Source organism: Petromyzon marinus, unplaced genomic scaffold (assembly GCF_048934315.1).
Source record: "Petromyzon marinus isolate PM22_M1 ecotype Great Lakes invasive population unplaced genomic scaffold, UKy_Petmar_22M1.pri1.0 PM_G_Scaffold_19, whole genome shotgun sequence".
NCBI lineage: Eukaryota > Metazoa > Chordata > Hyperoartia > Petromyzontiformes > Petromyzontidae > Petromyzon > Petromyzon marinus.
Window position 1 is genome coordinate 2,425,611 of NW_027422750.1, and position 72,089 is coordinate 2,497,699.

Consider the following 72,089-nt stretch of genomic DNA (forward strand, 5'->3'; position numbering starts at 1 on the left):
ACACCAGAGAACACACACGGGAGAGAAACCTTTCAAGTGCACTGTGTGTGGGAAGACATTTGCAGATTCATTTGCTCTTAAAACACACCAGAGAACACACACGGGAGAGAACCCCTTCAAGTGCAGTGTGTGGGAAGGCATTTTCACATTTATCTACTCTTAAAAAAACACCAGAGAACACACACAGGAGAGAAACCCTTCAAGTGCAGTGTGTGTGGGAAGACATTTTCAGATTTATCTACTCTTAAAAAACACCAGAGAACACACACAGGAGAGAAACCCTTCAAGTGCAGTGTGTGCGTGAAGGCATTTGCACAGTCATCTGATCTTGTAACACACCAGAGAACACACACAGGAGAGAAACCCTTCAGGTGCACGATGTGCGGGATGGCGTTTGCACAGTCATCTACTCTTGTAACACACCAGAGAACACACAGAGGAGAGAAACCCTTCAATTGCACTGTGTGTGGGAAGACATTTTCAGATTCATCTACTCTTAAACACACCAGAGAACACACACTGGAGAGAAACCCTTCAGGTGCAGTGTGTGGGAAGACATTTTCACATTCATCTACTCTTAAAAAGCACCAGAGAACACACACGGGAGAGAAACCCTTCAGGTGCAGTGTGTGGGAAGACATTTTCACATTCATCTCTTAAAAAGCACCAGAGAACACACACGGGAGTGAAGCCCTTCAGGTGCAGTGTGTGTCGGAAGACATTTTCAGGTTCATTTGCTCTTAAAACACACCAAAGAACACACACAGGAGAGAAACCCTTCAAGTGCAGTGTGTGTGGAAAGGCATTTTCAGATTCATCTCATCTTCAAAGACACCAGAGAACATGCACGGGAGAGAAACCCTTCAAGTGCAGTGTGTGTGGGAAGACATTTTCAGATTCATTTGCTCTTAAAACACACCAGAGAACACACACAGGAGAGAAACCCTTCAAGTGCAGTGTGTGTGGAAAGGCATTTTCAGATTCATCTGCTCTTAAAACACACCAGAGAACACACACGGGAGAGAAACCCTTCAAGTGCACTGTGTGTGGGAAGGCATTTGCACAGTCATCTGCTCTTTAAAAACACCAGAGAACACACGGGAGAGAAACCCTTCAAGTGCACTGTGTGTGGGAAGACATTTTCAGATTCATCTGCTCTTTAAACACAACAGAGAACACACACGGGAGAGAAACCCTTCAAGTGCACTGTATGTGGGAAGGCATTTGTACAGTCATTTGCTCTTAAAACACACCAGAGAACACACACGGGAGAGAAACCCTTCAGGTGCAGTGTGTGTGGGAAGACATTTTCACAGTCATCTGCTCTTAATACACACCAGAGTACACACACGGGAGAGCAACCCTTCAAGTGCAGTGTGTGTGGGAAGGCATTTTCACAGTCATCTGCTCTTAAAACACACCAGAGTACACAGAAGCATCAGAAGATCCACAAGGAGTGCAGTCTGAAATCAGCTTGTGAAAGTCAAAGTGCCGCAATGAGCCCATCCCTCATGAAACACGAACCGGAAAAAAATCCCAGCTTGGACACTTTTAAAGGTATCGAGGTGAAATGTGAAGAAGTGATGGTGAAGAGGGAAGAAGTGAAGGTAAAATGTGAAGATGAAGATTCAACTCCAAAATGGGACCTTCACATCGATGGAGGCAACGTAAAGCAGGAGGAGAATTCTGACTGTGAGGCAGAGCGAGGCAACTCCCAGCAGTTTGTGGAAGTGGAGGTGTGGGTGGACTTCCTCCGAGACAATACAAAGTCAAGTGGAGACCCAATAGATGTGTAAGCTTGAGATGATGTCGCTCCAATAGATGCACCTTTGTCAAAGGCCTTTAATGACAAGAACGTGAAGTTGGACACTCAATGGCTAGGTTCAACCTGCAGAGTAAGAGCGGCCCGTCTTTGTAGACCTGTGGGTTGGGTAGATCTTTTACCAGGAGCGAGAGACAATAAGCCCCCAAGCATTCACTATGTTATCATAATTGCATTTACACGGTGCTTGCCTTATCGCCTCGGCAACTCGGAGTTTTATGTCGTACCTCGTCTGTAACACTTGAAGAGCATCCCCAAGTAGCAGCTGCCCCTGTGTGGCACAAGGTGGTGGCCCTGCACCGGCCTGCATGTGGACAAGAGCCTGTCAGTAGGGGGCGATGATTGATGCGTCATCTCAGTTGTGTAGTTTGTAGGCAATCTTGATTCGAAGCTTTCGTGACTGCAGGAATCCACACTGTTGAGTTATTTCGGTAAAGTCACCACGTGGGTAGAAACATAACAGATCACGGCGTTTAGATCACAACACAAGCAATCGTCATCAGGTGGGACAACCACAGCAAGAGAAACTGCTGAAGTAGTAGGCGCCTACTCCAGCAGTTTCTTCTTCTTGCTGCTGTGCTTGTCCCACCTGATGACGATTGCTTGTGTTGCCATCGAAGTGCCGTGATCTATTATTTGTAGCGTGATGTTTAGAATTTGCTACATTTTGACCCAGACGCCAGCATGGAACGGCCTACTCGTTTTGAATGATGCAACAATAGTACGTTGTACATACACTGTTAAGCCGACGGTGCGTATTTGTAAAATAACTTCTTGTTAATACGATGTAACGTGATGCAGTCAATTTCGCTGCAGTAATTCAATTTTGTTAATATGCCCGTCAATAATTTAGAATTAATACTTGTCTGATTGTGCGCGTACATGTAATATTTTGTCTGAGGGTCAAACATTGAATAAGTGATGTTAGGACAAAGTGTGTGTGTGTGTTTGGAAGTAACCTGTACAGAGAACTCAGGTGAGACCCGTTGTTCTTGTGATACAGGTCAAAGGGTACTTTTGTGTTTCACGAAGCGTCTGCCTCTGGAGCAACTCATCGTCTTTGAAATAGGGAGCACGCTCGGATCATTCATCAGTTACAAGGCATACCACTTAAAGGTTACACGTATAGGAGGAGGTACATTCTCTACAACACGAATTGTAGTTTTGTCTTACGTGTTGACCTAGATTTTGTCTAACTGGGACTAGAAATGCACCTTGCTGATTCACGTCTGGATGTTCGTGACCATCGGTTGAAGCAAACCCCACTACTGTTGTTGAGACGCTGTGCACCAATAAGGGTCCAACACATTGACGGCCTTCAGGCCAGGAAAGTCACAACATTTGAACACGAAAGACACATTCACGCAAGTACCCCATGCTCCGTTTTGAAGTTTTAAAATGAAACATCTTGGAATTGTGTTGTGTTTTGAATTAGATGATTTTATTTCCTCATTAAAAGCTTGTATCAATTTACATCTGGAAGACTTCATTGAAAAGGACATTTTGTGTGAATTTTCTCTCGTCATTAAGTAAATGGCCTTGCCGGGGGTTCGGTTCAATGCGGACACAAACAGTGTACACACACACACACAGTGTACAAACACACAGTGTACACACAGAGTCTATACACACAGTGTACACACAGAGTCTATACACACAGTGTACACTGTGTGTGTGTACACACACACAGTGTACACATACACACTGTACACACAGTTTATACAGTGTACACACAGTGTACACACAGTGTACACTGTGTGTACACAAACAGTGTACACACAGTGTACACATAGACAATGTACACACACAGTGTACACACAGTGTACACACACACAGTGTACACACAGTGTACACACACAATGTACACACACACTGTACAAACACAGTGTACACACACAGTGTATACACACAGTGTACACACAGAGTGTACACAGTGTACACATAGTGTACACACACACAGTGTACACACACTGTATACACAGTGTACACAAACACAGTGTACACACACAGTGTACACACAGTGTACATACAGTGCACACACAGTGTACACACACACAGTGACACACAGTGACACAGTGATACAGTGTACACACACAGTGTACACACACAGTGTACACGCACAGTGACACAGTGACACAACAACAATCGCCATTCGCCACTAAGTGGTGGTGACGTCACCACGAAGCTTGTGCCAACAACAACAACCGCCATTCGCCACTAAGTGGCGGTGACGTCACCACGACGCTTGTGCCAGGCTATGTGCACCGTGAGGCCACGTGAAGTGTCGAACGCCCGCTGGCAGGAGGTCACTGGGCAGACCCAGGTGCCACGGGTCGACTGACTGAGATGACTGGCTGATGCACCACCTGTGCCCCCTACTGTGCCAACCTGCTGTGCTTTAGCCACCCGGCGCTCCGCTCGTTGTTGTGAGCGTCGCTCCTCCGCCCTCCATTGTTGTTGGAGGGCGACTGCCTCCAACTGCCCAGTAGCATCCTTCACGAGCCTCCTCCACAGAGGCCGATCTTGACACCGCTGGTACCAGTCATCGGCAAGTCCACTCAGCTCCACGTCCTCCTGTACCACATCACTCCATCTCTTCTCTAGCCCATGCCGCGCCCGCTTAGCCCCCTCAATCCGGCCAACAAAAGCTGTTTCGGCATGCGGTGGCTGGGCATGCGGGCTACATGACCCAGCCATCGCAGCCTTGCCTGCCGGAGGAGCTCACCGATGGGACCCTGCCCAGATCTTTCAAGGATTTGTGAGCTCCTCACACAATCCAGTCTGGTTAAACCCAGGATGGATCGTAAGCAGGCCAGCCTAAATGTTTCTAACCGGCGAAGATGTTCCATTAGGGGGGTCCACGTTTCGCAAGCGTAGAGAAGGGAGGGAATGACCGTGGCCGAGAAGACCTGAAGCTTAGTGCGGAGCGACAGACCAGGTAGCTTCCACACAGCGTTACCCAACCGATGAAAACATATTGCCGCTCGACTGATTCGGAGTGAGACCTCTGCTGTTAAACTGGAGCCAGTCATAAGCACACTGCCCAGGTATGGGAAACTCTCCACTCTCTCCACAACTGCCCCACCGATTGGGAGTTTTGGGGGTGGAGTGTCCGATGGTACAAAATTCCCAGGCAGGTGCTTAGTTTTGGTGGGGCTGATGGTAAGGCCCCACCTCTTAGTGGCACGCTCCAGTCTCAGCAGCAGCGTCTCCAACTCCTCCTCTGACTGAGCAGCTATTACCAACTCATCAGCATACATAACGTGGTTGAGCAATAGGGAGCCATCCCTTGACCGCACCCGGGCATCGATTAGCCTCCCATTATATCTGTACCATATGGAGATTCCCCCGGTACAGCTATTGAAGGCTTCACGAACTACGTGGTCAAAATAGATGTTAAATAATGTGGGAGCCAGAGGACATCCCTGTCGCACCCCAAGGTGTACAGGGAATGGCTCTGACTTCCGGCCACGTAGTTTTACCCGGGCCCGCTCACCATCATGAAGGTCCTTAATGATCGTGAGCAGAGGGTCAGGTACTCCAAAAGCACGAAGAACGACCCAGAGGCCAGGCCTACTGATGGTATCATAGGCCTTGACCAGGTCAATAAAGCAAAGATGTAGGTCTTGTTGGAATTCCCTACACCTCTGCTGTAGCAGACGGACAGAAAATATGGCATCTGTGCAGGACCGCCCTTTCCTGAAATCGCATTGGGGCTCCGCAAGCCTCTCCTCAGCGTGCCTGGCAAGGCGATGCTGAATAATCCTTGCCAGGACCTTTCTCGGCACACTGAGGAGTGAGATGCCCCTGTAGTTGTTACAGTCTGTGCGGTCCCCCTTCTTAAAAAGGGGGACCACCAGGGCATCCTTCCAATCCTGCGGAACCCGTCCAGTGGTCCAGACTGTTGTTATGATGTCATATAGGGCAGTCTGTGCACAAACGCCACCCTCCCTCAGCATTTCGCTTGGGAGATCATCTCTGCCCGCTGCCTTTCCTGGTCTAAGACTCCGGATCGCCTTCAATACTTCCTCAGCAGATGGCACCTCAGCCAGCCACTCACAGGGGGTGACTTCTTCCAATATTTGAGGCACCGCAGCCTCAGCAGGGCCATCCTCACTTTGTGCCACGATGTTTTCCTGGCTGAGGGATTTTCCCTCCCCCAGGACCTCACAGAAATGCTCAGCAAATCTGCGAACCTGTTCCTGGGGGTCGGAAATTGGATCACCGTTTTTTCCCCTAATGATGGTAATAGGTGTGGCGCTGCAGGTTACTTTTTTGATGGAGTTAAATAGAGATTTGTGATCACGGGCCACTGAGGCAGACTCCATCTCCTCAGCAACCTGCGACCACCACCCATCCTTGCAGCGCCTCACGGCTCTCCGAACCTCCGAGCGAAGGCTGCGGTAAGCCTCCTCATTCTCTGACGTGGGATTCTGTAGCCGATGACAGTGGGCCTGTCGCTTTTTCTCAACCATCCTGAACACCTCCTCTGTCAGCCAGGGTCTCTGGGGAGGTCTGGACCGCGTACCCAAAGCAGCCATTGCAGCTGCATGAGTCACAGTCCTAAACCTCGCCCATTTACCCTCGACATCAGGAGGAGTCGGGGACGATGCCAATCCCAGCCGCAAGCGATGATGAAATTCTCGCTTGCAACTTTCATCAGATAACTGAGACCAGGCCACTTTATGTTGGAATGGGGTCCTGGGTGTACACCCACCACCAAGCTTGTGCCAGGCACAGTGACACACACACAGTGACACACAGTGACACACACAGTGTATACACATAGTGTACATACACAGTGTACACACACAGTTTATACACATAGTGTACACACACACAGTGTACACACACACAGTGACACACAGTGTATACACATAGTGTACACACACACAGTGTACACACACACTGTACACACACAGTGTACACACACACAGTGTACACACACACAGTGACACACACACAGTGTATACACACAGTGTACACACACATTGTACACACACACACAGTGTATACACAATGTCTACGTTGTTGCTGAGCTCACACACCCAAGGGAGGGAGCAATGGAAAATGAATCTAAATCAACTTAAACTTCAACTCTGTGACGTCACCACTATGCATTACCTCATTGGCGTGAAACGCTAGGGTGACGTATACCTCGCTAGTGACGTCATGTCAGCAAAGTATTCATCCCTCCCCCGTCCACCGCGCTCTTGAGCGTGACGTCACCTCCGCTCGGGTCACTGCCTATATCGTTCCAGTGGCAATCCTTATTTGGGCAAAGCTACGCCCAATGACTGGCGGCTCATTAACATAATGTGTTCGTTAAAGCCGTCGCGAGTTTATTGCGACGGGTTCAGCGCCCACGCCCCAATCCCTCCACATATGGGCCGGCAACATTAACATAATTTATTCATATTCTTAGTTTTTTCGGTAAAGTCACGTTGAAGAGAAACAACAAAATAACAAAATATATATAAAACAATAAAAAATTCTCACGACGTTTCGACCATAACTCAAACGGTCATCATGATGACCGTTTGAGTTATGGTCGAAACGTCGTGAGAATTTTTTTATTGTTTTATATATATTTTGTTATTTTGTTGTTTCTCTTCAACGTGACTTTACCGAAAAAACTAAGAATATGAATTACTGCAGTCACGAAAGCTTTAAATCAAAATATAATTTATTCAGTTACAGAGCCGCTCGTGGGAGGGAAGTGACGTCATACTACTTCCTGCTGTCGCGAGGTAACAGGAAGCTGCCGTGTGCGCGCTTGCACTGAAATCCGAGGTGAGAAATTCTCATCGTTGTGGTGGTGGTCGTTGTGGTGGTGGTGGTTGTTGTTGTTGTTTACCAAGGTAGAGCCTCTCTCTCGTAGGGATGTCAGTTGAGTAGCAGCGAGCACGGGAATCGATGTCCAGGTTGGAACTTTACAGCGCGGGGCCTAGCCACGCGGGGCCTTGCCTCCTGCCCTCGCCTGATTGCGTTCACTTTAATTATCTCGCTTAAGTTTAATTTGTCTTCACCCGGCTCGCCACTTTGTAACTTTGTTTTATTGTAAATATTCACGCAGTTTTTATTTTCGTTCTTTTGTTAGAAGGCCAAGCCCGCTTGAGCTGCTATACCGCTCTTGTTATCAGAAGCGACCTGCCCACAACAACACAAGGTGAGGCTTTGTCAACGTGTGTGAATGTTTTGACTTAAAACTTTGGTGACTGCAGGAATTAATATTCTTGGTTCTTTTGGTAAAGTCACGTAGATAGAAAATTAAATAAAAATAACAATAAAATAAATGAATAATTCGAAATAAAGCAAAACAACTCACGTCATGTTGATCGCAACACAAGTAGTCTTTATTTAATGTAATTGTATTATCTGTTATTGTTATTTTCTGTCTACGTAACTTTACCGAAATCAACAAGAATACGTGTGTCAATGTCTATCGGTCAAAGACGCTAAACGGAGAAACGCTCAAACTCAAAATATACAGCAGGCGTCAGGGTCGGGATCGAACCCACGATTTCCTGTATACCAGGTGAGGTAGTTAACATCTCACTAGTTAGTCTCGGCTATGTTCATTGATCCGCGATTAATTACTTGGTGTAGTGAGGAAGCACTAATGCTGAGCAGATGAAGGTGACCAGGCATGATTCTAGACATGCCACCGCCAGTGTGTGACAGTGTTAAGTTTGTATTTGCAATGAAGTCTATCAACTCTATTGAACACGGAGGTTATATCAAAACAATAGTTTATTTTTGTTTTCCCTCTGGAAATCTTACTAAGAATGGAAACAGGATGTGAACACAGCACACACATGCAGCTGAAGTCGGAACTGTTCATCCCAGCATTCAAGGACATCTGAGTTGCGATTGAACATTAATTCATGCATTTCTGCATAACACAAATAGTATTGTTTTCAACACCCTTTGCTATGTCAGCTGAATTTAGCTCTCATAAATATTCCTTTTGTGACCAGACAGCCGACATTGTGTGCTTGGAGTTTTGAGTTAACATTCATTTTGAAGATACGAGGGCTTCCAGGCATGTTTATAACCATTTGCCCTCTCATTGTGTGCCATGACAGCCCGTGTGATGAATTTGGGACACTTTTTCACTACATCATGAATATATGAATGAGTATAGACGTGTAAGTCACGTGTTACTGTGTATATATGCATTCCTCTGTGCATCGATACTGACGTGTAGATGGTGTGGATATTATTTTTTTCTGTCTGCAGCTGGCGCTGGTCTGATGGAGGAAAGGCAGTCAGCGCAGCTCGGTACGACAAGTCAACAATGCGACCAGCGTGCATACAGCACGGATCGGACTGGAAATTTGACACAGCACCAGAGAACACACACAGGAGAGAAACCCTTCAAGTGCACTGTGTGTGACAAGGCATTTGCATGGCCATCAATTCTTCAGACCCACCAGAGAACACACACAGGAGCGAAACCCTTCAGATGCACAATGTGCAGGAAGGCATTTTCACAGTCATCAAATCTGCAAAGACACCAGAGAACGCACACGGGAGAGAAACCCTTCAAGTGCACTGTGTGTGGGAAGGCATTTTCACAGTCATCAGCTCTTAAAACACACCAGAGAACACACACAGGAGAGAAACCCTTCATGTGCAGTGTGTGCGGGATGGCGTTTGCAGTTTCATCAAATCTTAAAGTACACCAGAGAACACACACAGGAGAGAAACCCTTCAAGTGCATTCTGTGCAGGATGGCGTTTTCAGAGTTGCCACATCTTCAAAGACACCAGAGAACACACACAGGAGAGAAACCCTTCAAGTGCAGTCTGTGTGGGAAGTTGTTTCCAGATTCATCAAATCTTCAAGTACACCAGAGAACACAGAAGCATCAGAAGATCTGCAAGGAGTGGAGTCTGAAATCAGCTTGTGAAAGTCAAAGTGCCGCAATGAGCCCATCCCTCATGATACAAGAACTGAAGGAAAATCCCAGCTTGGACACTTAAAGGTATCGAGGTGAAATATGAACAGGTGATGGTGAAATGTGAAGAGGTGATGGTGAAGAGGGAAGAAGTGATGGTGAAGAGGGAAGAAGTGATGGTGAAGACCAAAGAAGTGATGGTAAAATGTGAAGATGAAGATTCAACTCCAAATGGGACCTTCACATCGATGGAAGCAACGCGACGTAGGAGGATAATTCTGACTGTGAGGCAGAGCGAGGCAACACCCAGCAGTTTGTGGAAGTGGAGGTGTGGGTGGACTTCCTCCGAGACAATACAAAGTCAAGTGGAGACCCGGTAGATGTGTAAGCCAGAGACGATGTCGCTCCAATAGATGCACCTTTGTCACAGGCCTTTAATGACAAGAATGTGAAGTTGGACACTCAATTCCTAGGTTCAACCTGCAGAGTAAGGGCGGCCAGTCTTTGTGGACCTGTGGGTTGGGTAGATCTCTAACCAGGAGCGAGAGATAAGCCCCCAAGCATTCACTATGTTATAATAATTGCATTTACACGGTGCTTGCTTAACCGCCTCAGCAACTCGGGAGTTTTGTGTCGTACCTCGTCTGAAACACTCGAAGAGCATCCCCAAGTAGCAGCTGCTCCTGTGTGGCACAAGGTGGTGGCCCTGCACCGGCCTGCATGTGGACAAGAGCCTGTCAGTAGGGGGCGATGATTGATGCGTCATCTCAGTTGTGTAGTTTGTAGGTAATCTTGATTCGAAGCTTTCGTGACTGCAGGAATCCACACTCTTGAGTTCTTTCGGTAAAGTCACCACGTGGGTAGAAACATAACAGATCACGGCGTTTAGATCACAACACAAGCAATCGTCATCAGGTGGGACAACCACAGCAAGAGAAACTGCTGAAGTAGTAGGCGCCTACTCCAGCAGTTTCTTATTGCTGCTGTGCTTGTCCCACCTGATGACGATTGCTTGTGTTGCCATTGAAACGCCGTGATCTATTATTTGTAGCGTAATGTTTAGAATTTGCTACATTTTGATCCAGACGCCAACATGCAATGGCCTACTCGTTTTGAATGACGCAACAATAGTACGTTGTACATACACTGTTAAGCAGACGGTGCGTATTTGTAAAATAGCTTCTTGTTAATACGATGTAACCTGATGCAGTATATTTCACTGCAGTAATTCAATGTTAATTAGAATTAATACTTGTCTGATTGTGCGCGTACATGTAACATTTTGTCTGAGGGTCACACATTGAATAAGTGATGTTAGGACAAAGTGTGTGTGTGTTTGGAAGTAACCTGTACAGAGAACTCAGGTGAGACCCGTTGTTCTTGTGATACAGGTCAAAGGGTACTTTTGTGTTTCACGAAGCGTCTGCCTCTGGAGCAACTCATCGTCTTTGAAATAGAGAGCACGCTCGGATCATTCATCAGTTACAAGGCATACCACTTGAAAGTTACACGTATAGGAGGAGGTACATTCTCTACAACACGAATTGTAGTTTTGTCTTACGTGTTGACGTAGAGTTTGTCTAACTGGGACTAGAAATGCTCCTTGCTGATTGACGGCTGGATGTTTGTACCTATCGGTTGAAGCAAACCCCACTGCTGTTGGGGTCCAACACATTGACGGCCTTCAGGCCAGGAAAGTCACAACATTTGCACACGAAGGACGCATTCACGCAAGTACCCCATGCTCCATTTTGAAGTTTTAAAATGAAGCATCTTTGAATTGTGTTGTGTTTTGAATTAGATGAGTTTATTTCTTCATTAAAAGCTTGTATCAATTTACATCTGGAAGACTTCATTGAAAAGGACATTTCGTGTGAATTTTCTCTCGTCATTAAGTAGATTGCCTTGCCGGGGGTTCGGACACAAACAGTGTACACACACAGTGTACACACACACAGTTTACACACAATGTATACACACTGTACACACACACAGTGTACACACACACAGTGTACACACAGTGTGCACACAGTGTACACACAGTTTATACACAGTGTATACACAATGTACACACACAGTGTACACAGTGTACACACACACAGTGTACACACACAGTGTACACACACACAGTGTATACACATAGTGTACACACACAGTGACACACAAAGACAACGATCCCCCGTGTAGCCTTAACAGACTGTAGGGGCAAGTGCTGTTAGCGAGCACCTATGAAGGCCGGAACGGTACACGAGGGGATGGGTGGCCAGCACCACGCCCGACCGCCTTTGTCTCCCTAGTGGCGATATTTACACACCGCACCAGGTACTCAGTGACACAGTGACACACACAGTGTATACACATAGTGTACACACACACAGTGTACACACACACGGTGTATACACAATAATGTCCACGTTGTTGTTGAGCTCACACACCCAAGGGAGGGAGCAATGGAAAATGAATCTAAATCAACTTAAACTCCAACTCTGTGACGTCACCACTCTGCATTACCTCATCGGCGTGAAACGCCAGGGTGAGGTGTACCTCCCTAGTGACGTCAGGTCACCAAGGTATTCACCCCTCGCCCGTCCACCGCGCACTTGAGCGTGACGTCACCTCCGCTTGGGTCACTGCCGATATCGTTCCAGTGGCAATCCTTATTTGGGCAAAGCTACGCCCAGTGACTGGTGGCTCATTAACATAATGTGTCCGTTAAAGCCGTCGCGAGTTTATTGCGACGGGTTCGGCGCTCACGCTCCCATCCCTCACAGTTTGGGCCGGCTCATTAACATAATTTATTCAATTTTGATTTAAAGCTTTCGTGACTGCAGTAATTCATATTCTTAGTTTTTTCAAAATAATAAATAATATATTTTATTATTTTGTTGCTTCTCTTCAACGTGACTTTACCGAAAAAACTAAGCATATAATTTATTCAGTTAGAGAGCCGCTCGTGGGAGGGAAGTGACGTCATACTACTTCCTGCTGTCGCGAGGTAACAGGAAGCTGCCGTGTGCGCGCTTGCACTGAAATCCGAGGTGAGAAATTCTCATCGTTGTTGTGGTGGTGGTCGTTGTGGTGGTTGTTGTTGTTGTTTACCAAGGTAGAGCCTCTCTCTCGTAGGGATGTCAGTTGAGTAGCAGCGAGCATGGGAATCGATGTCCAGGTTGGAACTTTACAACGCGGGGCCTAGCCACCCGGGGCCTTGCCTCCTGCCCTCGCCTGATTTGCATTCACTTTAATTATCTCTCTTAAGTTTAACTCGTCTTCACTCGGCTCGCCACTTTGTAACTTTGTTTTATTGTAAATATTCACGCAGTTTTTACTTTCGTTCTTTTGTTAGCAGGCCAAGCCCGCTTGAGCTGCTATACCGCTCTTGTTATCAGAAGCGACCTGCCCACAACAACACAAGGTGAGGCTTTGTCAACGTGTGTGAATGTTTTGACTCAAAACTTTGGTGACTGCAGGAATGAATATTCTTGGTTCTTTCGGTAAAGTCACGTAGATAGAAAATTAAATGAAAATAACAAGAAAAATAAATGTAAATAAAGCAAAAAAACTCATGTCGTTTTGATCGCAACACAAGTGGTCTTTATTTAATCTAATTGTATTATCAATTATTGTTATTTTCTATCTACGTAACTTTACTGAAAGAAACAAGAATACGTGTGTCAATGTCTATCGGCCTGGTATACTTCCTGTATACCAGGTGAGGTAGTTAACATCTCACCACGGAGAGAGACACGCAAACTCCAGTTAGCCTCGGCTATGTTCGTTGATCCTCAATTATTTGGTGGAGTGAGGAAGCATTCATGCCAAGCAGATGAAGGTGGCCAGGCATGATTCTAGACACGCCACTGCCTGTTTACCCAGTGACAGTGTACAGTTTGTGTTTGCAGTAACGTCTATTAACTCTGTTGAACACGGAGGTTATATCATAATAGTTATTTTTTGTTTTCCTCTGGAACTCTTTATAAGAATGGAACAGGAAGTTAACACAGCACACACGTGCAGCTGAAGTCGGAACTGTTCATCCCAGCATTTAAGGACATCTGAGCCTGGATTCACACCTCTAAGTTGCGATTGAACATTAATTTATGCATTTCTGCCTAACACAAATAGTATTGTTTTCAACACCCTTTGCTATGTCAGCTGAATTTAGCGCTCATAAATATTCCTTTTGTGCTCGGAGTTTTTGGTGAGTATTCATTTTGAAGTATAGACGTGTAAGTCACATGTGACTATATATGCATTCCTCTGTGCCTCGATACTGACGTGTAGATGGTGTGGATATTATTTTTTTCTGTCTGCAGCTGACGCTTCCTCTGACGCTTCCTCCACAGAATTGGTCTGATGGAGCAAATGCGCTCAGCGCAGCTCGGTAGGACAAGTCAACAATGCGACCGGTGTGCATACAGCACGGATCGTACTGGAGATTTCACACGGCACGAGAGAACTCACACAGGAGAGAAACCCTTCAAGTGCAGTGTGTGTGGGAAGGCGTTTGCACATTCATATAATCTTGTAACACACCAAAGAACACACACAGGAGAGAAACCCTTCAGGTTTCAGTGTGTGTGGGAAGGCGTTTGCACATTCATCTACTCTTGTAGACCACCAGAGAACACACACGGGAGAGAAACCCTTCAAGTGCAGTGTGTGTGGGAAGGCGTTTCCACGTTCATCTGCTCTTGTAATACACCAGAGAACACACACAGGAGATAAACCCTTCAAGTGCAGTGTGTGTGGGAAGGCGTTTGCACAGTCATCTACTCTTGTAACACACCAGAGAACACACACGGGAGAGAACCCCTTCAAGTGCAGTGTGTGTGGGAAGGCGTTTGCACAGTCATCTACTCTTGTAACACACCAGAGAACACACACAGGAGAGAAACCCTTCAGGTGCACTCTGTGCGGGATAACGTTTTCACAGCAACAACATCTTCAAGTACACCAGAGAACACAGAAGCATCAGAAGATCCACAAGGAGTGGAGTCTGAAATCAGCTTGTGAAAGTCAAAGTGCCGCAATGAGCCCATCCCTCATTAAACAAGAACCGGAAGAAAATCCCAGCTTGGACACTTTTAAAGGTATCGAGGTGAAATATGTAGAGGTGATGGTGAAGAGGGAAGAAGTGATGGTGAAGAGGGAAGAAGTGATGGTGAAATGTGAAGAAGTGAAGAGCGAAGAAGTGAAGGTGAAATGTGAAGATGAAGATTCAACTCCAAAATGGGACCTTCACATCGATGGAGGCAACGTGAAGCAGGAGGAGAATTCTGACTGTGAGGCAGAGCGAGGCAACTCCCAGCAGTTTGTGGAAGTGGAGGTGTGGGTGGACTTCCGAGACAATACAAAGTCAAGTGGAGACCCGGTAGATGTGTAAACTTTACGTTTTAATAATTGTGTTTTTTTTATTTTATTTTGGGCACCTTTATAATACATGCCACAGGACCCGCACGAGCTTAATCCGGCACTGTCTGGGATACCGTTCCAGTGCCCAACCAGGCAGTGTTGAAAACACCGCGGGTGGAGTTGAGGGTGACGGTGGAGGGCGCGACGGGGGCGAGTGATGCCGATGGGCGGCGAGGTGGTCATCCGAGAGGATGCCCAGTGGGGAGATGAAACAATTAAATCGCTCCACGTGTCAGGTGATGTTGATATCGAAAACTGACACGTAACTGGCATGCCATAAATAGGAAATTAACTCTGCTTATTAGAATAAATGTATTTATATATGTTGATAAACTGTTTTCAAGCATATTTTGTGTCTCTAACGGCGACTACAGGGACCACGTGATTGTTTAAAAATGTCTTTGATTATAACTATAATTGCCTACAATTCGTCATGTGTAGCTTATTTAGACTATAATTTATTCACTACCCAAACTGTATTGACTTGAAAACATAGAGCTGATAGTTTTAAGCAGTTTTTTTTTATTTATACGTTTGAAAAAATATATTTGCACAAATTGAACTTGTTCAGATACAAGGTGAATTCACAAGGCTTTGTAAAAAATCCAATATTTCAGAATTTTGACTTAAGGGAGAATATTTTTTTTAATGTTGGTAAAAATAAAGATTCAGAAATATATATTGTGCCGTGTCTACAATTTTACTGTAAAGTGGAATTGGTAAAAAAAATAGATGGTTCAATGAGCCACTCTGTCTAGGGGAAAGCTACCCATATGGATGCTTACCTGAAACAGGATTCCCACCACCATCCATCCCAGAAGAATTCCCTCATCAAGACTCTGCACCATAGAGCCCAATGCATATCCGACCAGGAACACATAGCCAGTGAACTAAAGCACGTACACCAAGCTCTTAAGGCTAATGGTTACTCTGACTACACAATCCGCAAAGCTATCACTGCAACCATGAAGAAGGACCCTTTTGAGGAGCCTTTCAAAACCATCACTTTGCCCTACATTGCGGGGATCACAAAAAAGATCTCCAAAATCTTGAATGAACACAAGATCCAGGTCCGTTTCAACACATAACATAAAATCCGTGATCTGGTTCCGTCTGTAAAAGATGTGATTCCGGACATACAGTATCCTGGTGTCTATAAACTAAGTTGCCTCTGTGGTAGTAGTTACATTGGAGAAACCATACGACATGTCTCGGACCTCATTCGTGAACAGAATGCAGACCTAAAACACGGTAGGACCAACACCTCAGCCGTGGCAGATGACTTATAATTCAGTAGGCTCACATGACATTGACTTCTCCAAGACGGAGGTTATTTGCAATCCATCTGGCTACCATGAGAGATTCGTTCATGAGGCTATCCACATATACAGAGACAATTTCAACCGAGAGGAAGGAATTCTGGCTTAGGAATCATTGGAAGGATTTGATAAACCATTTCGGGTCTTAAATGATTGTTCACACTTATGGTGGCTTCCAGACTGCATCCATTATTTTCGTCTCCCCCCTCCTCTATCCCCAACATATATGGACTCGTCCATCTGAATGACTGTCAAATCGCTCTCTGTGGTGCTAACGTTAAAAAAACGCCACTTTTTTTATTTTCTTGCTGTGGTTTTCACACCTGATGATGATTGCGTGTGTTGCAGTCGAAACGTCGTGAGAATTTTATTGTTTTATATTTTTATTATTTGATTGTTTCCCTTCTACGTGGTGACTTTACCAAAAGAACCAAGAATAGTTCATAGTTCCATTTATTTGGTATAGCCCTGTGAGCCATTCGGCTCTTGAATCGGGTGCAACCGCAACATACAAAAAAACATGAACAAGAAAACATCTTAAAGTGATTATGTGACTGTGCAAACAGAAAATCCAGGAAAAAAACATCAAAATATTCCTGAAATAGCACCGTACACCAACGCTGTGTGCAAAAATCCCAGTGGGATGCAAGTCAAACAACAACAACAACAACCACAAGACAACTAAGATTAAGGCCATCAGTCTAACTCCGTGCTACAATAAACAAAAACATGGCCAAACCAAAAAAACGTTTTCGAAATCACCAAAATAGAGCCATAAATGCAATGTAACCGTGATCATATGGACTGTGACCGAACTTTTAACAATAAACTACATAAATAACATGTAACACCAAACCCTAGAGCCATAGCTGGCTGCAAATATGAATCCCTGCAGTCACGAAAGCTTTAAATCAACATTTATTATTACTCCGCTAACACCTTTCACTTTCACACGCCGCTAATTTTTTGCGACAAGAGGTTTCATTACCACAGGTTACACGTGCAGTGGGCCCAAGACGAGGCGAGACGGTTCGCTAGAGGCAACACGTTTATTCAACAAGGGAACCACAGCACAGAGGGGTGACGACCCCTCACAGCCGATAACCTCAGGAGGCAGTCCCTCCACACTACGGTGCCCTTACTCTGGTTCTAGCGCTAACCCTACACTGGTTATGTCTGAACCCGACCCTAGCCAGGGTCACTGGGCTCTTCGCTTCAGGGTCTTCAGAGTCTTCAGGGTAGTGCTCAGAGTCTTCTTCAGAGCTTCAGGTGGACAAGGACCGCCAAACCCGTTCAGGGGTCCGGCTTTTATCCCCGTTCCAGGGTCTCTCTGCCCCTGGCCAAGCCTTCTGGAACTCTCTAGGGGGCCCTGGAACATCCCTCAGCCCCCCCCCCCCCTCCCCTCTTGGGGTCTGGGGGCCCTGTTCGTCCCACCTGGTCTGTGCACCACCCCCTGTTGACGCATGTCCGCTATTACAGGTCAGCTCCCGTGGTAATACGCATACAGCCCAACATGGCGCTACATCATCCCCCCCCCCCCCCGTAGCATCCAGGCGTCTGCTACGTTCACAGGAAGCCCTAGACGCATGCACGAATATGCTCAAGGTGCCATGTCATACGTTCGAGCGTATGGATGTCCCCGACTTATTTATTACCTTTACATGTAATCCAACTTGGCCTCAGATAAAACAAAAAAAGTAATAACTTTCATTCGGCCAGACACCCAGCCGTCGATACGACTTCACAGCCAGGGTGTTCAGACAAAAGCAAGTCAAATTCATCGAGAGCATTCACTGAGAGTCGTGTTTTTTGGAGAAACAAGATGCTGGATGTACTCAACTGAGTGGCAGAAACGAGGACTTCCACATCATAGGGGTTTCCCCTTTTTTTCTGGCAACAAAACTGAAACCTTTTGGCGTCCTCTGGTCGAGCACCAATTGGGTCGAGGCTCTAAAGAAAGCCGTCCCTTGGTGTGGACCAATCGGTTTCAAGGACAATGCCACATATATTATCATAGTGCGTGTGTTTTGTTTGCATTTTGACTGCAGGTATTGTGGTTAATGCAGTAGACATGAATCCTTGTAAAAAGGTTTCAGTTTTGTTGCCAGAAAAAAGGGGAAAAACCCCTATTATTATATTTTGGTACTGGCAAAGGAGGTCTAATGATGTAGATGACTTCCCCACGCTCATATTTTAATCCGGCTGAAAGAAAAAAATCATCCAATCCAAATCGATGTTATATCTGCCGAGTTTCCAAATCCAGAGGAAGACCCAAAATCTGTTTGCAGTAGTGACCGCAAATATGATTCATGGGCCATGCGGAAACCTTAATGTCAATGTAGCAGCATGTATGAAGGATATAGAGAGCAGCAAGAAATATCCGAGACAATTTATTAAAGACACACAAACTGGAGATGATGGATATCCTCGCTATAGAAGGTGAGCTCCAGCAGACGGTGGATACACAGCAAGACTGAAGATTAGAGGCAACGCGGAAATCGAAATGGACAACAGGTGGGTTGTTCCGTATTCTCCGCTTCTTTCTAAAATGTTTCAGGCGTAGATGTGTTGACCACGCTCCACCTCCTCCAGTCAGTGTGTGTATCATGGTGTGTGTGTCAGTGTGTGTGTCAGTGTGTGTGTGTGTCTGAGTGGCTGGGTCATGTAGCCCGCATGCCCAGCCACCGCATGCCGAAACAGCTTTTGTTTGGCCGGATTGAGGGGGCTAAGCGGGCGCGGCACGGGCTAGAGAAGAGATGGAGTGATGTGGTACAGGAGGACGTGGAGCTGAGTGGACTTGCCGATGACTGGTACCAGCGGTGTCAAGATCGGCATCTGTGGAGGAGGCTCGTGAAGGATGCTACTGGGCAGTTGGAGGCAGTCGCCCTCCAACAACAACGGAGGGTGGAGGAGCGACGCTCACAACAGCGAGCGGAGCGCCGGGTGGCTAAAGCACAGCAGGTTGGCACAGTAGGGGGCACAGGTGGTGCATCAGCCAGTCATCTCAGTCAGTCGACCCGTGGCACCTGGGTCTGCCCCGTGACCTCCTGCCAGCGGGCGTTCGACACTTCACGTGGCCTCAGGGTGCACATAGCCTGGCACAAGCGTCGTGGTGACGTCACCGCCACTTAGTGGCGAATGGCGGTTGTTGTTGTTGTCTGAGTGTGTGTGTGTCAGTGTGTGATTAACTCTCTGCTTTATTGACCTGGTCAAGGCCTATGATACCATCAGTAGGCCTGGGCTCTGGGTTGTTCTTCGTGCTTTTGGAGTACCTGACCCTCTGCTCACGATCATTAAGGACCTTCATGATGGTGAGCGGGCCCGGGTAAAACTACGTGGCCGGGAGTCAGAGCCATTCCCTGTACACCTTGGGGTGCGACAGAGATGTCCTCTGGCTCCCATATTATTTAACATCTATTTTGACCACGTAGTTCGTGAAGCCTTCAATAGCTGTACCGGGGGAATCTCCATATGGTACAGATATAATGGGAGGCTGATCAATGCCCGGGTGCGGTCAAGGGATGGCTCCCTATTGCTCAACCACGTTATGTATGCTGATGATTTGGTAATAGCTGCTCAGTCAGAGGAGGAGTTGGAGACGCTGCTGCTGAGACTGGAGCGTGCCACTAAGAAGTGGGGCCTTACCATCAGCCCCACCAAAACTAAGCACCTGCCTGGGTATTTTGTACCATCGGACACTCCACCCCCACAACTCCCAATCGTTGATGGGGCAGTTGTGGAGAGAGTGGAGAGTTTCCCATACCTGGGCAGTGTGCTTATGACTGGCTCCAGTTTAACTGCAGAGGTCTCACTCCGAATCAGTCGAGCGGCAATATCTTTTCATCGGTTGCGTAACGCTGTGTGGAAGCTACCTGGTCTGTCGCTCCGCACTAAGGTTCAGGTCTTCTTGGCCACGGTCATTCCCTCCCTTCTCTACGCTTGCGAAACGTGGGCCCCCCTAATGGAACATCTTCGCCGGTTAGAAACATTTAGTCTGGCCTGCCTACGATCCATCCTGGGTTTAAGCAGACTGGATTGTGTGAAAGATCTGGGCAAGGTCCCATCAGTGAGCTCCTCCGGCGGGCAAGGCTGCGATGGCTGGGTCATGTAGCGCGCATGCCCAGCCACCGCATGCCGAAACAGCTTTTGTTCGGCCGGATTGAGGGGGCTAGGCGGGCGCGGCACGGGCTAGAGAAGAGATGGAGTGATGTGGTACAGGAGGACGTGGAGCTGAGTGGACTTGCCGATGACTGGTACCAGCGGTGTCAAGATCGGCCTCTGTGGAGGAGGCTCGTGAAGGATGCTACTGGGCAGTTGGAGGCAGTCGCCCTCCAACAACAACGGAGGGCGGAGGAGCGACGCTCAGAAAAACGAGCGGAGCACCGGGTGGCTAAAGCACAGCAGGTTGGCACAGTAGGGGGCACAGGTGGTGCATCAGCCAGTCATCTCAGTCAGTCGACCCGTGGCACCTGGGTCTGCCCCATGACCTCCTGCCAGCGGGCATTCGACACTTCACGTGGCCTCAGGGTGCACATAGCCTGGCACAAGCGTCGTGGTGACGTCACCGCCACTTAGTGGCGAATGGCGGTTGTTGTTGTTGTCAGTGTGTGTGTCAGTGTGTGTGTGTCAGTGTGTGTCTGAGTGACTGAGTGTATGAGTGAGTGACTGAGTGACTGTCTGAGTGAGTGACTGAGTGTCTGAGTACGTGTCTGAGTGACTGAGTGTCTGAGTGTCTGAGTGAGTGTCTGAATGAGTGACTGAGTGTCTGAGTGAGTGACTGAGCGAGTGACTGAATTAGTGTCTGAGTGAGTAACTGAGTGACTGAGTGAGTGTCTGAGTGAGTAACTGACTGACTGTGTCCGAGCGAGCGAGTGAACCACTCCCAACGCCCTCACCCGCTGCCCTGGAGTCTCCTCACCCTCCTCCTCACCACCCTACACCTCACCACCCAGCCCCTCCTCACCACCCTACACCTCACCACCCAGCCCCTCCTCACCACCCTACACCTCACCACCCAGCCCCTCCTCACCACCCTACACCTCATCTGCTCCTCCTCACCCTGCATCTCCCCTCCAGCTGGTGTATCTCAGCCATGATGTCGTCTATCTGCTTGAGAATCCAGCACTCCTCCACCCTCTTGAGACTCGCCACCCTCTCCTCCTCCTCCACCTCCTCCTCGTCGCCCGACTTGCAGTCGCCATCATCGGCTGCACTGCGTGATCTCCGTAGTCCCCTCCTCCTCCTCCTCGTCCTCTTCTTCTTCTTCCTCCTCCTCCTCCTTCTCCTTCTCCTCGTCCGCCACCTCCTCATCGTCTCGTGCTATGTCGACACTCGGCTGCAGGCGGCTGGCGTAAAATTTCAGCAGCAGCCTGCGGACGCCCCCTGTAGACTCCACCACCTCCTCCTCCTCCTCGTTCCTCCGCTCCTTCACCTCGTCACCCTCCACCACTACCTCCCCCTCCTCCTCCTCGTCGTCCCTCCGCTCCTTCACCTCGTCATCCTCCACCACCACCTCCTCGTCCCTCCGCTCCTTCACCTCGTCACCCTCCACCACCACCTCCCCCTCCTCCTCCTCGTCGTCCCTCCGCTCCTTCACCTCGTCACCCTCCACCACCACCTCCCCCTCCTCGTCGTCCCTCCGCTCCTTCACCTCGTCACCCTCCACCACCTCCTCCGGCGTTGAAGACGACGACGACGACGATGCGTCCGAGAACGACCAACAGTTGGACGACGATGACGACGCTCTCTGCTGCCGGTATTGTTGCTGAATTTGTTTCCGTCGCTGCCGCTGCTTCTCCAGGGCGCGACCCCGGCGCCTCTCGGTGGGTGGCGGCGGCTCAGCCAGCGGCCGCGGCATCAGCGAGGAGAAGTGGAACGTCGCCCCACGCGGGGCCGAGCGCCGCTTGCCCGCGACCGCCGGCGCCAGCAGCGTCGGAGGAGGAGCCGGCGGCGTCGGAGGAGACGGAGGAGGCGGAGGAGGCGGAGGAGGCGGAGGAGCGCGGCAGGTAGAGGAGCCCGGGCAGGGATTGGGATTCGGTCCCGCCGGGCAATCCGCCGCCGCCGCTGCCTCCCGCCGCTTGCTTAGCGGTGACCGCCCGGCCAAAACCTCCTCCTCCTCTTCCTCCGCCGCCGCCTCGGCCTCCTCTTCCCCTCCTCCTCTCGCTCCTCCTCCTCCGCCCCTCCTGCTGCTCCCCCTCCTGCCCACGCCCTGCCACCAAAAGTCGAAGTGTCTCTTCCACGCCGCACGCGGTCCAACCGCGTCCTCCCTGCGTCTCTCCGCCTCCTCCTCCGCCGCCTCCTCGCCCGCTGCCTCGTCGGCGCCGAGCGCCGGCCCCGACTCTCCGCCGCCGTCTCCGCGCTCCGGGGCGACCCTCGGGCCGATTCCCGGCGTCGGCGTCGTCCGGGCGCCGCCGCTGCCGCCGCCGCCGCCGCCGTGGGAGCTCTCCCGGGGGGGTGCCGCCGCCGCCGGAGTCTCCCGGCGGCGGCGCCCCCCCCCCTCGAGAGCCCGGAACGTCACGGGGCGACGAAGACGACGGCCGCGGCGGGGAGGCCCCGGCGCGGGCCCCGGCCCCCCGGCGTCGTCGCCGAGCGGGCGAGCGACCTTGGAGGGCGCCGCGTGGGACTCGGCTCCTCCTCCTCCGGCGTCGTCCGCGGAGCGCTTGGGCACCCGGATGGGCCAGGAGGAGCGAGCCCTCGCGGAGGGGGCGGCTGTGGCCCTGGCCGGGGCCGGGGCCGGGGGAGGCTGTCTGGGAGGCCGCTGGTGAGGGGGGAGGGCCGGAGGAGAGGGAGGAGACGCGGGATCAGATTCCAGCATTCAGCACGCAAAAGTCCTGGTAGTGGTGGTGGTATTGGTGGTAGCGGTGGTGGTCAGTGATTGTAGTGATGTTGGTAATGGTGGTGGTGATAGTAGTGATGGTAGTGTACGGTAGTAGTGGTGGTGGTGGTAATGGTGGTGGTAATGGTGGAAGTGGTGGTAGAAGTGGTGGTGGTGATGGTGCTAGTGGTGGTGGTAGTAGTGGTGGTGTAATGGTGGTGGTAGCGTTGCTGGTAGTAGTGGTGGTAATGGTGGTAGTGATGGTAGTGTATGGTAGTAGTGGTGGTAATGGTGGAAGTGGTGGAAGTGGTGGTGGTAATGGTGCTAGTGGTGGTAGTAGTGGTGGTGTAATGGTGGTGGTAGTGTTGGTGGTAGTAGTGGTGGTAATGGTGGTGGTGTCCGGCAAAACAACCCCCTACCTCCTTGTGATGCCGGACGGGCAACGCTGCCGTGGGCAGTGCCGGGGGGGAGGGCCAATTCGGATTGGCCTTTCCCCTCATGGCGTTTGTAACCACCACAGTGGCTAAGTGGGGGCTCTGGACAGGTGTGAGGGGCTGGTAACCCCTCCACCTCCAATTAATTACCGCTAAACCACGACCACAACATTTTATAAATAAGCTTGTGCCGGACGCCCCGGGGGGACAGGCGTCTATGACGTCTCCTGACCAAACCCCATTTGGCGGAGCCAGGAGACTGAATCCTTCCCCTCGGGGCTCCTCCAAAAACAACAAAAAACCACTACGTGTGGCCACGTGGAATGTTCGAACGCTCACTGCGGAGGAGAGGCTGCCACTCCTCTGTCAAAAGCTGGACCGGTACCGCCTGGATCTCTGTGGTAATAAGGAGGTCCTGTGGACCGGCTCTGGCTCCTGCCACCATGAGGGGTGGACAGTCCTCTACACGGGGCAGGAGACTGCCAAACAACAGGGTGTGGCTCTTTTTCTGAATAAAAGAATGAAGGGGTGTGGGAGCATGGTGATGAGGTGTGGGAAGCTGTAAGCCCCAGGCTACTTTGGGCTCGCCTTCCCATCAACCACAGGTGAGGAGTGGTGGTCATGGTAACTTATGCCCCCACCAAAGACGAACATCCGTGGAGGGATGGAAGCAAGGCCAATGAGTCAAATGCCTTCTATGACCTCCTGTCACAGGTGCTGGCTAAAGTGGCCCCTCGGGATAGAGTCATCTTGTTGGGTGACTTCAATGCCTGAGTTGGTCATGATGCTGGCACCTGGTCTGGAGTAATTGGAAGGCATCGGGCAGACCAGCTCAATAACAACGGCAGGAGGCTGCTTAATTTTTGTGCAGCCCATGGGCTTGTAATTACCAACACGCTGTTCCGGCATCGGCGCATCCACACCACATCATGGATGCATGCCGGGTCCAAGCAAGATCATCTGCTGGACTACATAGTGATGGAACAGCGAATGCGGGCCCATGTCCTTGACACCAGGACCTACCGTGGAGCTGATCTGCCCACTGACCATCGACTTGTCATCTGTAAGATGCACCTGCAATTCTTCCACTCCGGTGGTGGGTGTACACCCAGGACCCCATTCAAACCCTTAGTGGCATGGTCTCAGCTAGCTGATGAAAGTTACAAACGAGAATTTCATCATCGCTTGCGGCTGGGATTGGCATTGTCCCCCACTCCTCTTGATGTCGAGGGGAAATGGGCGAGGTTTAGGACTGTAGCTCATGTAGCTGCAATGGCTGCTTTGGGTACACGGTCCAGACCTCCCCAGAGACCCTGGCTGACAGGAGGTGTTCAAGCCGGCTGAGAAAAATCGACAGGCCCACTCTCATCGGCTACAGCATCCCACGTCGGAGAATGAGGAGGCTTACCGCAGCCTTCGCTCGGAGGTTCGGAGAGCCGTGAGGCACTGCAAGAATGGGTGGTGGTCGCGGGTTGCTGAGGAGATGGAGTCTCCCTCAGTGGCCCACGATCACAAACCGCTCTTTAATTCCATCAAAAAAGTAACCTGCAGCGCCACACCTATTACCATCATTAGGGGAAAGAACGGTGATCCAATATCCGACCCCCAGGAACAGGTTTGCAGATTTTCTGAGCATTCCTGAAGTCCTGGGGAAGGGGAAATCCCTCAGCCAGGAAAACAACGTGGGACAAAGTGGGGATGACCCTACTGAGGCTGCGGTGCCTCAAATATTGGAGGAAGTCACCCCCTGTGAGTGGCTGGCTGAGGTGCCATCCGTTGAGGACAGCAAGTTGCACAGTAGGGGGCACAGGTGGTGCATCAGCCAGTCGTCTCAGTCAGTCGACCTGTCGCATCTGGGTCTGCCCCGTGACCTCCTGCCAGCGGGCGTTCGACAATTCACGTGGCCTCAAGGTGCACATCGCCTGGCACAAGCGTCGTGGTGATGTCACCGCCACTTAGTGGCGAACTGCGGTTGTTGTTGTTGATAGTGGAGCTGCTGGTAGTATATTTGGAGTGTGCGTGTCTCTGCCTCGTGGTTGCATGGATGTTTCTGGTTCCTCCGGTTTCCCCCCCTCCAGATTTAGAATTAACATCACGCATGTAAAATATTTAACTGCGATACATTTCCACACGATGAAGTCACTTTGTGTTGAGCTTTTATTCGTGATGGCCAGGTCGCTTGTGAAAAAAAGCTACATAGCTCAGTGGGTCTTACCTTGTACAATAAAATAGAAAAACTAGTTTATAGTTTAAGAGAGATGAGTTGGATCTGTCACGTGGGTTATTTAAAAAAAGAGGTCATTCATTTCATCAGGTTATGCGCACAGATTACAAAAACATTTGGAGGGGAAAAAAACATGCTGGCCGTTATGTGACTTCACCGAAAAAGCCAAAGAGTACGTTATGGTCAAGTTTTATTAAAACATTTTTTGTTTAGGATATTTGCTCTTAATGTGCTTACTTTCCCCCAGCACATTCACTGCATTGTCTTGGTGAATGCGAGGCATCGCGTGGTCATAACCCACCGGGATATTTTCCCCTTACGCGTCAAGAGATTGACATTCTCAATGAAAATCATTTCAGGTATTCACTGAAAGTGTCAGAGATGAATTTTCAGGATAAAACTGAACATTCGTGCTAAAGATTGGTGCCATATTGTACTATTATAATTGTGCAAAATGCAACCAGAACACAATTAGCACGGTTAGCTACGTACCGCTACAGTCTACATTATAGACTGTCAGTACACTCACTCAGCTTAATAACCAGGCTACATTCTACATTATAGACTGTCAGTACACTCACCATACTTAATAACCATTACTACAGTCTACATTATAGACTGTAGTACACTCACCATACTTAATAACCAGGCTACAGTCTACATTATAGACTGTCAGTACACTCACCATACTTAATAACCATTACTAGTCTACATTATAGACTGTCAGTACACTCACCATACTTAATAACCATTACTACAGTCTACATTATAGACTGTCAGTAAACTCACCATACTTAATAACCAGGCTACAGTCTACATTATAGACTGTCAGTACACTCACTCAGGTTAATAACCATTACTAGTCTACATTATAGACTGTCAGTACACTCACTCAGCTTAATAACCATTGCTACAGTCTACATTATAGACTGTCAGTACACTCACTCAGGTCAATAACCATTACTAGTCTACATTATAGACTGTCAGTACACTCACTCAGCTTAATAACCATTGCTACAGTCTACATTATAGACTGTTAGTACACTCACTCAGGTTAATAACCATTACTACAGTCTACATTATAGACTGTCAGTACACTCACCATACTTAATAACCATTACTACAGTCAACATTATAGACTGTCAGTACACTCACCATACTTAATAACCAGGCTACAGTCTACATTATAGACTGTCAGTACACTCACCATACTTAATAACCAGGCTACAGTCTACATTATAGACTGTCAGTACACTCACCATACTTAATAACCAGGCTACAGTCTACATTATAGGCTGTCAGTACACTCACCATACTTAATAACCAGGCTACAGTCTACATTATAGACTGTCAGTACACTCACCATACTTAATAACCAGGCTACAGTCTACATTATAGACTGTCAGTACACTCACCATACTTAATAACCATTACTACAGTCAACATTATAGACTGTCAGTACACTCACCATACTTAATAACCAGGCTACAGTCTACATTATAGACTGTCAGTACACTCACCATACTTAATAACCAGGCTACAGTCTACATTATAGACTGTCAGTACACTCACCATACTTAATAACCAGGCTACAGTCTACATTATAGGCTGTCAGTACACTCACCATACTTAATAACCAGGCTACAGTCTACATTATAGACTGTCAGTACACTCACCATACTTAATAACCAGGCTACAGTCTACATTATAGACTGTCAGTACACTCACCATACTTAATAACCAGGCTACAGTCTACATTATAGACTGTCAGTACACTCACCAAACTTAATAACCATTACTACAGTCTGCATTATAGACTGTCAGTACACTCACCATACTTAATAACCATTACTACAGTCTACATTATAGACTGTCAGTACACTCACTCAGCTTAATAACCAGGCTACAGTCTACATTATAGACTGTCAGTACACTTACCATACTTAATAACCAGGCTACATTATTATTCACAAATTAAATCGTTTGTATTTTGTCAATGTCCATAGACTCAGCACCGCGCCCATTGACCCAACACTGCCCATAAATTCAACAGTGCATTTGTAAACTATCTGCGAATCACGGGCTGGACATTTGAGGCCACTTTTTACCTCACGTTTTCCCTCACGAGAGGCGATCTCGCACCCCTGGGGGGTCGTCATCGTCGTCAATTTCTGCTCCAAAATAAAAAAAATTCAAAACCGCACCTCACGACTTTCAAAACGGCGCCTGGCCGAGGGAAAGGAGTCACAAAACATTTGGCGGGAAAAAAAATCTCGCGTCACGTGGCTAGGGAGGAACCAAATCTGATTGGCTCCAAGGCGTAGCGAGGAGGGCGAGACGCCAAAATAATTTAGCGGGAAAAAAAAAAATCTCATGTCACGTGGGTAGGAGGGAACCAAACCTGATTGGCTCCAAGGCGGGGGTGGGGAGGAGCCAAAAAAAATTTGGCGGGAAAAAACTCCCGCGTCACGTGGGTAGGTTTAGTTACTTGTAGGAACAACCACAAAGCACACAGATGTAGTTTTATATCACTCCCATTGTTTCCCTCCACGATGTCTCCTTTAAGCAATAAATTACTCGCGGGGTGAAAAGAAAACAGTCATCTCGACGAATACTGGCACATCTTATGCCCCTCACGAGGCAAACTATTCACAAATTACATCGTTTGTATTTTGTCAATGACCATAGCCTCAGCCCTGCCCCATAAACTCAGCAGTGTCCCATAGACTCAGCACTGTCCCATAGACTCAGCACTGTCCCATAGACTCAGCACTGCCCCATAGACTCAGCACTGCCCATAAATTCAACAGTGCATATTTAAACTATCTGCGAATCACGGGCTGGACATTTGAGGCCACTTTTTACCTCACGTTTTCCCTCACGAGAGGCGATCTCGCACCCCTGGGGGGTCGTCATCGTCGTTAATTTCTGCTCCGAAATAAAAAAAAAATTCAAATCCGCACCTCACGACTCTCAAAATGGCGCCTGGCCGAGGAGGAGTCTCAAAAATTTGGCGGGAAAAAAAAATCCCGCGTCACGTGGCTAGGGAGGAACCAAATCTGATTGGCTCCAAGTCGCCGCTTGGACCAATCAGAGAGCTCCAAGCGCCTCGCCTCACAGCAGCTCCGCTCCTGCACTGATAGATCACTGCAGAAGGTCTCTCGTCTATAGTTGAATAGTGTAATAGTGTGTGTGTCTGTGTGGATGTGTGTGTATGTATCTGTGTGTATGTGTGTGTATGTATCTGTGTGTGTGTATCTGTGTGTGGTGTGTGTCTCTGTGTGTGTCTGTGTGTGTCTCCGTGTGTGTGTCTCTGTGTGTGTGTCTCTGTGTGTGTGTTTGTGTGTGTGTCTGTGTGTGTCTCTGTGTCTCTGTGTGTGTGTGTCTGTGTCTCTGTGTGTGTCTCTGTGTGTGTACATGTGTGTGTGTCTCTGTATGGGTGTCTCCGTGTGTGATGTGTGTGTCTCTGTGTGTGTGTCTCTGTGTGTCTCCATGTGTGATGTGTCTCTGTGTGTGTCTGTGTGTGTGTCTCTCTGTGTGTCTCCGTGTGTCTCCGTGTGTCTCTGTGTGTGTCTGTGTGTGTGTATGTGGGGAGCGGTAGTGTAGTGGTTAGCGCTACGCCGCGCTACGATTCTCTGAACCGGTCCTGGGCCTCCCCTAGGTCGACTCAGCCTCAAATGAGTACCTGGTGTGGTGGTGTGTGTAGTAAACATCACCACTGGGGGAGACAAAGGCGGTCGGGCGTGGTGCTGGCCACCCACCCCCTCGTGTGCCACAGTGCCGGCCCTTATAGGTGCTGCTACTCGCTTACAGCACTCGCCCCTACAGATTGTTAAGGCTGTACGGGGGGTCTTTGTGTGTGATATCTGTGTGTGTCTTGTGTGTGTGATGTGTGTGTGATGTCTGTGTGTGTCTTGTGTGTGTGTGATGTCTGTGTGTGTGTGATGTCTGTGTGTGTGTGATGTCTCTGTGTGTGTCGTGTGTGTGTGATGTCTGTGTGTGTGTGTGATGTCTGTGTGTGATGTCTGTGTGTGTGTCGTGTGTGTGTGATGTCTTTGTGTGTGTGTGATGTCTGTGTGTGTCTTGTGTGTGTGTTGTGTGTGTGATGTCTGTGTGTGTCTTGTGTGTGTGTGTGATGGCTGTGTGTGTCTTGTGTGTGTGTGTGTGATGGCTGTGTGTGTGTGATGTCTGTGTGTGTCTTGTGTGCGTCTGTGTGTGTGTGATGTGTGTGTGATGTCTGTGTGTGTCTTGTGTGTGATGGCTGTGTGTATGTGATGTCTGTGTGTGTCTTGTGTGTGTCTGTGTGTGTGATGTCTGTGTGTGATGTCTGTGTGTATGATGTGTGTGATGTCTGTGTGTGTCTTGTGTGATGTGTGTGTGTCTGTGTGTGTCTTGTGTGTGTGATGTCTGTGTGTGTGTCTTGTGTGTTTGTGATGTCTGTGTGTGTGTGTGTGATGGCTGTGTGCGTGTGATGGCTGTGTGTGTCTTGTGTGTGTGATGTGTGTGTGATGTCTGTGTGATATCTGTGTGTGTGTGATGTCTGTGTGTGTCTTGTGTGTGTGTGTGATGTCTGTGTGTGTCTTGTGTGTGTGTGTGATGTCTGTGTGTGTGTCTGACAGGTGATCCGCTCTTTTGAAATCGGATGAGGTAATCTCGCAGATCCTCATCGTTTGAGCAGCGTTAAGCCCCTCGCACAGATTTGAATATTCCCCAAGCTTCCTAATCACTGCCAGGCTCAGGCGTTAACATCTCCTAGCCACCGTGATGATGATGGTGGAACCCACGACCTCCTGCTGTATACCAGGCGAGGTAGTCAACATCTAGCCACCGTGATGATGATGATGATGGTGGAACCCACGACCTCCTGCTGTATACCAGGTGAGGTAGTCAACATCTCCTAGCCACCGTGATGATGATGGTGGAACCCACAACCTCCTGCTGTATACCAGGCGAGGTAGTCAACATCTCCTAGCCACCGTGATGATGATGATGGTGGTGGAACACACGACCTCTTGCTGTATACCAGGTGAGGTAGTCAACATCTCGCTCACCCCCAGGCTTGGTTGCAGGATGTCCACGAAGGGTCCCAAGTACTCGTTTGGCCTACTGCTGGATTCTCCTCCCCGGCGCACAAAGACCAGAGCCAAGCTACACAGCACCACCGCCTCCACCTCCTCCGCCTCCTCGTCTTTGCTCAGCTCCACGCCCGCGGCACGCCACTCCAGGATGCAAGGTCGGAGAGAGTGCAGGAGGGCAATCAGCGGCGGAGCCAGGGGGCGGGGGGGGGGTGACAGGGTTAGACAATTGTCACCCCCGAAAAAAAATAAAAAATCGAAAAATCTGAAACATTGTGCGTGTAAATGCACGACACTCGGTCCGGCGGACTTCGTGTAACTGCACCGTCAGAGCGTGTCGCCAAACCGATGGCGTCTGGTTCAACAAGCCTGACTCTCTAATCATCTTCTTTGGTTCTTTCGGTAAAGTCACCACCACGTAGAATGAGAATAAAATAATAAAATAAAACAATAAAATTCTCACGACGTTTCGGCCGCAACGCAGGTGGCCTTCTTCAGGCCACCTGTCGTCCCAACAGGTCTGTCCCTTTAAACCTGAAGAAGGCCACTTGTGCTGTGGCCGAAACGTCGTGAGACTTTTATTGTTTTATTATTTTATTCTCATTCTACGTGGTGACTTTACCGCAAGAACCAAAGAAGATGAATCCTTGCAGTCACGAAAGCTTTAAATCGAAATCTCTAATCATTCTTGAAGTTAACATTTGTTGAATGTCACCCCAGGCTGAAAATTCTGGCTCCGCCCCTGAGGGGGATGACGCCTCTCCGCGGATTATTTTGATGTTGACGGATTACCGTACTTTGGCTCCTCTTGCTCCATATCCTTTGGTTCTTTTGGTGAGGTCACGTGGACTGCTCCTACGTCAGCTCCTACATCGGCGGTCCACCTGCTGTGTTCGTTTCACACCTGGTGACGGTTGCTTGTGTCGCGATCCAAACGTCGTGATCCATTAAAATGTTTTCGTACCTATGTGAGTTTTTGCCGAAATAACTCAACAACATGAATTCCTGTGGTCACGACAGGTTTAAGGAACAGATTGCATCTGGCTGCTCTCCGCTCCCTGCGGAGCGTTAAGGCCCCGACAAGCCCACGGCTTTCCATTCCGGGCACCGTTCTGTGATATTGCGTCGAGCGAATGTGTGGCCCTACGCAGCCTCTCCACCCCCCCCCCCTTTCGAAAATCAGCTCGCACCCTCCGCTAGGGTCTTGTCAAAGGGGAGCACCGTTAATCCTGCCGAACAGGATTTTTGCAGAAGACCTCGCTGGGGTTGGTGGGCAGGAGACGAGAGGGAGGCGTCGTTCCTCGCCAGCTGTCGAAGTATGCAAGCTCTCTCGCTTCTGTTTTTGGTGAAGCCTCTCTCTTGAACGATGTCGGTCTTCTGGTGCCCGCGTCCACTGGGGACGCCATCGCGCTCCCCACGTGCCACGTTAGAACAGGGCCGAGAGCGTGAGGAGCCTCAAAGAAAACGGATCGCTTTAATTAAGTCTCCGTCCGCCGCCCCCCCGTTTCTCTTGTTCCCAGAGTCGGGTTGGGCCGACCGGAGCGGCAACGCCGACACCGCCACAACCACCAGCGGCGGCGGCAGGGCCCGCGGCGGCGGCCGTGGCGGCGGTGGTGGCGGTGGCGGCTGCGGTGATGCTCCCACCGTGGTGATGCCAGGCTTCTCCTCCTGGGCCCCGCGGGTGCCCCTCCCCGCTTCCCGGTTCCGTGCAGCGCCGGGCAGCTCGCGGCGGCAACGCCAGAGGCATGCGCCCGGCAGCAGCAGCAGGGCCACCACGTCCACCGGTAGACTCACACAGAGTCCCGTAGACTCACACAGAGACCCGTAGACTCACACAGAAACCCATAGACTCACACAGAGACCCGTAGACTCACACAGAAACCCATAGACTCACACAGAAACCCATAGACTCACACAGAGACCCGTAGACTCACACAGAGACCCACAGACTCACACAGAAACCCATAGACTCACCACCCTTCATAGACTCACACAGAGACCCGTAGACTCGCACAGAGACCCATAGACTCACACAGAGACACATAGACTCACACAGAGACCCGTAAACTCACACAGAAACCCATAGACTCACACAGAGACCCATAGACTCACCACCCTTCATAGACTCACACAGAGACCCATTGACTCACACAGAGACCCGTAGACTCACACAGAGACCCATTGACTCACACAGAGACCCGTAGACTCACACAGAGACCCATAGACTCACACAGAGACCCGTAGACTCACACAGAGACCCATAGACTCACACAGAGACCCGTAGACTCGCACAGAGACCCATAGACTCACACAGAGACACATAGACTCACACAGAGACCCGTAAACTCGCACAGAAACCCATAGACTCACACAGAGACCCATAGACTCACCACCCTTCATAGACTCACACAGAGACCCATTGACTCACACAGAGACCCGTAGACTCACACAGAGACCCATTGACTCACACAGAGACCCGTAGACTCACACAGAGACCCATAGACTCACACAGAGACCCGTAGACTCACACAGAGACCCATAGACTCACACAGAGACCCGTAGACTCACACAGAGACCCATAGACTCACACAGAGACCCATAGACTGACACAAAAACCCATAGACTCAGACAGAGACCCGTAGACTCACACACAGAGACCCATAGACTCACACAGAGACCCATAGACTCATCACAGAGACCCATAGACTCACACAGAGACCCATAGACTCACCACCCTTCATAGACTCACACAGAGACCCGTAGACTCGCACAGAGACCCATAGACTCACACAGAGACCCATTGACTCACACAGAGACCCGTAGACTCACACAGAGACCCATAGACTCACACAGAGACCCGTAGACTCGCACAGAGACCCGTAGACTCACACAGAGACCCGTAGACTCACACAGAGACCCATAGACTCACACAGAGACCCATAGACTCACACAGAGACCCGTAGACTCACACAGAGACCCGTAGACTCACACAGAGACCCGTAGACTCACACAGAGACCCGTAGACTCACACAGAGACCCATAAACTCACACAGAGACCCGTAGACTCACACAGAGACCCATAGACTCACACAGAGACCCGTAGCATCACACAGAGACCCATAGACTCACACAGAGACCCATAGACTGACACAAAAACCCATAGACTCACACAGAGACCCGTAGACTCACACACAGAGACTCGTAGACTCACACAGAGACCCGTAGACTCACACAGAGACCCGTAGACTCACCACCGTTCATCGACTCACGACAGGAGGCAGCACCCCGTCTCTCTTGTGGCCCCGCAGCGACCTCGTTCTCCACGACTGACGACGCCGGCGACGACGACGAGGAGGAGGAGGTGGAGGCGAGGTCGGTGGTGGTGGCGTTGGCAGAGGGCCGAGGTATCGCTCGGGGCGAGGTTGGCCTGGCCAGCACCGACCTGCGCTGCCCCGAGCTGGTCCTGTGTCAGTTCCCCGACAGCCAGCCCTACGTCAAGGTCAGCCTCCTTCTCTCTCCGTGCACGAACATAAAGGGCCCCCCCCCCGTGCAGTGCATGTTATGAAGCGGGCCCTGAATTAAAAACTAAAACACGCACATTCTTCACCTGCGCGGTATAGCGATTGTCATTTTTGTCACTTGCCGTACGGCCGGATAATGCGACGCATCTCTAACCTAAGTTTGCTTGTGGCGGTGGTTGTTTTGATTTAAAGCTTTCGTGACTGCAGTAATTAATATTCTTAGCTCTTTCGGTAAAGTCGTGTTGAAGGGAAACATTAAAATAATAAAATATATATAAAACAATAAAAATTCTCACGACGTTTCGACCATAACACAAACAGTCGTCATCAGGTGTGTGGGTTTGCATTTATGTATTTATTTTTAAACGGTGCATTTATTTATTTATAAAACGTTAGCACCATGGGCAGCGATTTGACAGTTTATTTAGAAGGACTAGTCCATCTATGTTCTGAAAAGAGGAGGGGGGAGACGAAAAATTAATGTATGCTGTCTGAATGCCACCGTAAGCGTGAACAATCAATTAAGACCTGAAATGGTTTATCAAATCCTTCCAATGATTGCTAAGTCAGAATCCATCTTCTCGGTTTAAATTGTCTCTGTGCTTATTATTTTATTATTTCCCTTTAACGTGACTTTACCGAAAGAGCTAAGAATATGAACCACTGCAGTCACGGAAGCTTTAAGTCAAAATTTGATGCTTTTCTTGTTCGTGTTTTTGTTGGTTTGTTGGTTTGTTGCGGTTGCACTCCGATTCAAGAGCCGGATGGCTCACAGGGCTATACCCAAAATAAACTGAAAACTGAAACTGAACCTTCAACACACTCGGCCGTTCGTAAAAGCTGAAGGGCGGTTTCGTACTCTGGTAAGAGAGCGGAATCACCGAACCGGAATTGATCGCTTGAAAGCGTTTAGCGCGGGGCCCTTGAAAGTGCGGGGCCCCGTAGCCACGTAAGTAGCTACGTGCCAATGTGTGCGTGTCGTTATTCTGACGGTATGCAGTATATATACATTGACAGGTTAGGTTAGTCTTAAACTATTAAACACTAGTTTTTTTTTATTTTACCTTACCTCATGCACCTAGCTTGGCACAGCAGTCAACCCACTGCACCTGTGTCTGTCCCGTGACCTCCTCCTGGTGCACCTAGCCTGGCACAGCAGTCAACCCACTGCACCTGGGTCTGTCCCGTGACCTCCTCCTGGTGCACCTAGCCTGGCACAGCAGTCAACCCACTGCACCTGGGTCTGTCCCGTGACCTCCTCCTGGTGCACCTAGCCTGGCACAGGAGTCAATGCACTGCACCTGGGTCTGTCCCGTGACCTCCTCCTGGTGCACCTAGCCTGGCACAGGAGTCAACGCACTGCACCTGGGTCTGTCCCGTGACCTCCTCCTGGTGCACCTAGCCTGGCACAGCAGTCAACCCACTGCACCTGGGTCTGTCCCGTGACCTCCTCCTGGTGCACCTAGCCTGGCACAGGAGTCAACGCACTGCACCTGGTTCTGTCCCGTGAGCTCCTCCTGGTGCACCTAGCCTGGCACAGCAGTCAACCCACTGCACCTGGGTCTGTCCCGTGACCTCCTCCTGGTGCACCTAGCCTGGCACAGCAGTCAACCCACTGCACCTGGGTCTGTCCCGTGACCTCCTGCTGGTGCACCTAGCCTGGCACAGGAGTCAACGCACTGCACCTGGATCTGTCCCGTGACCTCCTCCTGGTGCACCTAGCCTGGCACAGGAGTCAATGCACTGCACCTGGGTCTGTCCCGTGACCTCCTCCTGGTGCACCTAGCCTGGCACAGCAGTCAACCCACTGCACCTGGGTCTGTCCCGTGACCTCCACCTGGTGCACCTAGCCTGGCACAGGAGTCAACGCACTGCACCTGGGTCTGTCCCGTGACCTCCTCCTGGTGCACCTAGCCTGGCACAGCAGTCAACCCACTGCACCTGGGTCTGTCCCGTGACCTCCTCCTGGTGCACCTAGCCTGGCACAGCAGTCAACCCACTGCACCTGGGCCTGTCCCGTGACCTCCTCCTGGTGCACCTAGCCTGGCACAGCAGTCAACCCACTGCACCTGGGTCTGTCCCGTGACCTCCTCCTGCTGCACCTCAGCCTGTTGTTCTCGTTGCTGGCGCTGCTGCTGCTGCTGCTGCTTGTTCAGGCGATCACCAAGCTGCAGGTGCTACGCCCACTGGAGGTGGTGATGCCCCACACGGCCTGCAACCCAAACGCCAGCAAAATGTTCACCCTGCTGAGGGACTACTTCCCTGTGAGCACGCACGGACGGCATCGCCACTACTCACCACGCGGAGACTCCTAGACTCATCACACAGAGACTCCTAGACTCATCACACAGAGAGCCATAGACTCATCACACAGAGACCCATAGACTCATCACACAGAGAGCCATAGACTCATCACACAGAGAGCCATAGACTCATCACACAGAGACCCATAGACTCATCACACAGAGACCCATAGACTCATCACACAGAGACCCATAGACTCATCACACAGAGACCTATAGACTCAGCACACGGAGACTCCTAGACTCATCACGCAGAGACCCATAGACTCATCACATACAGACCCATAGACTCATCACACAGAGACCCATAGACTCATCACACAGAGAGCCATAGACTCACCACACAGAGACCCATAGACTCACCACACAGAGACCCATAGACTCATCACGCAGAGACCCATAGACTCATCACACAGAGAGCCATAGACTCACCACACAGAGACCCATAGACTCACCACACAGAGACCCATAGACTCATCACGCAGAGACCCATAGACTCATCACACAGAGACCTATAGACTCATCACACAGAGACCCATAGACTCATCACACAGAGAGCCATAGACTCATCACACAGAGACTCCTAGACTCACCACACAGAGACCCATAGACTCACCACACAGAGATCCATAGACTCACCACATAGAGTCCCATAGACTCACCAAACAGAGTCCCATAGACTTACCACACAGAGACCCATAGACTCACCACGCAGAGACCCATAGACTCATCACATACAGACCCATAGACTCACCACACAGAGACCCACAGACACATCACACAGAGACCCATAGACTCACCACGCAGAGACCCATAAACTCATCACATACAGACCCATAGACTCACCACACAGAGACCCACAGACTCACCACACAGAGACCTATAGACTCATCACGCAGAGACCCATAGACTCATCACGCAGAGACCCATAGACTCATCACACAGAGACCCATAGACTCATCACACAGAGACCCAGAGACTCATCACATAGAGACCCATAGACTCATCACACAGAGACCCACAGACTCACCACACAGAGACCCATAGACTCACCACACAGAGACCCACAGACTCACCAGAGACCCACAGACGCACCACAGTGGGTGCTGCCACCTCGTGGTGAGTGCGTGTGCAGGAGGCCCACGTGACCACGGTGCTGAGGAAATACTTCAACGATGAGCGGGGCACGGACGCCGTGCGGAGGCTCTGCGTGCCCCACATGGCCACCGTGCTCATGGACGTGCAGGGGAAGTGAGTGGGTGAGTGTGTGGGTGTGTGTGGGTGAGTGGGTGAGTGGGTGGGTGAGTGGGTGAGTGAGTGTGTGGGTCTATGGGTGAGTGGGTGAGTGAGTGGGTGTGTGGGTGTGTGTGGGTGTGTGTGTGAGTGGGTGTGTGGGTGTGTAGGTGAGTGAGTGGGTGAGTGTGTGGGTCTGTGAGTGGCTGAGTCGGTGTGTGGGTGAGTGTGTGGATGAGTGTGTGGGTATGTGGGTGAGTTTGTGGGTGAGTGTGTGGGTGAGTGTGTGGGTGAGTGTGTGGGTCTATGGGTGAGTGTGTGGGTGAGTGGGTGAGGAGCTCACCGGTGAGCTCCTCCGGCAGGCAAGGCTGCGTTGGCTGGGCCATGTAGCTCGCATGCCCAGCCACCGCATGCCCAAACAGCTTTTGTTCGGCCGCATCGAGGGGGCTAAACGGGCACGGTACGGGCTAGAGAAGAGATGGAGTGGTTAGGATTAGGGTTACCCACTCACTCACCCACCCACCCATCCACTCACCCATCCACTCATCCACCCACTCACCCATCCACTCACCCACCCCCCTCTCACCCTCCCACTCACCCTCCCCCCTGCCCACCACCCCCAGATACTACTGCCTGGCTTCGCTGGCGGCACTGCTGCAGTATGTGGAGTTCATCCAGGGCGTGGTGCTCACCCCGGCCTCCGTCCGCGTCTCCTTCTGCGGCAGTGAGCGCACTGCCATGATCGACGGCACCACGGCCGCCAACCTGGAGCTGCTGCGCTACTCCCACGACCCCCGGTAGACGATGCCTCCTCCTCCTCCCTCGCTAGCGGGGATAGCCGCTCCCCCTTCTGTGTGTTGGTGTGTGTGTGTTGGTGTGTGTGTTGGTGTGTGTGGTGTGTGTGTGTGGGTGTTGGTGTGGTGTGTGTGGGTGTGTGGGTGTGTGTGGTGTGTGTGGTTGTGTGTGGAGCCAGGAGATTGAATATCTACCCTCGGGGCTCCTCCAGAAACAACGAAAAACCACTACGGGTGGCCACGTGGAATGTTCGAACGCTCACTGCGGAGGAGAGGCTGCCACTCCTCTGTCGGGAGCTGGACCGGTACCGCCTGGATCTATGTGGCATTCAGGAGGTCCGGTGGACTGGCTCTGGCTCCTGCCACCATGACGGGTGGACAGTCCTCTACTCGGGGCAGCAGACTGCCAAACAACAGGGAGTGGTTCTTCTTTTGAACAAAAGAATGAAGGGGGCGTGGGAGCGTGGCGGTGAGGTGTGGGAAGCTGTAAGCCCCAGGCTACTTTGGGCTCGCCTTCCCATCAACCCGAGGAGAGGAATGGTGGTCGTGGTTACTTATGCACCCACCGAAGATGAACATCCGTGGAGGGATGCAGGCAAAGCCGATGAGTGAGATGCCTTCTATTACCTCCTGTCACAGGTACTGGCTAAAGTGGCCCCTCGGGATAGAGTGGCCCCTCGGATAGGTCATGTAACCCGCATGCCCCGCCACCGCATGCCGAAACAGCTTTTGTTCGGCCGGATTGAGGGGGCTAAGCGGGTGCGGCACGGGCTAGAGAAGAGATGGAGTGATGTGGTACAGGAGGACGTGGAGCTGAGTGGACTTGCCGATGACTGGTACCAGCGGTGTCAAGATCGGCCTCTGTGGAGGAGGCTCGTGAAGGACGCTACTGGGCAGTTGGAGGCAGTCGCCCTCCAACAACAATGGAGGGCAGAGGAGCGACGCTCACAACAACGAGCGGAGCGCCGGGTGGCTAAAGCACAGCAGGTTGCCACAGTAGGGGGCACAGGTGGTGCATCAGCCAGTCATCTCAGTCAGTCGACCCGTGGCACCTGGGTCTGCCCCGTGACCTCCTGCCAGCGGGCGTTCGACACTTCACGTGGCCTCAGGGTGCACATAGCCTGGCACAAACGTCGTGGTGATGTCACCGCCACTTAGTGGCGAATGGTGGTTGTTGTTGTTGGTTTGTGGTTTGTGTTGGTGTGTGTGTGTTGGTGTGTGTGTTGGTGTGTGTTGGTGTGTGTGGGGGTGTGTGTGGGTGCGAGTGTGGTAGTGTGTGTGTGTGTGTTGGTGTGTGTGCGTGTATGTGTGGGTGCGAGTGTGGTATGAGTGTGTGTGGGTGTGTGTTGGTGTGTGTTTGTGTGACCCTCCTCCACCCGTGTGTGTGCGTGTGTGCGTGCGAGCGTGCACCCAGGAGCTCCCACTCGCTATTCGGGGTGCTCAACTACACGAGGACGCGTGGAGGAGCGCGCCGGCTCAGAGCCAACATCCACGAGCCGCTGGTGGATGAAGAGATGCTCAGAAGCCGTCTCGACTGTGTGGATGAGCTGATGCAGGAAGACAACTTCTATAGAGTGCAGGCCGGTGGGTGGGTGGGTTGGTGGCTGAGTGGGTGGGTGGGTGAGTGGGTGAGTGAGTGGGTGGGTGGGTGGGTGAGTGGGTGAGTGAGTGGTTGGGTGGGTGGGTGAGTGGGTATGTGGGTGATGGGGCAGTTGTGGAGAGAGTGGAGAGTTTCCCATACCTGGGCAATGTGCTCATGACCGGCTCCGGTTTAACAGCAGAGGTCTCACTCCGAATCAGTCGAGCGGCATTATCTTTTAATCGGTTGCGTAACGCTGTGTGGAAGTTACTTGGTCTGTCGCTCCGCACTAAGCTTCAGGTCTTCTCGGCCACGGTCATTCACTCCCTTCTCTACGCTTCCGAAACGTGGACCCCCCTAATGGAACATCTTCACCGGTTAGAAATATTTAGGCTGGCCTGCCTACGATCAATCCTGGGTTTAACCAGGCTGGATTGTGTAAGGAGCTCACAAATCCTCGAAAAATTTGGACAAAGTCCCATCGGTGAGCTCCTCCGGCAGGCAAGACTGCATTGGCTGGGCCATGTAGCCCGCATACCCAATCACCACATGCCCAAATAGATTTTGTTCGGCCGGATTGAGGGGGCTAAACGGGCGCGGCATGGGCTAGAGAAGAGATGGAGTGATGTGGTACAGGAGGACGTGGAGCTGAGTGGACTTGCCGATGACTGGTACCAGCGGTGTCAAGATCGGCCTCTGTGGAGGAGGCTCGTGAAGGACGCTACTGGGCAGTTGGAGGCAGTCGCCCTCCAACAACAACGGAGGGCGGAGGAGCGACGCTCACAACAACGAGCGGAGCGCCGGGTGGCTAAAGCACAGCAAGTTGGCACAGTAGGGGGCACAGGTGGTGCATCAGCCAGTCATCTCAGTCATCTTAGTCAGTTGACCCGTGGCACCTGGGTCTGCCCCGTGACCACCTGCCGGTGGGCGTTCGACACTTCATGTGGCCTCAAGGTGCACATGGCCTGGCACAAGCGTCGTGGTGATGTCACCGCCACTTAGTGGCGAATGGCGGTTGTTGTTGTTGTGTATGTCTGTGTGTGTGTGTCTGTGTGTATATGTGTGATGTCTGTGTGTATGTGTGTGCAGCTATCAGTCAGTTTCTGAATGTAGACCACCTGCTCTCAATGCTGTTTCTAATCCCTAAGACAGAGACGGTGAGATGATCACTTTAATCATCATCAGCATCACCTCGCTCAGCATCACACAGTACCCCTTCATCACGTTAAACAGGGGTGGGGAACGTCCGGTCTCTGGCCCTGCCAAGGCAACCGCAGGCAGGACTCGAAATTCAATAAATCTAGGTAGAGAAAACCTGGAAGAGCAGTTGCGAGTAGCAACAACATCGTCAATACCGGCTAACATCACCAAACGCCTCGCCAAAGAGAAGCAGTTCCAGCCCATCGCATTAGGGGCGAGTTAATTAAACGTTTGACCAGATATAACGGGCTAATTTTTAAGTTGATCAATTTTGTATGGCCCGCGAATGATGTTTTAAATATCCAAATGGCCCTTGATAGAAAAAAGGTTCCCCACCCGTGATGTAGAGAGAGAGGCTATTTAGTGATCTATTTATTTGTCTATATTTATCTCTACATGTATCTATCTATATTCGGTAAAGTCACGTAGAAGGGAAATAATATAAATATAAAAGAATACAATTATCTTGCTGTGGTTTTCACACCTTGATGATGATTGCTCGTGTTGCAGTCGAAACTTCGTGATAATTTTATTGTTTTATATTTTTATTATTTTATAGTTTCCATTTCTACGTGGTGACTTTACCGAAAGAACCAAGAATATTAATCCCTGCAGTCACGAAAGCTTTAAATCAAAATGTATCTATCTATGTATCTGTCTATCCATCCACCCTGTTCCAGTTGAGAACTGCTGAGTCTAAGATCAACTACGCCATCCACCTCAAGCATGTCCTGGAGTTGGTGTCTCCACTGCAGGTTACATCGCCTGCCCAAGATCACTGTCATCACTAATTATTGTTCATCGCTATGATCACTAGTTATCATTAATCACTGTCATCACTAATTATTGTTAATCACTATCATCACTAATTATTGTTAATCACTATCATCACTAATTATTGTTAATCACTATCATCACTAATTATTGTTGATCACTGTCATCACTAATTATTGTTAATCACTATCATCACTAATTATTGTTAATCACTATCATCACTAATTATTATTGATCACTGTCATCACTAATTATTGTTAATCACTATCATCACTAATTATTGTTAATCACTATCATCACTAATTATTGTTAATCACTATCATCACTAATTATTGTTGATCACTATCGTCACTAATTATTATTAATCACTATCATCCCTAATTATTATTGATCACTGTCATCACTAATTATTGTTAATCACTATCATCACTAATTATTATTAATCACTATCATCACTAATTATTATTAATCACTATCATCACTAATTATTGTTAATCACTATCATCACTAATTATTATTAATCACTATCATCACTAAATATTGTTAATCACTGTCATCACTAATTATTGTTAATCACTATCATCACTAATTATTGTTGATCACTATCATCACTAATTATTATTAATCACTATCATCACTAATTATTGTTAATCACTGTCATCACTAATTATTGTTGATCACTATCATCACTAATTATTATTAATCACTATCATCACTAATTATTGTTAATCACTGTCATCACTAATTATTGTTAATCACTATCATCACTAATTATTATTAATCACTATCATCACTAATTATTGTTAATCACTATCATCACTAATTATTGTTAATCACTATCATCACTAATTATTGTTGATCACTATCATCACTAATTATTATTAATCACTATCATCACTAATTATTGTTAATCACTGTCATCACTAATTATTGTTAATCACTATCATCACTAATTATTATTAATCACTATCATCACTAATTATTGTTAATCACTATCATCACTAAATATTGTTAATCACTATCATCACTAATTATTGTTAATCACTGTCATCACTAATTATTGTTGATCAGTATCATCACTAATTATTGTTACTCACTATCATCACTAATTATCGTTAATCACTATCATCACTAATTATTATTAATCACTATCATCACTGATTATTGTTGATCAGTATCGTCACTAATTATTGTTAATAACTGTCATCACTAATTATCGTTAATCACTATCATCACTAATTATTATTAATCACTATCATCACTAATAATTGTTAATCACTATCATCACTAATTATTGTTAATCACTGTCATCACTAATTATTATTGATCACCATCATTATCATTAAGCTGCCACTGGGGGTGCCCCTAGACCACAGCAGACTCACACACAGAGACAGCTGCCACTGGGGGTACCCCTAGACCACAGCAGACTCACACACAGAGACAGCTGCCACTGGGGGTGCCCCTAGACCACAGCAGACTCACACACAGAGACAGCTGCCACTGGGGGTGCCCCTAGGCTACAGCAGACTCACACACAGAGACAGCTGCCACTGGGGGTGCCTCCACAACACCCACAGATAGGGTGAGTGGCAGGTGAGGTGAGTGGTGAGGTGAGGGGTTGGTGAGGGGTGGGTGAGTGTTGAGTGAAGGGTGAGGTGAGTTGAGTGGTGAGGTGGTGAGGTGGTGAGTGGTGAGTGACAGGTGCAGGTGTCACCCTCACCTATCTCTCCCCTGCTGTGTTCCCAGCGAGCGCTCAGCCCCTGCAAGACTCCACTGCTGACAGCCTACCAGAGCTCCCTGTTGGACTGCAGGTGACGAGGAGACCAGGCTGGTGGTGGTGGTGGTGGGGGTGGTGGTGGGGGTGGTGGTGGTGATGGTGGTGACGGTGGTGGGGGTGATGGTGGTGGAGGTGGTGGGGGTGATGGTGGTGGTGATGGTGGTGACGGTGGTGGGGGTGATGGTGGTGACGGTGGTGGGGGTGATGGTGGGGGTGTGGGTGGTGGTGGGGGTGGTGGTGGTGATGTTGGTGGAGGAGGAGGTGGTGGTGTGGGTGGGGGTGGTGGAGGAGGTGGTGGTGATGGTGGGGGTGGTGACGGTGGTGGTGGTGGTGGGGGTGGAGGTGTGGGTGGTGGTGGGGGTGATGGTGGTGACGGTGGTGGGGGTGATTGTGGTGGTGGTAGTGGGGGTGGTGGTGGTGGTGTGGGTGTGGGTGGTGGAGGAGGTGGTGGTGATGGTGGGGGTGGTGACGGTGGTGGTGGTGGTGTGGGTGGTGGTGGGGGTGGTGGTGACGGTGGTGACGGTGGTGACGGTGGTGGGGGTGATTATGGTGGTGGTAGTGGGGGTGGTGGTGTGGGTGTGTGGTGGGGGTGGTGGTGATGGTGGTGACGGTGGTGACGGTGGTGAGGGTGATGGTGGTGATGGTGGGGGTTGTGACAGTGGCAAAAACAACCCCCTACCTCCTCGTTGGTGCCGGATGGCAACGCTGTGGTGGGCAGTGCCATGGGGGGAGGGCCTATTTAGATTTTTGGCTTTTCCCTTCATGACGTTTGTAGCCACCACAGCGGCCAATTGGGGGCTCTGGGTGGGTGCGAGGGGCTGGTAACCCATCCACGTTCAATTAATTATCACCAAACCATGAATGAAAAATGTAATTAATAAGCTTGTGCCGGAGGCCCCGGGGGGATAGGCATCTATGACGTCTCCTGGCCAAACACTATTTGGCGGAGCCAGGAGACTGAATCCTTCCCATCGGGGCTCCTCCTTTAACAACAAAAACCCACTACGGATGACCTCGTAGAATGTTCGAATGCTCACTGCGGAGGAGAGGTTGCCACTTCTCTGTCGGGAGCTGGACCGGTACCGCCTGGATCTCTGTGGTAATCAGGAGGTCCGGTGGACCGGCTCTGGCTCCTGCCACCGTGAGGGGTGGACAGTCCTCTACTCGGGGCAGCAGACTGCCAAACAACAGGGAGTGGCTCTTCTAAACAAAAGAATGAAGGGGGTGTGGGAACGTGGCGGTTGAGGTGTGGGAAGCTGTAGGCCCCAGGCTACTTTGGGCTCGCCTTCCCATCAACCGCAGGTGAGGAGTGGTGGTCGTGGTTACTCATGCCCCCACCGAATATGAACATCCGTGGAGGGATGCAGGCAAGGCTGATGAGTCAGATGCCTCCTATAACCTCCTGTCACAGGTGCTAGCTAAAGTGGACCCTCGGGATAGAGTCATCTTGTTGGGTGACTTCAATGCCCTAGTTGGTCATGATGCTGGCACCTGGTCTGGAGTGATTGAAAGGCATGAGCCAGATCAGCTCAATAACAACGGCAGGAGGCTGCTAGATTTTTGTGCAGCCCATGGGCTTATAATTACCAACACGCTGTTCCGGCATCGGCGCATCCACACAACATCATGGATGCATGCCAGGTCTAAGCAAGGCCATCTACTGGATGTCATAGTGACGGAACAGCGGATGCGGGCCCATGTCCTTGACACCAGGACCTACCGTTGTACTGATCTGCCCACTGACCATCGACTAGTCATCTGTAAGATGCGCCTGCCATTCTTCCACTCCGGTAGTGGGTGTACACCCAGGACCCGATTCAAACCCATAGTGGCCTGGTCTCAGTGCGGCTGGGGTTGGCATCGTCCCCCACTCCTCCTGATGTCGAGGGACAATGGGCGAGATTTAGGACTGTGGCTCATGCAGCTGCAATGGCTGCTTTGGGTAAACGGTCCAGACCTCCCCAGAGACCTTGGCTGACAGAGGAGGTGTTCAGGCTGACTGAGAAAAAGCGACAGGCCCACTCTCATAGCCTACAGCATCCCACGTCGGAGAATGAGGAGGCTTACCGCAACCTTCGCTCGGAGGTTTGGAGAGCCGTGAGGCGCTGCAAGGATGGGTGGTGGTCGCGGGTTGCTGAGGAGATGGAGTCTGCCTCAATGGCCCGCGATCACAAATCGCTCTTTAACTCCATAAAAAAAATATAACCTGCAGCGCCACACCTATTACCATCATTAGTGGAAAGAAAGGTGATCCAATCTCCGACCCCGAGGAACAGGTTTGCATATTTGCTGAGCATTTCTGTGAGGTCCTGGGGGAGGGAAAATCCCTCAACCTGGAAAACATAGTGGGCCAAAGTGGGGATGACACTACTGAGGCTGCGGTGCCTCACATATTGGAAGAAGTCACCCCCTGTGAGTGGCTGGCTCAGGTGCCATCTGTTGAGGAAGTACTGTCCTCTGGCTCCCACATTATTAAACATCTATTTTGACCACGTAGTTCGTGAAGCCTTCAGTAGCTGTACCGGAGGAATTCCCATCTGGTACAGATAGAATTGGAGGCTGATCGATGCCCGGGTGCAGTCAAGGGATGGCTCCCGATTGTTCAACCATGTAATGTATGCCGATGATCTGGGAATTGCTGCTCACTCAGAGGAGGAGTTGGAGGCGCTGCTGCTGAACCTGGAGCTTGCCACTAAGAGGTGGAGCCTTACCCACTGAAACTAAGCACTTTCCTGGGTATTGTGTGCCATCGGACACTCCACCCCCACAACTTCCAATTGGTGATGGGATAGTTGTGGGGAGAGTGGAGAGTTTCCCATACCTGGGCAGTGTGCTCATGACCGGCTCCGGTTTAACAGCACTCGGAATCGGTCAAGCGGCATTATCTTTTCATCGGTTGCGTAACGCTGTGTGGGAGCTACCTGGTCTGTCGCTCCACACTAAGCTTCAGGTCTTCTTGGCCACAGTCATTCCCTCCCTTCTCTATGCTTGTGCAACGTGGACCCCCCTAATGGAACATCTTTGCTGGTTAGAAACATTTAGGCTGGCCTGTCTACGATCCATCCTGGGTTTAACCAGGCTGGATTGTGTGAGGAGCTCACAAATCCTTGAAAGATCTGGACAAAGTCCCATCAGTGAGCTCCTCCGGCAGGAAACACTGCGTTGGCTGGGTCATGCAGCCCGCATGCCTAGCCATCACATGCCGAAACAGCTTTTGTTCAGCCGGATCGAGGGGGCTAGAGAAGATGGAGTGACGTGGTACAGGAGGACGTGGAGCTGAGTGGACTTGCCGATGACTGGTACCAGCGGTGTCAAGATCGGCCTCTGTGGAGGAGGCTCGTGAAGGACGCTACTGGGCAGTTGGAGGCAGTCGCCCTGCAACAACAACAGAGGGCGGAGGAGCGACACTCACAACAACGCGCGTAGCGCCGGGTGGCTAAAGCACAGCAGGTTGGCACAGTAGGGGGCACAGGTGGTGCATCAGCCAGTCATCTCAGTCATCTCAGTCAGTCCCCCCCTGGCACCCGGGTCTGCCCCGTGACCTTCGTGCCAGCGGGCGTTCGACACTTCACGTGGCCTCGAAGTGCACATGGCCTGGCACAAGCGTCGTGGTGACGTCACCGCCACTTAGTGGCGAACGGCGGTTGTCGTCGTCGTTGTTGTTGTCGGCGACGGTGGCGGCGTCGATGGCGGCGGCGACACCACAACCCCCACCGCGTCTCCTACCCCGCTGTCCCCGTGCCAGGTTCCCTGCGATCCTGGGCAAGCTGCGCACGGTGCTGACCGACGATTTGCCCTTCCGCAAGGGCAACCTCCTCTCGGCCAGGACACGGCGCTGCCACGTCGTGCGCCCCGGCCTCAACGGCTTCCTGGACCTCGCTCGGCGCATCCTCTCCGAGGCCGTCGGAGACATCGAAGGCACGGCACCGCTCACCCACCCGTAGCCCTCCCCGGCCGTCTTTGTATCTCTCTTCCTCTCTCTCTCTCTACCGCCTGCTGCTGTACGTTTGGAGTTTGCGTGTCTCTCTCATCATCGTCATCATCACGGTGGCTGCGAGATGTCAAGTACCTCGCCTGGTACGCAGGAGGTCGTGGGTTCCACCATCATCTCCCCCCCCCTCTCCTCCTTTCTCCCCCACTCTTCCCCCTCTCTCCCCTGCCCATTCTCTCTCTCCCAGAGATCATCAAACAGCTCTCTGTGATTCACAACCTGCCCATTCTCTCTCTCCCAGAGACCATCAAACAGCTCTCCGTGATTCACAACCTGCCCATTCTCTCTCTCCCAGGGATCAACAAACAGCTCTCCGTGATTCACAACCTGCCCATTCTCTCTCTCAGAGATCATCAAACAGCTATCCGTGATTCACAACCTGCCCATTCTCTCTCTCCCAGAGATCATGAAACAGCTCTCCGTGATTCACAACCTGCCCATTCTCTCTCTCCCAGAGATCATCAAATAGCTCTCCGTGATTCACAACCTGCCCATTCTCTCTCTCCCAGAGATCATCAAACAGCTCTCCGAGATTCACAACCTGCCCATTCTCTCTCTCCCAGAGATCATCAAACAGCTCTCCGAGATTCACAACCTGCCCATGTCCATGAGCTACAGCGCCGTGCGTGGCTTTTACATCCAGACGTCCGCTCACTCCCTGCAGCCCGAACAGCGTCTGCCAGAGGTCTTCATCAAGGTCAACGCACAGAGACTCACAGATTCACCACACAGAGACCCATAGACTCACCACACAGACTCATAGACTCATCACATAGAGACCCATAGACTCATCACATAGAGACCCATAGACTCATCACACAGAAACCCATAGACTCATCACACAGAGACCCATAGACTCACCACACAGACTCATAGACTCATCGCACAGAGACCCATAGACTCATCGCACAGAGACCCATAGACTCACCACACAGAGACCCATAGACTCACCACACAGAGACCCATAGACTCATCGCACAGAGACCCATAGACTCATCACACAGAGACCCATAGACTCATCACACAGAGACCCATAGACTCACCACACAGAGACCCATAGACTCATTATATAGAGACCCACAGACTCACCACACAGAGACCCATAGACTCATCACACAGAGACTCAGACTCACCACTCACAGACTCACCACTCATAGACTCACCACTCACAGACTCACCACTCATAGACCCAGAGTCTATGTGTGAGTCTATGTGTCTAGGTGTGAGTCTATGTGTATAGGTGTGAGTCTGTGTCTAGGTGTGAGTCTATGTGTAAAGGTGTGAGTCTGTGTTTATGTGTGAGTCTATGTGTGAGTCTATGTGTCTAGGTGTGAGACTATGTGTGAGTCTGTGTCTATGTGTGAGTCTGTGTCTATGTGTGAGTCTATGTGTCTAGGTGTGGGACTATGTGTGAGTCTGTGTCTATGTGTGAGTCTATGTGTCTTTGTGTGAGTATATGTGTCTATGTGTGAGTCTATGTGTCTATGTGTGAGTCTATGTGTCTATGTGTGAGTCTATGTGTCTATGTGTGAGTCTATGTGTCTACGTGTGAGTCTATGTGTCTATGTGTGAGTCTCACCCCTCAGCCCACCACTCACCACACCCCTCACTCACCCAACCCTCACCCCACCACTCACCACCACTCAGCGCACCACTCACCACACCCCTCACTCACCACTCACCACCCCTCACTCACCACTCACCACCCTCACTCATCACTCACCACCCTCACTCACCACTCACCACACCGCACTCACCACTCACCACCCCTCACTCACCACCCCTCACTCACCACTCACCACTCACCACCCCTCACTCACCACTCACCACCCTCACTCATCACTCACCACCCTCACACACCACTCACCACACCGCACTCACCACTCACCACCCCTCACTCACCACCCCTCACTCACCACTCACCACTCACCACCCCTCACTCACCACTCACCACACCTCACTCACCACACCCCTCACTCACCACTCACCACCACTCACCACCCCTCACTCACCAGGTGAGCAAACGTGGGAACCTTCTCAGCTACACCACCATGGACCTCATGAGGCTGAACTGCCGCAGCCAGGAGGCCGTGAAGGAGATCTACCTCATGTCCAACGTGTGAGGGAACACCCCTACCCCAGGCAGAGTGTGGTGGACTAATCTCCATCTGTTCCTCGACTCACTGCCCCTTCTACCTGTGGGGGTTGCAGAGGAACCCTCTGGCTATGCACTGCACTACTATACACTACACTATACACTACACTATACACTACACTATACACTACACTACACACTACTATACACTACACTACACTATACACTACACTATACACTACACTATACTATTATACACTACAAACACTACACTATACACTAATGTACACTACACTGTATACTACACTATACACTACTATACACTACCCTATACACTACTATACACTACACTATACACTACTATACACTACACTATAGACTACACTATGCTACTATACACTACACTATACACTACTATACACTACTGTACACTACTACACTACACTATGCACTACACTATACACTACACAACACTATACACTACTGTACACTACACTATACACTACTATACACTACACTATACACTACTGTACACTACTACACTACACTATGCACTACACTATACACTACACAACACTATACACTATACACAACACTAGTCTAACTCAAACTGAATGTTAAAGGCAATTATTCAATAAAAGTGATCAAATGCAATTTTTTTCACGCAGAGATGGTTACAGTAAAACAAAGAGTACAGTTACTTAATCAATTTTCCAGTAGGAAACAGCCAGTTTCACCTTAGACTCCACCCTGATTAGCCAAATGTGTCTGAGCACATGTTTAATGTGCAGTTGTATTTTTTATTTTACTATTTTTCTGGATGCATAACTATTTATGTTCCAAATTGTAATATCGAAGCCAATACACAAGGCAGGGAAATTCCTACTGGCAGCAGATCGATGTCTCAATTTGGAAAGATGCCACAAGAAACACGAGAATATCTTCTGGCATCTCTTCAAGAGGTCACACTTAACCAGCACATTCCTGTGCTCCATTAGAGCAGTTCAATGCGTGTCAGTCATCTGACATGTGCTACTTATATCTCACTCTCAGAGTTGGTCGAATCCAAATTAAGTTAAACGAAAAATGCAAGGTGGCTCTCTGATGTAGGTGTAACAATGATGTCACTAGTTACACCTCATGATTAGATGAATTGCCGCAATTTAAATAAAATCATCTATCCGTTTTTTAATAACATTGTGGTGATTTTGGGCCCATTGCATAAACATTCAGATCAAAATAATCCATTGTTTTCATATTCGATTCAAAGCATGCTTAATTAAATGCGAAATCGATATTGATATCAATTAATCAATCCATCATTCCATTTTACTGTCTGTCATTAAAAACGGTGCTGGCTCATTCTAATGTGGGTATTAGCTGCCCCAAGTGATACAGCCAACTTGGAGGGATGGATGAGTAAAGAATCCGCTTATTTGGCCAATCTTAGCAAAGGTCAAGGCAATGGTCGAGAAGACTTAAACCTATCACCTGGCTCACCTGTGGAGTCACGCCGTGAAATAGGTGACGTTGGGTCATTACGACGTCTTCCTTCTATTTAAACAGTAACATGAAAGTGTGGGGGCTACCGTCCCCCGCCATCACTGAATTGTCGGGGCCGCTGCCCACCGACTCCCCCGTTCCACTCACACCGCTACCCCCCGGCTGCTCTGTCAGGTCCAGACTAACGACCCCTAACGTCTCGCCCCCCTGTACCTCTGCCTGGGATGTCGACCGCGTTTGCATAGTTTAATTAGCAGCTCGTACGCTTCGCGCTTGCGATGTGTTACACTGTGCAACGGCGGGGTGGGGCTGTGAGCGCGCTCGCCAGTAAATGTCCGTACCGCCCTAAACAAACAGGCGCGGCGCGTGTTTCCCTCCCACCCGCGCTTCACGCGTGCCGACAATAACAAACACGCCCCTACCCTCTGCCCGTAAACAGACCAATCGCACACGAAGGGGTTGGAGCCGGGGGACGGGCGGGCGGGGTTTCTGCCGTGCGCGCGCCGCTGATTGGGGACGCTCGCTTGGCTCTGAGTTAAAGGTCCCGCTCAAACAGTCGCGCGAATACGCGCGCGCTCGGCGCTCTAACTCGCTATCTCGCGACCAGACCCGTGTGCGGGTGCGTGACCGCGGCACCGCCACCCAGGTACGCGATCGCTAAGCACTATTGTGAGCAATCCTGCGGGCACGTAAACACCCCCACGCTTCGTCCCGAGGTGCACAGCTGCGCATACACGTAGACACCCAGCGCACACTGCCCTCCACTTCACACTCCCGAAACGACCACGCAACACAGTTTTATCCCCCCACTAGCGAATTTTATTTACCTGTGATGGTATGGTCAGTGGACGCTAAGCTATCCCTCGGAGGTCTTCGGGTCGATTTCCCCTACCGCTCGCCCCGCTCTCTATCCTGGATTTAAAATGCCTAAACTTACGCTTCTCTCACTCGTACTTACTTCTCCCCGATGTACTGACCGCTGTAAGGAAATGAGGCGGCGACCCTGCCGATGCTAGAGTACGTCTCACGGACGTCTCGGATGGCTGACTCTCCTGCTCCCGGGACCGCGATGATCTTGAACAAGAAGAACCCCCCTGCTACCCCAGCCCCCCTCCTTTTATTCTACCTACAACAAAGGAATTTTTGCTCTTTCAGACCCTTGGCCTCCCGTCCAATCAGGGGCTCGGATTCTCCCGCCCTATCGATGCCCGGATCCCAGCTCGGGTGACGTCGCCGCAGTGATCTCACCGATGTCCGCTCTCTGTTCTCCCGCTACCAGTCCACTGACCCGTGCTTGTGCGTGTGTGGCTCCACTCGCGGTGGTTCGATGGCCCTTGCCGTGACCATGCAACTTTAATATTAGGTCGCGGCGCCGCAGTGCATGTCAGCTACAGGGGGAAGATCGCCCAATTTCCCGGCCGCAGGAAACCATGAAGTTCGATCCCATTAGGGACTTCTCGACAAAAACCTATCAGCCGGGTGACCTCCCCTCCTGGCTCTACGTGGGGCGTGTGTACGTTCGTGTGGGGGGGGGGGGGTGGTGAGGGTGCGCAGCGTCAGCGTCGACATCCCCCGGTGGCGGCTTTGCGGTGGTGGGCACGACCTCGGCAGAGCGGCCCTGCTGCAGCGGCCTCACGACTGTGCAGGGGCCACAACGCGGACGTCTGAGAAGGCACCGGCTCCGGGAGAGTGGCGGGAAATCCGAGGCATCGGTGACGGCGTCACGGTGGTGGGCGCGGCTCCGCTGCGGCGGCACCACAACTCCACAACATAACATTTAACAACACGTAAACGTGTGAATGTATTTGTGCAAAAGCTCTGAGGCCGTATCCAGACCACTGAGAACTGAGTGTGTGCACAAATAGCAGTTATAATGAAAAATATTTGTAAGTAGTGCTTGGAATCAAGCTTTATTATAGTACCATACCTTATCTAGAAATGTCACGGACTTCACTCCAGCCAGAATGAGGTTCTTCACAACCTCAGCTCCAAGCCCTTTCATCCCCACGATCTGCAGCTTGGAAGCCCTCTGTCTGCAGAGGACGATTTACCGTTATTGTCGTCAACGTACCAGCATCACCACCATCACAACCGTCACCAGCACCACCATTACCACCACCACTACCATCATCACCACCATCGTCACCATCATCACCATCATCACCATCATAACCATCACAACCATCACCATCATCACCACCATCATTAACATCGTCGACAATATCGCCATCACCACCACCATCAACTCTCTCACCTGACCTGGCGATGGCCCGCCACGTAATAAAATATCGTGTGGGAGGAGGATTCTCTGGTCCCTCTCCCCTTCCTCCCCTCCATGCCTCTCGTTCCGTTCCTCTTCCTCCCCCCTCGCCTCTCTCCATCTCTTTTTTTTCGCCTCCTCACTCCTCTTCAATGACGAGCTTCTTCCTCCCTCTGCTGCTGCTGCTTTCACTGCCCCTCTCTCTCTCTCCCTGTGCCATGCCTCTCTCCCTGCCTGCCTCTGTCACTGTCCTCTCGTTTTTTTAAGGATCAGAAGACTCGCTGGATTCGGCAACTTGGTTCCGTTCATCATTTCGTTTTTTTGGGGATTTTTTTATGCTTTGTTTAACGTAACCCCCCCCCCCCCCTTCTCTTCTTTTCTAGAAGGATTTTTTTCATTTTTTTGGGTTTTCTTCACGGCTCGTGCCGCGCGGCCCCCCCGTGCCGCGAGGCGGAGCGCGTGGGCAGCGCAGCGCAGTACCGGAAGCCCAACCGGGGTTAATTCTCACAGGAGGCAGGGGATTAATTGTGTATGTCTGTGGATGTCTGTACGCATGTATCTGAACACCCGGATAAAATGGGAGGGGTGGGGCTGGGTGGAGAGGGGTGGGAAGTGGCTGGGTGGGGAGGGTGGGGCTGGGTGGGGGGTGGGAGGGGTGGGGCTGGGTGGGGAGGGGCTGGATGGAGAGGGTGGGGAGGGGCTGGGTGGGGAGGGTGGGGCTGGGTGGGGGTGGGAGGGGTGGGGCTGGGTGGGGAGGGGCTGGTCACCCCGTGGTGCCCTTTTAAAACTCAACGTTTAACCTACTCACGCCGGCTTGTGCCCGCCCTCACAGACGGGCATATTTGCTGAATGCACCACGTGGTGCCGCCGTTGACCCTGACCATTGACCGAGCAACCCAACGTTCCTACCAGCTCCCTCCGCAGGAATGTGTTTCAACAAAGTGCGATCACCACGCGTGTGCATCCACTAAAAAGCGCCATTGTCAAGCCACGCGCAAGCTTCAGCGCTTTGAATTTAAAGACGTCACACGAGACGGGGGGGGGGGTGTGAGCCAGCAACCACGCCTGGCCGCCTTTGTCTCTCCCCCCCTCCCCCCCCCAACCCCAGAGGGACCGGTTACGTCTTTGATGGTGTTGGGTAGGGTGCATCCGTGAGCGGGAATCGAACTCGGGTGTCTGTCGGGCGCCTCTCTTCGGATGTGTTTGGCCGTGAATTGTTTTGTACTTTGTTTTGGCTGCGCGCGAGTCTATGGGTCTCTGTGTGAGTCTGTGTGAGTCTGTGATTCTGTCTCTCCGTGTGAGTTGATGGCTCTGTGAGTGTGTGGCTCTCTGTGTGAGTCGATGGCTCTCCGTGTGAGTCTGTCTTTGATTCTGTGGCTCTCCGTGTGAGTCTATGGCTATGAGTCTGTGGCTCTCTGTGTGAGTCGATGGCTCTGTCATTGTGGCTCTCTGCGTGAGTCGATGGCTCTCTGTGTGAGTCGATGGCTCTGTGTGAGTCTATGGCTCTGCGTCTGTGGCTCTCTGTGTGAGTCGATGGCTCTCTGTGTGAGTCGATGGCTCTGTGAGTCTGTGGCTCTGTGAGTCAATGGCTCTCCGTGTGAGTCTATGTCTCTGATTCTGTGGCTCTCCGTGTGAGTCTGTCTCTGTGATTCTGTGGCTCTCCGTGTGAGTCTATGGCTCTGAGTCTGTGGCTGTGTGAGTCGATGGCTCTCCGTGTGAGTCTATTTCTCTGATTCTGTGGCTCTCCGTGTGAGTCGATGGCTCTGTGATTCTGTGGATCTCTGTGTGAGTCGATGGCTCTCCGTGTGAGTCTATGTCTCTGATTCTGTGACTTTACTGAAAAAAACAGAGAATATGAATAAGCGGTAAGGCTCTGTGTGAACGGACAGAAGTAAGAACATCACAAAACAATGACGTGAACAATTATCGACGGATCCTACTAATGTAGTGTCGTAGTGTATAGTGTAGTGTATAGTGTGTAGTGTAGTGTATAGTGTAGTGTATATAGTGTGGTGTAGTATATAGTGTATAGTGCAGTATATATAGTGTAGTATATATTGTGTAGTGTAGTGTATAGTGTAGTATATATAGTGTAGTATATATAGTGTGTAGTGTAGTGTATAGTGTGTACTGTATAGTGTAGTGTATAGTGTAGTATATATAGTGTAGTGTATAGTGCAGTGTAGTATAGTGTAGTATATATAGTGTATAGTAGTGTATAGTGTAGTATATATAGTGTGTAGTGTAGTGTATAGTGTAGTATATATAGTGTGTAGTGTAGTGTATAGTATAGTGTAGTATATATAGTGTGTAGTGTATAGTGCGTAGTGTAGTATATATATAGTGTAGTATATAGTGTAGTGTATAGTGTAGTGTAGTGTCTAGTGTAGTGTATAGTGTAGTATACATAGTGTAGTATATATAGTGTGTAGTGTATAGTGTAGTGTATAGTGTAGTATACATAGTGTAGTATATATAGTGTGTAGTGTAGTGTATAGTGTAGTGTATAGTGTAGTATACATAGTGTAGTATATATAGTGTGTAGTGTAGTGTATAGTGTAGTGTAGTACACTAGTACAGCACACTGGTGGGTTGGCAAGCCAAGCAACAACATTTGCACTCTGGATACCGTGACATTTCGCCAGTAATCACAACAACCAGCTTCATCAGGCGACAGCCACATTTGTACATTGATTTATTTACACAATCTAACCCGGATGATATCGGTTCGCCGAAAACCAACAGCGTCAAACTATGAAAGTACCGCGGAATCGCGGGAGCGGCCGATGAAACTGGCCGGGTTTGGGAAGAAATAAAAAACCGAGACGCTGACGGGGCGCACGAAGGCTCACGGCGTTGTACGCGCCATCGTGACGCCGCTTGTCGCCCCGATAAAACAATAATACAAACCGCCGGCCGGCACGTGCGGAACTCCCTCTCCGTGCCGGACGTCGTGATGGACCGTGCCGATGTCGCCGCTCGTTGACCCCCGGCCACGCGAGGGCGAATTTAAATTCTCCCTCCACCCCCCTCCCCCTGGCTCCCTGGCACGACGCCCAGTCGCCTCCCGTCCAGCGGCACACCACAAGCTGGGAGAAAGCGCTGGGAGGTGAGAGACCGTCGCGAGTCTAAAATAAAATAACAAAAAACTGCGTCCAGTAACAGAGAGAGCTCTTCGTGTGGTGAGTCTATGGGTCTCTGTGTGGTGAGTCTGTGGGTCTCTGTGTGGTGAGTCTGTGGGTATTATTTTGGCAATCGTCATCAGGAGGAGAAACGAGGGGGAAGAAAGCTGCTGAGCAGGCAGCAGGCTGTTTTAAAGTTGGGTGTAGCCCAAGGGTCATAAACAAAGTGGGCACAACTTTACCGAAAGACCCAAAGAAAATAAATTCCTGCAGTCACGAAAGCTTTAGGTCGAGTCTAACTGTGTCTCTGTATATGCACTACACTATACACTACACTATACACTACTATACACTACACTATACACTACACACTACACTACACTATACACTACACACTTCACTATATACTACACTATACACTACACTACTATATACTACACTATACACTACACTACTATACACTACACTATACACTTCCTCACTACTATACACTACACTATACACTACTATACACTACACTACTATACACTACACTACTATACATTACACTACTATATACTACACTATACACTACACTACTATAGACTACACTATACACTACACACTACTATACACTACACTATACACTACTATACACTACACTATACACTGCACTATACACTACACTATACACTGCACTATACACTACACTATACACTACTATATACTACACTACACTATACACTACACTATACACTACACTATACACTGCTACACTACACTACACACTACACTATACACTACACTATACACTACACTATACACTACACCTCACACTATACACTAGTATACACTACACTATACACTACACACTACTATACACTACACTATACACTATTATACACTACACTACTATACACTACATTATACACTGCACTATACACGACACTATACACTACACTATACACTACACTATACACTACACTACTATACACTACACACTACACTACACAATACACTACACTATACACTACACACTACACTACACTATACACTACACTACACACTAAACTACACTATACACTACACTACACACTACACTATACACTACACTATACACTACACTATACACTACACACTACACCATACACTATACACTACACTATTATACACAACACGATACACTACACTATACACTACACTACACACTACTACACACTACACTATACACTACACTACAACATACACTACACTATTATACACTATACATTACACTATACACTACATTATACACTACACTATACACTACACTATATACTACACTATACACTACACTATACACTACACCTCACACTATACACCAGTATACACTACACTATACACTACACTATACACTACTATACACTACACTACTATACACTGCACTATACACTACACTACTATATACTACACTACACACTATACACTACACTATACACTACACTACTATACACTACACTATACACTACACTATACACTACACTACACTACACACTACACTATACACTACACTACACACTACACTATACACTACACCATACACTATACATTACACTATTATACACCACACTATACACTACTACACACTACACTATACACTACACTACACACTACACTATACACTACACTATTATACACTATACACTACACACTACACCTCACACTATACACTACTATACACTACACTACTATACACTACACTATACACTACACTATACACTGCACTACTATACACTACACTACTATACTCTACACTATACACTACACTATACACTACACTACACACTACACACACTACACTATACACTACTACACACTACACTACACTATACACTACACTATACACTACACTACACTCACGTAGCCACGGTCACCCTCCGCGTTTCTCCGCGGTGCCTTGGGGAGCGTGGGGGGATCCTCCCTGCACGCATGTGGGTAGTGGGGGGGTTAGTGGGGGGTTAGTGGGGGGGTGGTGGGGGGTAGTAGGGGGGTGGTGGGGGAGTAGTGGGGGGGTAGTGGGGGGGTAGCGGGGGGGGTGGTGGGGGGGGGGGACAGCGGCAGGTCGTCACACAGACGACCCCGCGGGCACCGTCCACGTCCGCTGACGCTGACGGCGGTGGCGGTAGAGCAGCAGCAGCAGCGTGGCCACCAGGGCGAGGGACACGGCGAGGATCGCGGCCGGAGCGGCCCAGCTGGCCCGGCCCGCCGCCGCCGCCGCCGCCTTCTCTGCGTGGCCAAACAACGATCCCCCGCATGGCGTCAGTGTGCCGCCGTAGCACGACGACGACGACCGTCGCGACGGCAACCGCCGCAATGACGACACGCGCCAGGCTAGGTGCGCTTTGAGGCGTTGCGGGTTAAGGGAGTGAGATGAAGGGACAGACGGAGACAAAGAATCACCCGTAAAGGCCCTGGCGGACTGTCGGGGCGGGTGCCGTTAGCGAGTATCAGCAGCTGTGAAGGCCGTGATTGTGACAAACGAGGAGATGGGTGGCCAGAACAGGGACACACAACAACAACAACCGCCATTCGCCACTAAGTGGCGGTGACGTCACCACGACGCTTGTGCCAGGCTATGTGCACCCTGAGGCCACGTGAAGTGTCGAACGCCCGTTGGCAGGAGGTCACGGGGCAGACCCAGGTGCCACGGGTCGACTGACTGAGATGACTGGCTGATGCACCACCTGTGCCCCCTACTGTGCCAACCTGCTGTGCTTTAGCCACCCGGCGCTCCGCTCGTTGTTCTGAGCGTCGCTCCTCCGCCCTCCGTTGTTGTTGCAGGGCGACTGCCTCCAACTGCCCAGTAGCATCCTTCACGAGCCTCCTCCACAGAGGCCGATCTTGACACCGCTGGTACCAGTCATCGGCAAGTCCACTCAGCTCCACGTCCTCCTGTACCACATCACTCCATCTCTTCTCTAGCCCGTGCCGCGCCCACTTAGCCCCCTCAATCCGGCCAAACAAAAGCTGTTTCGGCATGCGGTGGCTGGGCATGCGAGCTACATGACCCAGCCATCGCAGCCTTGCCGGCCGGAGGAGCTCACCGATGTGACCCTGCCCAGATCTTTCAAGGATTTGTGAGCTCCTCACACAATCCAGTCTGGTTAAACCCAGGATGGATCGTAGGCAGGCCAGCCTAAATGTTTATAACCAGCGAAGATGTTCCATTAGGGGGGTCCACGTTTCGCAAGCGTAGAGAAGGGAGGGAATGACCGTGGCTGAGAAGACCTGAAGCTTAGTGCGGAGCGACAGACCAGGTAGCTTCCACACAGCGTTACGCAACCGATGAAAAGATATTGCCGCTCGACTGATTCGGAGTGAGACCTCTGCTGTTAAACTGGAGCCGGTCATAAGCACACTGCCCAGGCATGGGAAACTCTCCACTCTCTCCACAACTGCCCCATCACCGATTGGGAGTTGTGGGGGTGGAGTGTCCGATGGTACAAAATACCCAGGCAGGTGCTTAGTTTTGGTGGGGCTGATGGTAAGGCCCCACCTCTTAGTGGCACGCTCCAGTCTCAGCAGCAGCGTCTCCAACTCCTCCTCTGAAGGTGCAGCTATTACCAAATCATCAGCATACATAACGTGGTTGAGCAATAGGGAGCCATCCCTTGACCGCACCCTGGCGTCGATCAGCCTCCCATTATATCTGTACCATATGGAGATTCCCCCGGTACAGCTATTGAAGGCTTCACGAACTACGTGGTCAAAATAGATGTTAAATAATGTGGGAGCCAGAGGATATCCCTGTCGCACCCCAAGGTTAACAGGGAATGGCTCTGACTCCCGGCCACGTAGTTTTACCCGGGCCCGCTCACCATCATGAAGGTCCTTAATGATCGTGAGCAGAGGGTCAGGTACTCCAAAAGCACGAAGAACAACCCAGAGCCCAGGCCTACTGATGGTATCATAGGCCTTGACCAGGTCAATAAAGCAGAGATGTAGGTATTGTTGGAATTCCCTACACGTCTGCTGTAGCAGACGGACAGAAAATATGGCATCTGTGCAGGACCGCCCTTTCCTGAAACCGCATTGGGGCTCCGCAAGCCTCTCCTCAGCGTGCCTGGCAAGGCGATGTTGAATAATCCTTGCCAGGACCTTTCCCGGCACACTGAGGAGTGAGATGCCCCTGTAGTTGTTACAGTCTGTGCGGTCCCCCTTCTTAAAAGGGGGGACCAACAGGGCATCCTTCCAATCCTGCGGAACCCGTCTAGTGGTACAGACTGTTGTCATGATGTCATATAGGGCAGTCTGTGCACAAATGCCGCCCTCCCTCAGCATTTCGCTTGGGAGATCATCTCTGCCCGCTGCCTTTCCTGGTCTCAGACTCCGGATCGCCTTCAGTACTTCCTCAACAGATGGCACCTCAGCCAGCCACTCACAGGGGGTGACATCTTCCAATATTTGAGGCACCGCAGCCTCAGCAGGATCATCCTCACTTTGTGCCACGTTGTTTTCCTGGCAGAGGGATTTTCCCTCCCCCAGGACCTCACAGAAATGCTCAGCAAATCTGCAAACCTGTTCCTGGCGGTCGGAGATTGGGTCACCGTTTTTTCCCATAATTATGATAATAGGTGTGGCGTTGCAGATTACTTTTTTGATGGAGGTAAATAGAGATTTGTGATCACGGGCCATTGAGGCAGACTCCATCTCCTCAGCAACCCACGACAACCACCCATTCTTGCAGCGCCTCACGGTTCTCCGAACCTCCGAACGAAGGCTGCGGTAAGCCTCCTCATTCTCTGACGTGGGATTCTGTAGCCGATGACAGTGGGCCTGTCGCTTTTTCTCAACCATTCTGAACACCTCCTCTGTCAGCCAGGGTATCTGGGGAGGTCTGGACCGCGTACCCAAAGCAGCCATTGCAGCTGCATGAGTCACAGTCCTAAACCTCGCCCATTTACCTTCGATATCAGGAGGAGTCGGGGACGATGCCAATCCCAGCCGCAAGCGATGATGAAATTCTCGCTTGCAACTTTCATCAGATAACTGAGACCAGGCCACTTTAGGTTGGAATGGGGTCCTGGGTGTACACCCACCACCGGAGTGGAAGAATGGCAGGCGCATCTTACAGATGACTAGTCGATGGTCAGAGGGAAGATCAGCTCCACGGTAGGTCCTGGTGTCAAGGATATGGGCTCGCATCCGCTGGTCCGTCACTATGTAGTCCAGCAGATGTTCTTGCTTGGACCCGGCATGCATCCATGATATTGTGTGGATGCGCCGTGGCCGGAACAGCGTGTTGGTAATTACAAGCCCATGGGCTGCACAAAAATCTAGCAGCCTCCTACCCTTGTTATTGAGCTGATCTGGCCCATGCCCTCCAATCACTCCAGACCAGGTGCCAGTATCATGACCAACTCGGGCATTGAAGTCACCCAACATGATGACTCTATCCCGAGGGGCCACTTTAGCCAGCACCTGTGACAGGTCATAGAAGGCATCTGACTCATCAGCTTTGCCTGCATCCCTCCACGGATGGTCATCTTCGGTGGGGGCATAAGTAACCACGACCACCATTCCTCGCCTCCGGTTGATGGGAAGGCGAGCCCAAAGTAGCCTGGGACTTAAAGCTTCCCACACCTCACCGCCATGCTCCCACGCCCCCTTCATTTTTTTGTTCAAAAGAAGAGCCACACCCTGTTGTTTGGCAGTCTGCTGCTCCGAGTAGAGGACTGTCCACCCCTCATGGTGGCAGGAGCCAGAGCCGGTCCACCGGACCACCTGAATGCCACACAGATCCAGGCAGTACCGGTCCAGCTCCCGACAGAGGAGTGGCAGCCTCTCCTCCGCAGTGAGCGTTCAAACATTCCACGTGGCCACCAGAAGTGGCTTTTCGTTGTTTCTGGAGGAGCCCCGAGGGTAGATATACAATCTCCTGGCTCCGCCAATTGGGGTTTGGCCAGGAGACGTCATAGACGCCTGGCCCCCCGGGGCCTCCGGCACAAGCTTATTAGTTACATATTTCAGTTTAACTCGTGGTTTAGTGGTAATTAATTAAAGTTGGAGGGGTTACCAGTCCCTCGCACCCGTCCAGAGCCCCCGTTTAGCCCCTGTGGTGGACACATATGAAATGAGGGGAGGAGCCAATCAAAATTGGACCTCCCCCCACAGCACTGTCCACGACACAGTTGCCCATCTGGCACACGCACACACACACACACGGACACACACACACGCACAACAACAACAACCGCCATTCGCCACTAAGTGGCGGTGATGTCACCACGACGCTTGTGCCAGGCTATGTGCACCCTGAGGCCACGTGAAGTGTCGAACGCCCGTAGGCAGGAAGTCACGGGGAAGACCCAGGTGCCACGGGTCGACTGACTGAGATGACTGGCTGATGCACCACCTGTGCCCCCTACTGTGCCAACCTGCTGTGCTTTAGCCACCCAGCGCTCCGCTCGTTGTTTTGAGCGTCACTCCTCCGCCCTCCGTTGTTGTTGGAGGGCGACTACCTCCAACTGCCCAGTAGCGTCCTTCACGAGCCTCCTCCACAGAGGACGATCTTGACACCGCTGGTACCAGTCATCGGCAAGTCCACTCACCTCCACGTCCTCCTGTACCACATCACTCCATCTCTTCTCTAGCCCGTGCCGCGCCCACTTAGCCCCCTCAATCCGGCCGAACAAAAGCTGTTTCGGCATGCGGTGGCTGGGCATGCGGGCTACATGACCCAGCCATCGCAGCCTTCCCCACCGGAGGAGCTCACCGATGGGACCTTGCCCAGATCTTTCAAGGATTTTTGAGCTCCTCACACAATCCAGTCTGGTTAAACCCAGGATGGATCGTAGGCAGGCCAGCCTAAATGTTTATAACCGGCGAAGATGTTCCATTAGGGGGGTCCATGTTTCGCAAGCGTAGAGAAGGGAGGGAATGACCGTGGCCGAGAAGACCTGAAGCTTAGTGCGGAGCGACAGACCAGGTAGCTTCCACACAGCGTTACGCAACCGATGAAAAGATATTGCCGCTCGACTGATTCGGAGTGAGACCTCTGCTGTTAAACTGGAGCCGGTCATAAGCACACTGCCCAGGCATGGGAAATGGGAAACTCTCCACTCTCTCCACAACTGCCCCATCACCAATTGGGAGTTGTGGGGGTGGAGTGTCCGATGGTACAAAATACCCAGGCAGGTGCTTAGTTTTGGTGGGGCTGATGGTAAGGCCCCACCTCTTAGTGGCATGCTCCAGTCTCAGCAGCAGCGTCTCCAACTCCTCCTCCGAATGTGCAGCTATTACCAAATCATCAGCATACATAACGTGGTTGAGCAATAGGGAGCCATCCCTTGACCGCACCCTGGCGTCGATCAGCCTCCCATTATATCTGTACCATATGGGGATTCCCCCGGTACAGCTATTGAAGGCTTCACGAACTACGTGGTCAAAATAGATGTTAAATAATGTGGGAGCCAGAGGATATCCCTGTCGCACCCCAAGGTTAACAGGGAATGGCTCTGACTCCCGGCCACGTAGTTTTACCCGGGCTCGCTCACCATCATGAAGGTCCTTAATGATCGTGAGCAGAGGGTCAGGTACTCCAAAAGCACGAAGAACAACCCAGAGCCCAGGCCTACTGAGGTATCATAGGCCTTGACCAGGTCAATAAAGCAGAGATGTAGGTCTTGTTGGAATTCCCTACACGTCTGCTGTAGCAGACGGACAGAAAATATAGCATCTGTGCAGGACCGCCCTTTCCTGAAACCGCATTGGGGCTCCGCAAGCCTCTCCTCAGCGTGCCTGGCAAGGCGATGTTGAATAATCCTTGCCAGGACCTTTCCCGGCACACTGAGGAGTGAGATGCCCCTGTAGTTGTTACAGTCTGTGCGGTCCCCCTTCTTAAAAGGGGGGACCAACAGGGCATCCTTCCAATCCTGCGGAACCCGTCTAGTGGTCCAGACTGTTGCTATGATGTCATATAGGGCAGTCTGTGCACAAATGCCGCCCTCCCTCTGCATTTCGCTTGGGAGATCATCTCTGCCTGCTGCCTTTCCTGGTTTCAGACTCCGGATCGCCTTCAGTACTTCCTCAACAGATGGCACCTCAGCCAGCCACTCACAGCGGGTGACATCTTCCAATATTTGAGGCACCGCAGCCTCAGCAGGGTCATCCTCACTTTGTGCCACGTTGTTTTCCTGGCAGAGGGATTTTCCCTCCCCCAGGACCTCACAGAAATGCTCAGCAAATCTGCAAACCAGTTCCTGGGGGTCGGAGATTGGGTCACCATTTTTTCCCCTAATTATGGTAATAGGTGTGGCGCTGCAGATTACTTTTTTGATGCAGGTAAATAGAGATTTGTGATCACGGGCCACTGAGGCAGACTCCATCTCCTCAGCAACCCGCGACAACCACCCATCCTTGCAGCGCCTCACGGCTCTCCGAACCTCCGAACGAAGGCTGCGGTAAGCCTCCTCATTCTCTGACGTGGGATTCTTTAGCCGATGACAGTGGGCCTGTCGCTTTTTCTCAACCATCCTGAACACCTCCTCTGTCAGCCAGGGTCTCTGGGGAGGTCTGGACCGCGTACCCAAAGCAGCCATTGCAGCTGCATGAGTCACAGTCCTAAACCTCGCCCATTTACCCTCGATATCAGGAGGAGTCGGGGATGATGCCAATCCCAGCCGAAAGCGATGATGAAATTCTCGCTTGCAACTTTCATCAGATAACTGAGACCAGGCCACTTTAGGTTGGAATGGGGTCCTGGGTGTACACCCACCACAGGAGTGGAAGAATGGCAGGCACATCTTACAGATGACTAGTCGATGGTCAGAGGGCAGATCAGCTCCACGGTAGGTCCTGGTGTCAAGGACATGGGCTCGCATCCGCTGGTCCGTCACTATGTAGTCTAGCAGATGTTCTTGCTTGGACCCGGCATGCATCCATGATAGTGTGGATGCGCCGTGGCCGGAACAGCGTGTTGGTAATTACAAGCCCATGGGATGCACAAAAATCTAGCAGCCTCCTACCCTTGTTATTGAGCTGATCTGGCCCATGCCCTCCAATCACTCCAGACCAGGTGCCAGTGTCATGACCAACTCGGGCATTGAAGTCACCCAACATGATGACTCTATCCCGAGGGGCCACTTTAGCCAGCACCTGTGACAGGTCATAGAAGGCATCTGACTCATCAGCTTTGCCTGCATCCCTCCACGGATGTTCATCTTCGGTGGGGGCATAAGTAACCACGACCACCATTCCTTGCCTCCGGTTGATGGGAAGGCGAGCCCAAAGTAGCCTGGGACTTACAGCTTCCCACACCTCACCGCTACGCTCCAACGCCCCCTTCATTCTTTTGTTCAAAAGAAGAGCCACACCCTGTTGTTTGGCAGTCTGCTGCTCCGAGTAGAGGACTGTCCACCCCTCATGGTGGCAGGAGCCAGAGCCGGTCCACCGGACCTCCTGAATGCCACACAGATCCAGGCAGTACCGGTCCAGCTCCCGACAGAGGAGTGGCAGCCTCTCCTCCGCAGTGAGCGTTCGAACATTCCACGTGGCCACCCGTAGTGGCTTTTCGTTGTTTCTGGAGGAGCTCCGAGGGTAGATATACAATCTCCTGGCTCCGCCAATTGGGGTTTGGCCAGGAGACGTCATAGACGCCTGGCCCCCCGGGGCCTCCGGCACAAGCTTATTAGTTACATATTTCAGTTTTACTCGTGGTTTAGTGGTAATTAATTAAAGGTGGAGGGGTTACCAGCCCCTCGCACCCGTCCAGAGCCCCCGTTTAGCCCCTGTGGTGGACACATATGACATGAGGGGAGGAGCCAATCAAAATTGGACCTCCCCCCACAGCACTGTCCACGACACAGTTGCCCATCTGGCACACGCACACGCACACGGACACGCACACACGCACAACAAAAACCGCCATTCGCCACTAAGTGGCGGTGACGTCACCACGACGCTTGTGCCAGGCTATGTGCACCCTGAGGCCACGTGAAGTGTCGAACGCCCGCTGGCAGGAGGTCAAGGGGCAGACCCAGGTGCCACGGGTCGACTGACTGAGATGACACACGCACACACACACACACATAACACACACGCACGCACTCACACACACACACACACGCACACACACACACGCACGCACACACACACGCACGCACACGCACAGAAATGCATGCACACGCACACGGACACACATACATGCACATGCACACGGACAGACACGCACCAACACACATGCATGCACACACACACACGTACACGGACACACACGCATGCAACATTCAGAGATGCGAACAAACCTGTTCGTGTGTCCAGTTGCCTGTTCGGACCGAAAGGCGTGAGTTCAACCGGCGTGCAACAGACGGCGGTGGTGGCGTCTATATCGGTAGAACGTGAAGATCCAGTGTCATTTACATCTGTAGAATGCGAAGAACCAGTGACATCTACATCTGTAGAACGTGAAGATCCAGTGTCATTTACATCTGTAGAACGTGAAGAACCAGTGGCATCTACATCTGTAGAACGTGTAGAACCAGTGGCATCTACATCTCCAGAAGGTGAAGAACCAGTGGCATCTCCATCTCCAGAAGGTGAAGAACCAGTGGCATCTACATCTGTAGAACGTGAAGAACCAGTGGCATCTACATCTGCAGAATGTGAAGAACCAGTGGGATCTACATTTGTAGAATGTGAAGAACCAGTGGCATCTACATTTGTAGAACGTGAAGAACCAGTGGCATCTACATTTGCAGAACGTGAAGAACCAATGGCATCTACATCTGCAGAATGTGAAGAACCAGTGGCATCTACATCTGCAGAGCGTGAAGAACCAGCGGTATCTACATCTGCTGAACGTGAAGAACCAGTGGCATCTACGTCTGTAGAACGTGAAAAACCGGTGTCATTTACATCTGCAGAGCTTGAAGAACCAGTGGCATCCACATCTGCAGAACGTGAAGAACCAGTGGCATCTACATCTGCAGAGCGTGAAGAACCAGCGGCATCTACATCTGCTGAACGTGAAGAACCAGTGGCATCTACATCTGTAGAACGTGAAGAACCAGTGGTATCTACATCTGTAGAACGTGAAGAATCAGTGGCATCTACATCTGTAGAACGTGTAGAACCAGTGGAATCTACATCTCCAGAAGGTGAAGAACCAGTGGCATCTACATCTGCAGAACGTGAAGAACCAGTGGCATCTACATCTGCAGAGCGTGAAGAACCAGCGGCATCTACATCTGCTGAACGTGAAGAACCAGTGGCATCTATGTCTGTAGAACGTGAAGAACCAGTGTCATTTACATCTGCAGAGCTTGAAGAAACAGTGGGATCTACATCTGCAGAACGTGAAGAACCAGTGGCATCTACATCTGCAGAGCGTGAAGAACCAGCGGCATCTACATCTGCTGAACGTGAAGAACCAGTGGCATCTACATCTGCAGAAGATAATGAGCTTTGGGTCTCTGTGTGAGTCTACGGGTCTCTGTCTGAGAAGTCTATGGGTGTCTGTGTGAGTAGTCTATGGGTGTCTGTGTGATGAGTCTATGGGTCTCTGTGTGCGTAGTCTATGGGTCTCTGTGTGAATCTATGGGTATCTGTGTGAGTAGTCTATGGGTGTCTGTGTGATGAGTCTATGGGTCTTTGTGTGAGTCTATGGGTGTCTGTGTGAGTAGTCTATGGGTGTCTGTGTGATGAGTCTATGGGTCTCTGTGTGAGTCTATGGGTCTCTGTGTGAGTAGTCTATGGGTCTCTGTGTGAGTAGTCTATGGGTCTCTGTGTGAGTCTATGGGTTTCTGTGTGAGTTTAAGGGTCTCTGTGTGAGTAGTCTATGGGTCTCTGTGTGAGTCTATGGGTCTCTGTGTGAGTAGTCTATGGGTCTCTGTGTGAGTAGTCTATGGGTCTCTGTGTGAGTCTATGGGTTTCTGTGTGAGTTTAAGGGTCTCTGTGTGAGTAGTCTATGGGTCTCTGTGTGAGTCTATGGGTGTCTGTGTGAGTCTATGGGTCTCTGTGTGAGTAGTCTATGGGTCTCTGTGTGAGTAGTCTATGAGTGTCTGTGAGAGTAGTCTATGGGTCTCTGTGTGAGTTTATGGGTGTCTGTGTGAGTCTATGGGTCTCTGTGTGAGTAGTCTATGGGTCTCTGTGTGAGTAGTCTATGGGTGTCTGTGTGATGAGTCTATGGGTGTCTGTGTGAGCAGTCAATGGGTGTCTGTATGATCAGTCTATGGGTCTCTGTGTGAGTCTATGGGTCTCTGTGTGAGTAGTCTATGGGTGTCTGTGTGGTGAGTCTATGGGTCTCTGTGTGAGTAGTCTATGGGTCTCGGTGTGATGAGTCTATGGGTCTCTGTGTGAGTCTATGGTTCTCTGTGTGAGTAGTCTATGGGTGTCTGTGTGAGTAGTCTATGGGTGTCTGTGTGAGTAGTCTATGGGTCTCAGTGTGAGTCTATGGGTCTTTGTGTGATGAGTCTATGGGTATCTGTGTGAGTAGTCTATGGGTGTCTGTGTGAGTAGTCTATGGGTCTCTGTGTGATGAGTCTATGGGTCTCTGTGTGAGTAGTCTATGGGTGTCTGTGTGATGAGTCTATGGGTCTCTGTGTGAGTAGTCTATGGGTGTCTGTGTGATGAGTCTATGGGTCTCTGTGTGAGTAGACTTTGGGTGTCTGTGTGATGAGTCTATGGGTCTCTGTGTGAGTAGTCTATGGGTGTCTGTGTGATGAGTCTATGGGTCTCTGTGTGAGTAGTCTATGGGTGTCTGTGTGATGAATCTATGGGTCTCTGTGTGAGTAGACTTTGGGTGTCTGTGTGAGTAGTCTATGGGTCTCTGTGTGAGTCTGTGGGTTTCTGTGTGAGTAGTCTATGGGTCTCTGTGTGACGAGTCTATGGGTCTCTTTGTGAATAGTCTATGGGTCTCTGTGTGAGTAGTCTATGGATCACTGTGTGATGAGTCTATGGATCTCTGTGTGAGTAGTCTATGGGTGTCTGTGTGAGTCTATGGATCTCTGTGTGAGTAGTCTATGGGTTTCTGTGTGAGTAGTCTATGGGTCTATGTGTGATGAGTCTATGGGTCTCTGTGTGAGTAGTCTATGGGTGTCTGTGTGAGTCTATGGGGCTCTGTGTGAGTAGTCTATGGATATCTGTGTGAGTCTATGGGTCTCTGTGTGATGAGTCTATGGGTATCTGTGTGAGTAGTCTATGGGTCTCTGTGTGAGTAGTCTATGGGAGTCTGTGTGAGTAGTCTATGGGTCTCTGTGTGAGTAGTCTATGGGTGTCTGTGTGAGTAGTCTATGGGTCTTAGTGTGAGTCTATGGGTCTCTGTGTGATGAGTCTATCGGTCTCTATGTGAGTAGTCTATGGGTCTCTGTGTGAGTAGTCTATGGGTGTCTGTGTGAGTAGTCTATGGGTCTCTGTGTGAGTAGTCTATGGGTCTCTGTGTGAGTCTATGGGTCTCTGTGTGAGTAGTCTATGGGTCTCTGTGTGAGTCTATCGGTCTCTGTGTAAGTAGTTTTTGGGTGTCTGTGTGATGAGTCTATGGGTCTCTGTGTGAGTCTATGGGTCTCTGTGTGAGTAGTCTATGGGTGTCTGTGTGATGAGTTTATGGGTCTCTGTGTGAGTAGTCTATGGGTGTCTGTGTGAGTAGTCTATGGGTGTCTGTGTGAGTAGTCTATGGGTCTCTGTGTGAGTAGTCTATGGGTCTTTGTGTGAGTAGTCTATGGGTCTCTGTGTGAGTCTATCGGTCTCTGTGTGAGTAGTTTTTGGGTGTCTGTGTGATGAGTCTATGGGTCTCTGTGTGAGTCTATGGGTCACTGTGTGAGTAGTCTATGGGTGTCTGTGTGATGAGTCTATGGGTCTCTGTGTGAGTAGTCTATGGGTGTCTGTGTGAGTAGTCTATGGGTGTCTGTGAGAGTAGTCTATGGGTCTCTGTGTGATGAGTCTATGGGTCTCTGTGTGAGTAGTCTATGGGTGTCTGTGTGAGTAGTCTATGGGTCTCTGTGTGATGAGTCTATGGGGCTCTGTGTGAGTAGTCTATGGGTGTCTGTGTGAGTCTATGGGACTCTGTGTGAGTAGTCTATGGGTTTCTGTGAGTAGTCTATGGGTCTCTGTGTGATGAGTCTATGGGTCTCTGTGTGAGTAGTCTATGGGTCTCTGCGTGAGTCCATGGGTCTCTGTGTGAGTAGTCTATGGGTCTCTGTGTGAGTCTGTGGGTCTCTGTGTGAGTAGTCTATGGGTCTCTGTGTGATGAGTCTATGGGTCTCTTTGTGAGTAGTCTATGAGTCTCTGTGTGGTGAGTCTATGGGTCTCTGTGTGAGTAGTCTATGGGTCTCGGTGTGATGAGTCTATGGGTCTCTGTGTGAGTCTATGGTTCTCTGTGTGAGTAGTCTATGGGTGTCTGTGTGAGTAGTCTATGGGTGTCTGTGTGAGTAGTCTATGGGTCTCAGTGTGAGTCTATGGGTCTTTGTGTGATGAGTCTATGGGTCTCTGTGAGAGTAGTCTATGGGTCTCTGTGTGAGTAGTCTATGGGTGTCTGTGTGAGTATTCTATGAGTCTCTGTGTGATGAGTCTATGGGTCTCTGTGTGAGTAGTCTATGGGTCTCTGTGTGAGTCTGTGGGTTTCTGTGTGAGTAGTCTATGGGTCTCTGTGTGACGAGTCTATGGGTCTCTTTGTGAATAGTCTATGGATCTCTGTGTGAGTAGTCTATGGGTGTCTGTGTGAGTCTATGGGGCTCTGTGTGAGTAGTCTATGGATATCTGTGTGAGTCTATGGGTCTCTGTGTGATGAGTCTATGGGTCTCTGTGTGAGTAGTCTATGGGTCTCTGTGTGAGTAGTCTATGGGAGTCTGTGTGAGTAGTCTATGGGTCTCTGTGTGAGTAGTCTATGGGTGTCTGTGTGAGTAGTCTATGGGTCTTAGTGTGAGTCTATGGGTCTCTGTGTGATGAGTCTATCGGTCTCTATGTGAGTAGTCTATGGGT

At 50.5% G+C, this 72,089-nt stretch overlaps 2 protein-coding genes and 1 long non-coding RNA gene across 3 annotated transcripts; 2 read left to right on the forward strand and 1 right to left on the reverse strand.

Annotated features, from left to right (window-relative positions):
- Positions 1 to 17,713: 17,713 nt before the first annotated feature.
- Positions 17,714 to 28,199, reverse strand: LOC142912134 (uncharacterized). Its single transcript, XM_076060452.1, has 3 exons — positions 28,037 to 28,199; positions 22,053 to 23,213; positions 17,714 to 17,719 (listed from the first exon to the last, which is right to left on the reverse strand). The coding sequence occupies exons 1-3, from the start codon at positions 28,085 to 28,087 to the stop codon at positions 17,714 to 17,716; spliced, it is 1,218 nt and encodes a 405-aa protein (XP_075916567.1). The 5' UTR covers positions 28,088 to 28,199.
- An 884-nt stretch (positions 28,200 to 29,083) lies between these two features.
- On the forward strand, positions 29,084 to 38,861 carry LOC142912135 (mutS protein homolog 4-like). Its single transcript, XM_076060453.1, has 7 exons — positions 29,084 to 30,575; positions 30,998 to 31,161; positions 32,524 to 32,787; positions 34,312 to 34,502; positions 36,681 to 36,788; positions 37,963 to 38,078; positions 38,684 to 38,861. Exons 1-7 carry the CDS (start codon positions 30,571 to 30,573, stop codon positions 38,859 to 38,861), a joined length of 1,026 nt encoding a protein of 341 aa, XP_075916568.1. The 5' UTR covers positions 29,084 to 30,570.
- Positions 38,862 to 40,262: 1,401 nt separating this feature from the next.
- LOC142912156 (uncharacterized) lies at positions 40,263 to 48,099 on the forward strand. The gene is made up of 4 exons (XR_012933937.1): positions 40,263 to 40,438; positions 42,314 to 42,388; positions 44,157 to 44,221; positions 47,933 to 48,099. It is a non-coding gene; the product is annotated as an uncharacterized LOC142912156 (long non-coding RNA).
- Positions 48,100 to 72,089: the final 23,990 nt, after the last annotated feature.

What these genes read in the sequence shown, in the direction of transcription:
- LOC142912134 (XM_076060452.1), bottom strand. Translation starts at nt 28,087, where the DNA reads ATGACGACCCCCCAGGGGTGCGAGATCGCCTCTCGTGAGGGAAAACGT. An exon ending in CTCGTGAGGGAAAACGTGAG is followed by an intron (nt 23,214 to 28,036) that starts GTAAAAAGTGGC and finishes CCCCCTCACCAG; the next exon opens with CGGCCTCCCAGACAGCCTCC.
- LOC142912135 (XM_076060453.1), top strand. An exon ending in ACGCCACTCCAGGATGCAAG is followed by an intron (nt 31,162 to 32,523) that starts GTCGGAGAGAGT and finishes TCTTGTTCCCAG; the next exon opens with AGTCGGGTTGGGCCGACCGG. An exon ending in ACAGCCAGCCCTACGTCAAG is followed by an intron (nt 34,503 to 36,680) that starts GTCAGCCTCCTT and finishes CTGCTTGTTCAG; the next exon opens with GCGATCACCAAGCTGCAGGT.